We start from the raw sequence: 71,509 nt of genomic DNA, 5'->3' as shown, positions 1-71,509 counted from the left end.
ACACTCACTACTCACTACTTCACTACTCACTGCAATACTGTTGTTGCTGACGCTGGGGCGGTCATTTATACCGTGGACTGATGTGACTGACGTGGCTGTCGATGACGTGGCGGAGTGGGAATTAGCGCGAGGACTATTTGGAGTGGCGCGAAGATTTTTGACGGCGGGAATTGTATTTGTAGATGGAGCGGACGATGTTTTCTTTAGGAGGGGTCTCCAAGTCGAAGGTAAACGGATGCCGTCATCTCTTTTATTGAGACAGTTTGGCCGTTTTTCGATTTCTATGGCTTCTCGGATAATCCTTTGTTTATAGAAGCGGATGGGGGCTATGGTTCTGGAGTGTTCAAAGTCAATTTTGTGACCTGTATGAAGATGGTGTTGGCCTAGGGCTGAAACTGAATCGGAATTGCGAACAGATATGGAATGTTCATAAATCCTATTTTGGATTCTACGATTGGTTTGTCCTATGTAAGATCGGGGGCAGTCTGCACAAGGAATTTCATAAACTCCGTGTTGTTCATTTGGAATGTTGTCTTTGACGGATCGGACAAGAGATGAAAGTTTTTGTTGGGGGGTAAATACTGTTTTTATTCCTCGTGGTTTAAGACCACGAGGAATAAAAACCACGAGGAATAAAAACCACGAGGAATAAAACGTCTTAAACCACGAGGAATAAAAACAGTATTTACCCCCCAACAAAAACTTTCATCTCTTGTCCGATCCGTCAAAGACAACATTCCAAATGAACAACACGGAGTTTATGAAATTCCTTGTGCAGACTGCCCCCGATCTTACATAGGACAAACCAATCGTAGAATCCAAAATAGGATTTATGAACATTCCATATCTGTTCGCAATTCCGATTCAGTTTCAGCCCTAGGCCAACACCATCTTCATACAGGTCACAAAATTGACTTTGAACACTCCAGAACCATAGCCCCCATCCGCTTCTATAAACAAAGGATTATCCGAGAAGCCATAGAAATCGAAAAACGGCCAAACTGTCTCAATAAAAGAGATGACGGCATCCGTTTACCTTCGACTTGGAGACCCCTCCTAAAGAAAACATCGTCCGCTCCATCTACAAATACAATTCCCGCCGTCAAAAATCTTCGCGCCACTCCAAATAGTCCTCGCGCTAATTCCCACTCCGCCACGTCATCGACAGCCACGTCAGTCACATCAGTCCACGGTATAAATGACCGCCCCAGCGTCAGCAACAACAGTATTGCAGTGAGTAGTGAAGTAGTGAGTAGTGAGTGTAGTGTCTGGAGCCTCAGGAGACTGAGACCCCGGAAGCCCTGAAGATGACGTCAGAGAGGACGTCGAAAGCTCGGCCTAGAAACCAACGACGCGGTTCAACCCGGAAGCCTGGTGAGTTTAATTTTAATATTAATTCTTTTGTTGATATTGATTTTAGCTTTAAGTTTCATATATATATATATATATATATATATATATATATATATATATATATATATATATATATATATATATATATATATATGAATTAAAACGCCATAATACATGGCATTGGAGCACAAATTCGTCAAAACTTCCGTGATTTAACTGGTACCAATAGACTGATATATCGATATTTCAAGGTCTCCCTCTCATCAGTCAGTCGAGCTGGTACTACAAATTAAATCACGGAAGTTTCTCTGAACGTCTCCAAAAATTTTCGCCACTCTAGTGGCAGCTTACAGAGGCGCCATTTCTTTTGATGGCATTGAACGAAGACGATTTAATAATACCGTCTCCTATCCTCTGAGCTATCGGAATGTGCAAAAAGAATAAAGCTTCTAGCAAAGCTTGCTATTGCTTTTATGAATTAAAACGTCTGATGAGAGGGAGACCTTGAAATATCGATATATCAGTCTATTGGTACCAGTTAAATCACGGAAGTTTTGACGAATTTGTGCTCCAATGCCATGTATTATGGCGTTTTAATTCATAAAAGCAATAGCAAGCTTTGCTAGAAGCTTTATTCTTTTTGCACATTCCGATAGCTCAGAGGATAGGAGACGGTATTATTAAATCGTCTTCGTTCCCTGCCATCAAAAGAGATGGCGCCTCTGTAAGCTGCCACTAGAGTGGCGAAAATTTTTGGAGACGTTCAGAGAAACTTCCGTGATTTAATTTGTAGTACCAGCTCGACTGACTGATGAGAGGGAGACCTTGAAATATCGATATATCAGTCTATTGGTACCAGTTAAATCACGGAAGTTTTGACGAATTTGTGCTCCAATGCCATGTATTATGGCGTTTTAATTCATAAAAGCAATAGCAAGCTTTGCTGGAAGCTTTATTCTTTTTGCACATTCCGATAGCTCAGAGGATAGGAGACGGTATTATTAAATCGTCTTCGTTCCCTGCCATCAAAAGAGATGGCGCCTCTGTAAGAGGCCACCAGAGTGGCGAAAATTTTTGGAGACGTTCAGAGAAACTTCCGTGATTTAATTTGTAGTACCAGCTCGACTGACTGATGAGAGGGAGACCTTGAAATATCGATATATCAGTCTATTGGTACCAGTTAAATCATGGAAGTTTTGACGAATTTGTGCTCCAATGCAGTGGCGTAGTAAGCATGGGTGACACCCGGGGCGGTAATCGATGGTGTCACCCCAAATCTTAAAAATAAATATTTGCTAAAATCAAGGGTAAATTCGATAAACGTTTGAATAATGAAAAAAATTAGAATTATTATTAATGATCTCGTAGTAAATAGTACTGATATAACAGTTTATTGTATTTATCTTTTTATTTGTTTTTTGATTTATTTTTTGTTTTCAACGATGTGAATGAATTAAAATATTTTTTTAATTCATTGTGAAATTATTCATTAAAGAAATGTGAAATTAGACATAGCGGGCATAAGGTTAGGCAGCACTTCTGATGTCCAAATTTTCTTGTTGATGACATAATTCGTCAATTGCAGCAACAGCACTATCAAAATGTTGTGCCAATACTGCCAATACTTTAACTGCAGCATGGTGAGCACTTCCCAGCAGCTATTGGAGGAAAAAAATTTTAAATTGCCTATAGAGTTCCGAAAAATGTTATACATGATGTATTTTGTGCAAAAGTGTGCTGGCCACATAAATTTATTAAATGATTAATACATCCAACGAAAATGGCCCGTTTAGTTTTTGCTTTAATGATATGTAGCTTGTATGTTATTCCTCCATGTACGCCGCTCGTGACAGCTGCATTATTGTATCCCTGTGAACGACACTTCATAATATCTAAACCATCAATTTCAAGCTTATTGAGAATTTCGGTACTTAGATCAACAATTTTTTTCCTTTTTTAACGGAAGCAATTCAAGAAATATCTCTTCGACCTCGATTTTTCTCGGTTTCGTGTGTGTTCACAAAAATAATATAGAGTTGTATTTTGATTGTACAGTGAGTCAAGTTACAAATTAACGATACATTCTTTTGTGATCGGGAATCTTGGGTGTCACCCCCGAACGGGTGACACCCGGGGCGGACCACCCCCTCCGCCCCACCCTAGCTACGCCACTGCTCCAATGCCATGTATTATGGCGTTTTAATTCATAAAAGCAATAGCAAGCTTTGCTAGAAGCTTTATTTTTTTTTGTAGTATAAATATAGAAGTATAAATATATATATATATATATATATATATATAAATATATAAATATATATATATATATATATATATATATATATATATATATATATATATATATATTGTTAAGATATGTAAAATTTGAATTAATATGGTTTCGATCTTAATATTTTAGAAAAGTTAAAACATATAATAAAAATATACCAAAATTCATTTCGAAGAAATGAAAGTCAATTATCTTTGGATGGCCGTAGGTAAACAAAATTTAAATAGGGATTAAGTATTTTCTTTGTACAGTTAGTATGATAAGAAAGTGGTTATGTGTTTGGACAATGAGACCGGGTTTCCCAAATGGACTTTTGCGGCGAGGGAATAATTGTATTTAGAAATTTAAATGAATGTAATCTTTGTTTAGATATTAAGAAAGGAAAAAAAAAACCGATTGGCATGTAATTAGTTTTAGGAAATTTCTAATGGTAGGGAAAATTGGTGTTTGTTATCTGAAAGGTAGATGGGGATAAAATTGAGGAACTCGGATTGGTGAAGAAGGAAAAAGGAGGGGCTAGGTATGAAGAATGGGAGTTTAGCGAAATGTTAGAGGGTGGAAGAAGAGTCAGTTGTTAAATGATCGTTAAGTCGACTAGTGGTGATCTCTAAGAGTCTCCTGAAGTAGTAAGGCAGATAAGTGAATAGTTGTGAGTTTGTTGAAATAAGTGTCCTGACGGAAGCTCATCACGTAAAGCATTGTAAGTTATATTGTTCTACTTATATTCCAAGAGTCACCGTTGCATGCCGGAACGAGAAATAGATTCAGTTTATCGAGAGGAGAAAAGGCTAGCATTGTTTTTTGAAAGATACGTGCATCTGTAGGGGGTCATTAATGACAATAGGCTTGCAATAATTTGTTGCGAGATTGCTGACTACATAGGGGGCTGCTAAGAGTAAATTGTAGGCGACCAGAGACAAGAATTTGGACAACTCATCATCCGAGAGACAGTTTTATTTTTTTTGTAGAATTATTCATAACGCAAATTTCAATAAGTACTTTAGATAGTGGTAGGGTTATTTCAATAATCAGAATAGGAGATATTATTTTTAGAGGATATTTTGAGGGTGAATTTATTTCAATAGATGCTTTTGTACCATATATGTGTTTTATTCCGTTAATCTTTGACCTTATTTATCATATGTAAAGCAAAGGAGATATTGAAGCACGAGAATATAAAACCCTGAGATTAGAGCATTAAATAGTGTGATTAAATCATAAGTGCATCATTAAAATTAAATTTAATTAATTAGTTAATTATCTAATCAAGTGCTTTGAGCACACCGATCTTTGAATATCACATTAACTGGCGCCCAACGTGGGGCTTAAAAATATCGCAGCTTTGCATTTGATGGTAGGGAAAGAAATAAGGAATAACTACAGGTGATCCAGAGATAATTTGACAATTTTTCCAGGTGTAAAAATAATTTTGATTTATGGATTGATCGTAGGTATTGGATATTTACTGCCATTGAATTATTTGATTTTTTTTTACCAATCGTACATTTGATATTTATTTTGAAATTTACTGATTGCATATTTGATATTTGTGGCGAAAATTTATTAAATTTGGGGAGAAATATTTGTCGTGTTCTGCAACTTATAGAGTGTTGTAAAATTTCACATTTGGCGGGGACAAAGAAAACAGTAACGAAAAGAAACAACATGTCGACCACAAGGAGGCAAAGCAAAATGCAAGAAAACAGAGAAGAGGAAAAAATTGTTGAAGAAGGATTGGATAATGAAGGAGATACAACGATTATGGAGAGAAAAGAACAGGAATTAACAGGAATAGAGAAACTATTGCAACTGATGCAACTCCAGTCACAACAAATGGATAGAAATCAACAGGAAACAAAAAGGACAATGCAAGAAAATCAACAGGAATCAAAACGAGCCATGGAAGAAACACAAAGAGAAATATCACAGAGAATAGAACAGAAATTGGAAGAGAATGATGGCAAATTGAAAAAGCGTTTGGAAAAATATGAAAATGAAATGAAAGCCTGTTTAGAAAAAGTTAGAGAAGAAACAGAAAGGAAACTGGAGATGCAACGAGAAGAAATAGAAACTAAAATGAAGGATATTAAGAATGTGCAGAAGATGGAATTAGAACAGTTAGAAAGCAAATTTGAAAATGCAATACAAGAAGACAGGCGAGAAATAGAAGAAAAATTTAAGCAAAACGAAAAACAAATTGCGGAACTCAAGAATCAACAGAATTGTGGAGAAAGAAGGGAAATGATTATCCATGGTACAAGCGACGCGAAAATACAATTTGGCGGGGATATTAGAAAAACACACCCAGTACCATTTGTTAAAAATTTGAGAACCAAATTGCAACATATTAGATATTTTGACGACTGCAAAGAAACAATTAGAAACCATCTGAAAGAAGGAGCAGCGTTATGGTATGAAAGTAAAGAAGATGAGTTTGAAAATTGGACAGATTTCGAAAATAAATTTCTCAACTATTTCTGGGGGAAAGTTAAACAGAGGGAAATCAACCAAGAGCTACAGAATGGAAGATATCACGAGAAAATGGGAATATCGGAGGAAAGATATGCTTTGCAGATATATAACAATTCCAAATATCTAGACTACAAATACTCTACCGAACAACTGGTAGAAATGATAAGCAGACATTTCGAAGAAACGCTGGAGGACCACGTGATTTTGAGAAACTATCAAGATATTGATAGTTTGTGCCAATTCCTTCAAGTAAGGGAAGCAAAACGAAGAGAAATGCGAAACAGAAGACAACATGAACAATATAATGGACCGGCAAGAAGGTATCAATCAAATTATGACCAGAGAAACCGACATGCCCAATCAACAAACGAAGATAGGCCGAGAGAATACCAAAATTACAATAGACAACAAAATTATGATAACAGGAATCACGCAAAAAATAGAACATATGAAAATCACAACAGAAACAGAGATGCACAAAATCCTCCGACTAGGAATACGAACGAACAAAGGGACGGTAGAAACAATCAGAATTTCCAACGACAAAATAGAAGGGAGATGAATCATGTAACAATAGAAAACGAGGAAGAAGATATATGCAATGAATCCAGACAGGATTTTCAATAAAGCATCCACTGAACAAACATAAACAACTCTCCGGTATATTTTGTCATTCGAGAGAGTTTATACAGTTGGCGGGAAATGAAAGACAAAGTTCTAATTCCAATTTAATATTCTTAGATGCATTTATAAAACATAAAGCGATTAAAATTTTGATTGATTCTGGATCGGAGATATCGTTAATCAATAAGAAACTAGTAAAAGAATTAAATTTGGACAGATTTGTGTACAAAATTCCTAGGGCTGTTTTAGTGGGTGCAAACAACAAAAAATTGACGACAGTAAATGAAGGTTTGGGAGTGCGGATCAGAGTGGGAGACAAATACTATATTATGCAATGTGTGGTGATCGAAGATTTAAACCATGATATGATAGCAGGAATTGATGAATTGAGTGAAAAACACATCACCATAAATTTTTCGGAGAATAAACTGGAAATCAGAGCAGAACCAGACAACATAGAAGAAGAAACGGAAATAGAGAGGAAAATAATTGTTGAAAAGATAAATGAACAGGAAAAACATAAAGAAATCAATATGACTGTAGAGGAAAAACCGAAAGTACAAGAAAAAAATCAACCAGAAAAAAAAAAGAAGGAAGAAAAAGAAGAAGAGTTCAAAAAGAAAGAAGGAAAACACGGTGGATACAAGAGAAAGACAGGAAATCGAAGATACGGAAGAATTGTCGGCAATCGACGATAAAACAGAAAGGAAGCAGGAAGAAAAGGAAGTTCTCATAAGAGAAATGAAAGCAGTAGAAACATGGTGCTCGGGATACCAAATGGAAATTGAAGATAAAAAAAAAAACAGAAGAAGAAATAAAGGATGAGGACAGAGAAGAAATGGCAATAATGGACGAGAATCCAGAATTTTATGAAGAAATATTATGGACAGTGAACACATGCGAACAAAATGAGGATGAAAGAAAATTAAAATGTGGAGAAAACATGGAAAAGGAAGTAGAGAAGATTCTAGAAAATTATGGAGATTTGATTAATGAAGAAAGCCGAGTGGCTAAAAATTATGAACATTCTTTTAAAGTTAAAAACTTAGAAAATTTTAAATCCAAGACATATCCAATCCCGTATAAATACAGGCAAAGCGTCGGACAGGAAATTGAAAAAATGATCGAAGACAAGGTGATAGAAAGATGTGACTCTCCATATATCAACCCGATAGTATGCGTTAAAAAATCGAGTGGTGATTTGCGATTATGTTTAGATGCAAGAAACATTAATTCACACACAATCGCGCAATACGAAGCGCCTTTGAACATCGAAGCCATATTTGGACGAATCACAGGGTCACACATTTTTTCCAAAATCGATTTGAAACATAGTTTTTGGTTAATACCTTTGGCAGAGAAATGTCGAAATTATACCGCTTTTTCGATCGACGGAGTGGTATACCGATTTAGGGTGGTACCATTTGGCCTACAGAGTGCATGCGCTGCTTTGGTTCGCGCATTGAACACAATCTTAAATAGGCATGAAGAATTTGTTGTACATTACATAGATGATTTATTAATTTTCTCACCGGATATAACAAGCCATCTACGACATATTCACACTGTGCTAGAAGAACTGGATCAAGCGGGATTGAAATTAAATATTCAAAAGTGTCAGTTTTTCCAAAAGGAAATACTGTATTTAGGATTCAAATTAGACACAAAAGGGATTAGTCTTGCAGAAGATAGAATCGAAATTATAAATAACTACGCTAGGCCAACCAATTTAAAAACATTGCGGGGATTTTTGGGAATGGTAAACTATTTCAAAAAACTAATACCAGACATCAGCACAAAAGAAATACCGTTGATAGCATTACTTAAGAAAAATGTTAGGTGGAAATGGGGAACGGAACAAGAAATGGCTTTCAAAAATTTAAAAGGAGCTTTCTCCACAGCTGTAAGAGTACACCACCCAAGATATGATCAACCTTTCATTCTCCGGACCGATGCTTCCATAACAAAATTCGCAGGGGTGTTATCACAGATCCAAGACGATGTAGAGGTGCCAATCTGTTTTGTCTCCCGTGTAACCAAAACATATGAGAGAAAGTACAGCGTTACTGAATTAGAGTTCGCCAGTGTGTTATTTTGTGTAAATAAATTACGGTTTTACCTACTAGGGGCAAAATTCACCGTTGAAACAGACCATGCAGCTTTGGTACATATAATGAAAAATAGGCTGGTAAATAATAGAATTCATAGGGGCATTCTTTTACTTCAAGAGTATGATTTTGAATTTAAATATATCAAAGGAACTGACAATATCTTGGCTGATGCGTTGACGAGAGATGAACAATTCCGCAAAGAGGACCACAAAACTCTCCACGTTGGCATGAACATAATGAGAGAAGAAGCAGGCTTATTTTCTTTGGCTCAGATCAGGGAAAATCAGGAACAACTGGATGAAAGAGAAAAGCAAAGGGCCGAACAAGAAGATAACTTATATTTTAAGAGGGTCGATGGTAAAGAACTATATGTAATCACGGAACAGATGGCAAAAGAAGTTTTAGCAAAATTACACTGTGACAACGGACACATTGGAAGCAGGAAGGTGTGGCTTATGTTCAGGGAGAACTACATTTGTCGACAGGACTATACAATAGCCAAAGAGATGACTCGAAATTGCGAGACATGCCAAAAGTGTAAAAGTAAGAATTTCAAAAACGAAAACATCACAAAAAACGTCATAGCTCGGAAGAAACTGGATATTGTCGCCATTGATATGTTGAGCGATTTAATAACAACAACACAGAGGAATAAACACATATTAGTTATGGTGGATGTTTTCTCAAAGTATTTAAAACTGTACCCATGTAGAACCACGAAAGGAGCTGAAATACTTCGGAAGATAGACGATTTTATCGAAACAGTGGGAAGACCAGACAATATTTTGTTGGACAATGCGACATACTTTAGGAATGACCGTTTTAAAGGGGAATTAAGAGAGAGAGGCATAAATACAAAATTTGTAAGCATCCGACATCCACAGAGCAACCCATCAGAGCGTTTTATACAAGAAGTCACAAAATTTCTAAGAATTGCTGCGGAAGAACATCATCGACATTGGGACAGAAAAGTGTTTGAAATAGAGACGTATTTGAACTGTGCACCAAATACGGTTACCAAGGAGACGCCTTTATATGTAATGAAAGGAACAATGCCTACGAGACCGTGGGAAGACACCGCCCCCAGACAATACGAAGAAGTGATCGAGGTGGTTCAACGAAGATTGAGACGAAGTGGAGAGAAATATCTCCAAAGGCAAGAGAGGACCCGAAGAAGAAGGCCGGTTACATTCCAGAAAGGGGATAAAGTTTTAGTGAGGGCACTGAGGGTGTCCAATTTACAAAATGGTATTTGTGCTAAATTGATGCCGGTATTTGAAGGTCCATATAGGGTCAATACGGAAAATGGGGTAAATAGTTATGAATTAGCGCATATAGAGACAGGCAAGATACGGGGTATTTTTAACATTCACGACATTTATAAGTATCATGAGTAGAGTTTGGTAACATAATGGAATAATTTGATCCTAAAAAAAAACTTGTGTCATTTAAATAAATAACAGAATTTTTTCGGCAAATCAAATGGCGGGGAGTTGTTAAGATATGTAAAATTTGAATTAATATGGTTTCGATCTTAATATTTTAGAAAAGTTAAAACATATAATAAAAATATACCAAAATTCATTTCGAAGAAATGAAAGTCAATTATCTTTGGATGGCCGTAGGTAAACAAAATTTAAATAGGGATTAAGTATTTTCTTTGTACAGTTAGTATGATAAGAAAGTGGTTATGTGTTTGGACAATGAGACCGGGTTTCCCAAATGGACTTTTGCGGCGAGGGAATAATTGTATTTAGAAATTTAAATGAATGTAATCTTTGTTTAGATATTAAGAAAGGAAAAAAAAAACCGATTGGCATGTAATTAGTTTTAGGAAATTTCTAATGGTAGGGAAAATTGGTGTTTGTTATCTGAAAGGTAGATGGGGATAAAATTGAGGAACTCGGATTGGTGAAGAAGGAAAAAGGAGGGGCTAGGTATGAAGAATGGGAGTTTAGCGAAATGTTAGAGGGTGGAAGAAGAGTCAGTTGTTAAATGATCGTTAAGTCGACTAGTGGTGATCTCTAAGAGTCTCCTGAAGTAGTAAGGCAGATAAGTGAATAGTTGTGAGTTTGTTGAAATAAGTGTCCTGACGGAAGCTCATCACGTAAAGCATTGTAAGTTATATTGTTCTACTTATATTCCAAGAGTCACCGTTGCATGCCGGAACGAGAAATAGATTCAGTTTATCGAGAGGAGAAAAGGCTAGCATTGTTTTTTGAAAGATACGTGCATCTGTAGGGGGTCATTAATGACAATAGGCTTGCAATAATTTGTTGCGAGATTGCTGACTACATAGGGGGCTGCTAAGAGTAAATTGTAGGCGACCAGAGACAAGAATTTGGACAACTCATCATCCGAGAGACAGTTTTATTTTTTTTGTAGAATTATTCATAACGCAAATTTCAATAAGTACTTTAGATAGTGGTAGGGTTATTTCAATAATCAGAATAGGAGATATTATTTTTAGAGGATATTTTGAGGGTGAATTTATTTCAATAGATGCTTTTGTACCATATATGTGTTTTATTCCGTTAATCTTTGACCTTATTTATCATATGTAAAGCAAAGGAGATATTGAAGCACGAGAATATAAAACCCTGAGATTAGAGCATTAAATAGTGTGATTAAATCATAAGTGCATCATTAAAATTAAATTTAATTAATTAGTTAATTATCTAATCAAGTGCTTTGAGCACACCGATCTTTGAATATCACATTAATATATATATATATATATATATATATATATATATATATATATATATATATATATATATATATAAAAACATGAGATGTAGATCCTTGAAACACATTCAGTGATCAAAAGATCCAAGGTTAATGGTTTGACGACCACTCGTACGAAATCAAACAGATGAAATAGAGAATGTGGAAAAATCCCCTTACGAACAATTCACACATCCACCATTTCGGGTTGGGAAAAATTTTTCGAATAGAATCAAAGATCCAAACACCAGTTCTTAGAAATGTGTTTCGCCCTCTTCAACCTCTCTGGGCTTATCAATAAAGATGAGAGGTTGAATATCTTTAGACACATTCCAATATATATATATATATATATATATATATATATATATATATATATATATATATATATATATATATATATGCTTTCTGTTGTTTTCCTGGTTTGACTCCGCGTTGAATAAGTTTGGTTTTGAGAAAAACCATTATTTTGACGACGTTTCGGCAAGATCTCACTTGCCATTGTCAAGTCAGGTAGTTCCGCTTCTCGCTGTTGCTTGAAGTAGACTGAATTTTTTATTCACGATACCGTAACTTATATAGTTGATCCTGATGTATTTGCTTGACCTGCGCGTCTCTTGGATCTTGTGATTGGTCCAGTATATGTTGGGGGGTCTGGAAGGGTGACACGCGTAGATGTCGCTGCTTGATTTATTTTGGTCTTTTTCTTCAGTACCGTTTTCCATGTTGTAGGAAGCCATTGCGCATCATCTCTTTGGTTTAGACCGTTGGGATTTCTTTCGATTTCTATCGATTCTCTGATTTCACGTTTTCTTTTTATTTCTATGTTAGCTAACATCGTTGTTTGATTCAGGTTTATTGTATGTCCTGTATTTGCGACATGTTGTGCAAGGGATGACGTGGTTTCTCCCCTTTCGATGGCATTTCGGTGTTCTTCTCGTCTTACATGGATTCTTCGGTTGGTCTGTCCAATGTACGACTTTCCACAATCCCCACACGGAATCTCGTATACTCCTTGACTTTCTAACGATATTTTGGTTTTTGGTCATCATAACGAGATCATACGCCGAGACGTATCAAAAATATTAAGAACAGCTAAACCACCAAAAAGAAATTTAACACGGGAAGAGAAAGAAGCCTTACATAATTTGAAGAACAACAATGAAATCATCGTGCTTCCAGCTGACAAAGGCAACGCTACGGTAGTAATGAATATTCAAGACTACGAAACAAAAATAAACGACATCTTAAATGATACAACATATCAAAGCATCTCGTCTGACCCGACAACATATCTAGAGAAAATAACAAAAGCCAAGATCAAAGCCTCAAATATCAAGAAAGAACAACAGGTCCATCTCATACCTAGAGAGAAGTCATCAAGATGCCCAAAATTTTACGGCCTACCCAAGGTACACAAGGCAGGATTACCACTGCGACCAATTGTGAGCTCCATCGGATCTCCCTTACAACCTCTGGCAAAATTTCTGGCTCAACAGCTCCAACCATACGCGGAGGAAGCGGATTCTTACGTCAAGAACGCGAGCCACTTCATCGAGCGTATAAAAGGTGTGACTCTTGAGCCGGGACATTTACTAGTCAGCTTCGATGTAGTCTCACTTTTCACGAATGTTCCTATAGATGAATCACTGGACATCATAAGCAAAAAGTATCCAATATCACCGGATACTCTAAACCTAACCAAACACTGTTTAAATAACACATATTTCATCTATAAGGAGCAAAGATATAAACAAGTTGAGGAAGCACCGATGGGTGTCACCAGTAAATTAGTAAATTTACAGTCAGTAAATTATTACTGTCACCAGTAATAGCGAACTTGTTTATGAAGGAAATAGAACAGCGGGCAATAGAAACAGCTGAATACAAACCTAAACGTGGATGACACTTTTATCATTTGGACCCACGGAGAAGAAAAACTAAAGGCATTTTTAGAACACATCAACAATATCCACTATAAAATTCAGTTTACTATGGAACTGGAAGAAAACGATCAAATACCATTCCTAGATGTGTTAATAATAAAGAAACAAGACGGACACATAGGCCATACAGTGTATCGGAAACCGACACATACCGATAGATATCTAAATGCTGCTTCACACCACCATCCTGCACAATTACATTCAGTCATCAAAACCTTGATTACAAGATCTGAAAGACTGACAGACCAAGAACATCAAAATGAAGAAATGCATAATGTGAAAACAGCGTTAAGAGAAAACGGGTTCTCAACATACACCATCGAAAAAGCTCAAAATGCTCGAAGAAGAATGAAGGACCCAACAGAAGACGAAAAACCGATCGGCAAAACCATTCTGCCATATGTTAAGGGTACAACAGAGAAAATAGGTAGAGTGCTGAGAAAACATAACATAGAAACGATATTTAACACCGACAGAAAGATCTCAACTATTCTACCAACACCAAAAACCAAAATATCGTTAGAAAGTCAAGGAGTATACGAGATTCCGTGTGGGGATTGTGGAAAGTCGTACATTGGACAGACCAACCGAAGAATCCATGTAAGACGAGAAGAACACCGAAATGCCATCGAAAGGGGAGAAACCACGTCATCCCTTGCACAACATGTCGCAAATACAGGACATACAATAAACCTGAATCAAACAACGATATTAGCTAACATAGAAATAAAAAGAAAACGTGAAATCAGAGAATCGATAGAAATCGAAAGAAATCCCAACGGTCTAAACCAAAGAGATGATGCGCAACGGCTTCCTACAACATGGAAAACGGTACTGAAGAAAAAGACCAAAATAAATCAAGCAGCGACATCTACGCGTGTCACCCTTCCAGACCCCCAACATATACTGGACCAATCACAAGATCCAAGAGACGCGCAGGTCAAGCAAATACATCAGGATCAATCAGGGCCGCGTTTAGGTCAATTGCCGCCCTAGGCAATTCTCTAGTAGCCGCCCTTCAAACATGTACCATTTTTGCGAAAAAAAAAATGCAAGCAGAATTTTTTATTTAGGGAGCGTTCAAGTATTATGTAACACGATTTTTGAAGATTTTTGACCCCCCTCCCCCCCTACGTAACGCAATTTTTGAAGATTTTTGACCCCCCTCCCAACCTGCGTTACGTAATACTTGAACGGTCCCTTAAAAGAAATGTATTGTTTGGAAATGTATTAAAATGAGGAACATAGAATTTATAAAAAATAATATTTTACACAAGTGAGAAGAACAAAAATCACACTGATCACAGTATGGTATGAATATGAATTCACTTTTGACCGGTGAAAATAAACACAGAATGTTTTACATAAAAATGAAAAATTATGATTATGTATAATTTGCAATTTGCACTAGTATAAGATAGGAATGTGTTGCGATAGCAGTAGCCGTAATTTTTTAACTGTTATTTCACTGAAGCTATTTCACACTGTTACATCATTTTCATAACAACTGAAATCTTCAGGTAGCTGACTACGTTTTTAATTATTGTAGACCTATAGGAAGAAAACCTACCCGTGTCCTGTCTAGAGTTCACGTCCGTTTTTTAATTATTAACAATTTAATTTGTATGTAATTTCTACATACATTACATATATGCAATTTTATTATAAATATATTAATTAATAAAGGGTCTACTTTGTTTAAACATTTCTTGAAAAAATTATTTTTTCCAAATACCTATTTTCTTAATCATATCATTATAGTATGGTATAACTAGATCCAAATCCAGACATCCAAAGTGAAAGTTATCTTCCAGCACCAAATTGTTCTATATGGTCTACATAATGTTCAGAAAAAAGTCACACCATTTTGAGCGTCGGGTTTGGGGGGAGAGGGGGGAGAAATCTGTAAATTCGTAGTTTTTTAAGTTTTTCGTCAATATTTCTAAAACTATGCGGTTTAGCATGAACAAACTTCTATACAAAAATGTTCTACATTAAATTTGAAACAAAAAAGGTCCTCTGCATAATCCGACTAATAATAATAATAAATCTAATTTACCGACTTCTCCCCCATCTCCCCCCCAAACCGGACGCTCAAAATGGTGTAACTTTTTACGGAACAATATGTGGATCATATAGGACAATTTGGTGTTGGAGGAAAACTTTTACTTTGGATGTCTAGGTTAGGCCTTTTTTTGGACCAATTATACTATACTACCTCCGTAACTTTGGAATCGTTCATTTTAGAAGGATTATTTATAGGACATTTTTTATTTCAAATTTATTGTAGAACATTTTTGTATAAAATGTTGTTCATGCTAAACCTCATAGTTTTAGAAATATTGACGAAAAACTTAAAAAATTACGAATTTACCGACTTCTCCCTTTTCCCCCCTCTCCCCCCCAAACCCGACGCTCAAAAAGTGTACCTTTTTTCTGAACATTATATGGACGATATAGAACAATTTGGTGTTCGAGGATAACTTTCACTTTGGATGTCTGGGTTATGTCATTTTTTGAATCAATTCTATCATACTATTAATGATCATAGAAAAAGTTAAAGTATATTTTAATAAATAAATTATTTTTATTAAATAATAATTTATTGAACATAATTTATTCATTAAAATATACCTTAACTTTTTCTATGATTAATAATGAGTATCATTACAAAAAATGGATTTTTGAGAAAATATTATTTTTTCAAAAATTATTTAAAAAATTAGACTGTTTATTAATTATTAAATGTCTAGACAAATTGCATATTTGTAATTTACACAAAAGTACATACAAACTAAAAGAAGAAATATCAAAATTCATTGAGTAGATCCCAAGATATAGAAAATGGTAGTAGTTTTAAGTTGCTTTTTTAGTTTTTGAACTCGTGCATTTTTCGGCTCCCGCCAGGTAGCTCACAACTGTTTTAATTGTTGACCTATAGGATGAAAACGTACATGTTTCCTGCCTAGAGTTCGCGTTCGTTTTTTAATTATTAACAATTTAGTGCAATCAACGCAGAAGCTCCCCCTTCACTTACTATGACTAATCATTATTTGAACTACATTTTTAAAAATTCGAGTAAAATATCATCTTTCCGAATACCTATGTAAGAAGATGTTTTCTAAGGACAAAATTTTTAAAGTTATTGTAAATGTTTATAAACTAGTATTTTTTACTATATTAGATAATTTTTTATCTTTTCTTAATACATTTTGATAGGATCACTTTTCTACTTTCATTTGGCATACGCAGAATTGTCCTATCTTCATTATTTTCTGTCATTTGTTATTGCAAAACAAAGATCTCTGGGATAAACAAATAGAATACCTAACTTTTAAACTAATTAATGGATCGGTCTCAAACTTTGGGAGTTTGTTATGTACCCCAATACCCAACTTTGAGTAAAGCGAAACACTACAGTTCTAAGTTAGTTTTAGGAAAACTTATTAATAAATAACGATTTTCAGTTATTTTGCAGTTTACGAAGCTACAAATTAACTTTTTGACTTTAAAAAATCGTCATTTTGAAGGTTTTCAATGTTCTAAAAAAATAAATTTTGTAATTTTATGTCAACTATTTAGCTTTTTAATTGAGTGCAAAAAATGAAAAAAATCGCGTTGATTGCACCAAATTGTTAATATTTAAAAAACACGAACTCTAGGCAGGAAACATGATGGTTTTCATCCTATAGGTCAAGTCCACAATAACTAAAAAGTAGTCAGCTACCTTGATATTAATTTCATTGTCCCGAACATGGTCTATTTCTTGCTTATTTCCCTGGCTGGAGTATTATATCAGTGCAACGACACGAATATTATCTCCTTGTAATAATTCAGTTTGAAAATCCCAACTCTAACTCGATTTCCTACTGGTAATCTTTAGTTTCTGCAATATGTGCAACATTGATGTGATCAGTCAATTCACCGTCTTTGCGGAGCTTCTGGCGGCCCAATAATCACTAAATTTATGACTTCCGTTTTTTTGGATGAATAGTGTTAGGTTTAAGATAACAGAATGCTGTTTGTTTTATTTTTGATATGAATGCAATTTCTTTTATTTAGAAACGAACGCCCACTTCTATTTCATTGATGGATGAATGATGAATATACATATTTGTTATTCGATTTTAATTTTTAAATACAAATATTTTTTGTACAGTATTTTTGCCGCCCCAGGGGCGTCATTTGATAGGGTTAGGGGAGGCAGTTGCCCCCTCCCCTGAAACTAAAAATGACTGAAATTTACAAAAAATACTTTCAGTTTTCATCATTACATCATTTAATATAATGTATTGTATATTATATAATGCCCCCCCCCCAATCAAAATTTCAAGCCCCTGTGCCGCCCTCTCACAATTTGCCGCCCTAGGCAGCTGCCTATATTGCCTAATGGATAAAGCAGCCCTGGGATCAACTATATAAGTTACGGTATCGTGAATAAAAATTCAGTCTACTTCAAGCAACAGCGAGAAGCGGAACTACCTGACTTGACAATGGCAAGTGAGATTTTGCCGAAACGTCGTCAAAATAATGGTTTTTCTCAAAACCAAACTTATTCAACGCGGAGTCAAACCCGGAAAACAACAGAAAGCACATATAGCTCCCGCGGAAACTTCAAGTGTAATATATATATATATAATAATATATATATATATATATATATATATATATATATATATATATAAACAGATGAAATAGAGAATGTGGAAAAATCCCCTTACGAGCAATTCACACATCCACCATTTCACATATATATATATATATATATATATATATATATATATATATATATATACACTTGCGATCATAAAAAGCGGGTCACTCGATGAATTTTTCAAGTTATATGTCTCGAATTTTCTAAACCTGTAGTCCGATTTGAGTGATTTTTTTAGTATGTTATAGCCTTATTCTTTAACAATATCGCTATAATAATATTGTTGCTAGGCAGGTAAATTGTCATTGTATACCGGGTGTAAGAATCATACTGTGTTTATTCCTCGAAGTTCGGAACACCCTGTGGAATGTTTTGGCATATATAAAATATTGAAATTAAAACTCGATTGTAGCCTTAGGCTTTCTTAACATTTTCTTTTTTGTTTTATTTGTTTTTGTTGGATAATAAAAAATTTAGGCACGTTAACAACTAACCATGCTCTTCATCAATACAGGGTGTTTCTAAATAAGTGCGACAAACATTAAGGGGTAATTCTGCATGAAAAAATAATGACAGTTTGCGTTATAAACATATGTCCGTAAATGCTTCGTTTCCGAGATACGGGATGTTTAAGTTTTTCTTACAAACTGACGATCTATTTATTGCTCTAATGCCCGTAGAGATATGCAAATGAAATTTGGTAGGTTTTAAGAGACAGTTATTGTGCATTTTTTGACATACAATTAATAATTCTACATTCACCATTGGCGTGCATACGGGCATAAACATTTTAGATATATCCCGTATGCACGCCAATGGTGGATATACAATTTTTAGTTGTATGTCAAAAAATACGCCATAACTACCTCTTAACACCTATCAAATTTCATTTGCATATCTTAACCGGTTTTAGAGCAATAAATAAATCGTCAGTTTGTAAGAAAAAATTCAACATCCCATATCTCGAAACCGAAGAATTTGCAGCCATACGTTTATAAAGCAAACGGTAATTATTTTCTCATGCAGAATTACCTCTTAAAGTTTGTCGCACTTATTTGGAAACTCCCTATATTGATGAAGAGCATGGTTAATTGTGAACGTGCCTAACTTTTTTGTTATCCAACATAAACAAATATAACAAAAAAAAAATGTTAAGAAAGCCTTAGGCTACAATCGAGTTTTAATTTCAATATTTTATCTATGCTAAAATATTCCACAGGGTGTTCCGAACTTTGAGAAATAAACACAGTATGATTGTTACACCCGGTATACAATGACAATTTACCTGTCTAGCAACAATATTATTATAGCGATATTTTTAGAGAATAAGGCTATAACATACTAAAAATCACTCAAATCGGACAACAGGTTTAGAAAATTCGAGACATCTAACTTGAATAATTCGTCGAGTGACCCGTTTTTTATGATCGCAAGTGTATATAAATATATAAATATATATATATATATATATATATATATATATATATATATATATATATATATATATATATATATATATATATATACCACCACTTCAGGTTGGGAAAAATTTCTTGAATAGAATCAAAGATCCAAACACCTGTTCTTAGAAATGTGTTTCGCCCTCTTCAACCTCTCTGGGCTTATCAATAAAGATGAGAGGTTGAATATCCTTAGACACATTCCATCAAAAAACAACATTCGAGACCCAGACATAGCAGGAGCGTATATCTACGCCGCATAATCTGACCATGACAGCCTCACGTTTTAATTCCCTAATTACTATAGGTAAAATATATGTTTGAAAAACAAAAAAAAAAACAAAAGATGTAAATCTTTGAAACACACTCAGTGATCAAAAGATCTAAGTTATTGGTTTACCGACCAAACGTAACTAAATCAAACAAATGAAATAGAGAATGTGGAAAAATCCCCTTACGAACAATTCACACATCCACCACTTCAGGTTGGGAAAAATTTCTTGAATAGAATCAAAGATCCAAACACCTGTTCTTAGAAATGTGTTTCGCCCTCTTCAACCTCTCTGGGCTTATCAATAAAGATGAGAGGTTGAATATCCTTAGACACATTCCATCAAAAAACAACATTCGAGACCCAGACATAGCAGGAGCGTATATCTACGCCGCATAATCTGACCATGACAGCCTCACGTTTTAATTCCCTAATTACTATAAGTAAAATATATGTTTGAAAAACAAAAAAAACAAAAGATGTAAATCTTTGAAACACACTCAGTGATCAAAAGATCTAAGTTATTGGTTTACCGACCAAACGTAACTAAATCAAACAAATGAGGGCGAAACACATTTCTAAGAACAGGTGTTTGGATCTTTGATTCTATTTAAGAAATTTTTCCCAACCTGAAGTGGTGGATGTGTGAATTGTTCGTAAGGGGATTTTTCCACATTCTCTATTTCATTTGTTTGATTTAGTTACGTTTGGTCGGTAAACCAATAACTTAGATCTTTTGATCACTGAGTGTGTTTCAAAGATTTACATGTTTTGTTTTTTTTGGTTTTCAAACATATATTTTACTTATAGTAATTAGGGAATTAAAACGTGAGGCTGTCATGGTCAGATTATGCGGCGTAGATATACGCTCCTGCTATGTCTGGGTCTCGAATGTTGTTTTTTGATGGAATGTGTCTAAGGATATTCAACCTCTCATCTTTATTGATAAGCCCAGAGAGGTTGAAGAGGGCGAAACACATTTCTAAGAACAGGTGTTTGGATCTTTGATTCTATTCAAGAAATTTTTCCCAACCTGAAGTGGTGGATGTGTGAATTGTTCGTAAGGGGATTTTTCCACATTCTCTATTTCATTTGTTTGATTTGAAGAGAGGTTGAAGAGGGCGAAACACATTTCTAAGAACAGGTGTTTGGATCTTTGATTCTATTCAAGAAATTTTTCCCAACCTGAAGTGGTGGATGTGTGAATTGTTCGTAAGGGGATTTTTCCACATTCTCTATTTCATTTGTTTGATTTAGTTACGTTTGGTCGGTAAACCAATAACTTAGATCTTTTGATCACTGAGTGTGTTTCAAAGATTTACATCTTTTGTTTTTTTTTGTTTTTCAAACATATATTTTACTTATAGTAATTAGGGAATTAAAACGTGAGGCTGTCATGGTCAGATTATGCGGCGTAGATATTCGCTCCTGCTATGTCTGGGTCTCGAATGTTGTTTTTTGATGGAATGTGTCTAAGGATATTCAACCTCTCATCTTTATTGATAAGCCCAGAGAGGTTGAAGAGGGCGAAACACATTTCTAAGAACAGGTGTTTGGATCTTTGATTCTATTCAAGAAATTTTTCCCAACCTGAAGTGGTGGATGTGTGAATTGTTCGTAAGGGGATTTTTCCACATTCTCTATTTCATTTGTTTGATTTAGTTACGTTTGGTCGGTAAACCAATAACTTAGATCTTTTGATCACTGAGTGTGTTTCAAAGATTTACATCTTTTGTTTTTTTTGTTTTTCAAACATATATTTTACTTATAGTAATTAGGGAATTAAAACGTGAGGCTGTCATGGTCAGATTATGCGGCGTAGATATACGCTCCTGCTATGTCTGGGTCTCGAATGTTGTTTTTTGATGGAATGTGTCTAAGGATATTCAAGCTCTCATCTTTATTGATAAGCCCAGAGAGGTTGAAGAGGGCGAAACACATTTCTAAGAACAGGTGTTTGGATCTTTGATTCTATTTAAGAAATTTTTCCCAACCTGAAGTGGTGGATGTGTGAATTGTTCGTAAGGGGATTTTTCCACATTCTCTATTTCATTTGTTTGATTTAGTTACGTTTCGTCGGTAAACCAATAACTTAGATCTTTTGATCACTGAGTGTGTTTCAAAGATTTACATCTTTTGTTTTTTTTTGTTTTTCAAACATATATTTTACTTATAGTAATTAGGGAATTAAAACGTGAGGCTGTCATGGTCAGATTATGCGGCGTAGATATACGCTCCTGCTATGTCTGGGTCTCGAATGTTGTTTTTGATGGAATGTGTCTAAGGATATTCAACCTCTCATCTTTATTGATAAGCCCAGAGAGGTTGAAGAGGGCAAAACACATTTCTAAGAACAGGTTTTTGGATCTTTGATTCTATTCAAGAAATTTTTCTCAACCTGAAGTGGTGGATGTGTGAATTGTTCGTAAGGGGATTTTATCCACATTCTCTATTTCATTTGTTTGATTTAGTTACGTTTGGTCGGTAAACCAATAACTTAGATATTTTGATCACTGAGTGTGTTTCAAAGATTTACATCTTTTGTTTTTTTTGTTTTTCAAACATATATTTTACTTATAGTAATTAGGGAATTAAAACGTGAGGCTGTCATGGTCAGATTATGCGGCGTAGATATACGCTCCTGCTATGTCTGGGTCTCGAATGTTGTTTTTTGATGGAATGTGTCTAAGGATATTCAACCTCTCATCTTTATTGATAAGCCCAGAGAGGTTGAAGACGGCGAAACACATTTCTAAGAACAGGTGTTTGGATCTTTGATTCTATTCAAGAAATTTTTCCCAACCTGAAGTGGTGGATGTGTGAATTGTTCGTAAGGGGATTTTTCCACATTCTCTATTTCATTTGTTTGATTTAGTTACGTTTGGTCGGTAAACCAATAACTTAGATCTTTTGATCACTGAGTGTGTTTCAAAGATTTACATCTTTTGTTTTTTTTTGTTTTTCAAACATATATTTTACTTATAGTAATTAGGGAATTAAAACGTGAGGCTGTCATGGTCAGATTATGCGGCGTAGATATACGCTCCTGCTATGTCTGGGTCTCGAATGTTGTTTTTTGATTGAATGTGTCTAAGGATATTCAACCTCTCATCTTTATTGATAAGCCCAGAGAGGTTGAAGAGGGCGAAACACATTTCTAAGAACAGGTGTTTGGATCTTTGATTCTATTCAAGAAATTTTTCCCAACCTGAAGTGGTGGATGTGTGAATTGTTCGTAAGGGGATTTTTCCACATTCTCTATTTCATTTGTTTGATTTAGTTACGTTTCGTCGGTAAACCAATAACTTAGATCTTTTGATCACTGAGTGTGTTTCAAAGATTTACATCTTTTGTTTTTTTTGTTTTTCAAACATATATTTTACTTATAGTAATTAGGGAATTAAAACGTGAGGCTGTCATGGTCAGATTATGCGGCGTAGATATACGCTCCTACTATGTCTGGGTCTCGAATGTTGTTTTTTGATGGAATGTGTCTAAGGATATTCAAGCTCTCATCTTTATTGATAAGCCCAGAGAGGTTGAAGAGGGCGAAACACATTTCTAAGAACAGGTGTTTGGATCTTTGATTCTATTTAAGAAATTTTTCCCAACCTGAAGTGGTGGATGTGTGAATTGTTCGTAAGGGGATTTTTCCACATTCTCTATTTCATTTGTTTGATTTAGTTACGTTTCGTCGGTAAACCAATAACTTAGATCTTTTGATCACTGAGTGTGTTTCAAAGATTTACATCTTTTGTTTTTTTTTGTTTTTCAAACATATATTTTACTTATAGTAATTAGGGAATTAAAACGTGAGGCTGTCATGGTCAGATTATGCGGCGTAGATATACGCTCCTGCTATGTCTGGGTCTCGAATGTTGTTTTTTGATGGAATGTGTCTAAGGATATTCAACCTCTCATCTTTATTGATAAGCCCAGAGAGGTTGAAGAGGGCGAAACACATTTCTAAGAACAGGTGTTTGGATCTTTGATTCTATTCAAGAAATTTTTCCCAACCTGAAGTGGTGGATGTGTGAATTGTTCGTAAGGGGATTTTTCCACATTCTCTATTTCATTTGTTTGATTTAGTTACGTTTGGTCGGTAAACCAATAACTTAGATCTTTTGATCACTGAGTGTGTTTCAAAGATTTACATCTTTTGTTTTTTTTGTTTTTCAAACATATATTTTACTTATAGTAATTAGGGAATTAAAACGTGAGGCTGTCATGGTCAGATTATGCGGCGTAGATATACGCTCCTGCTATGTCTGGGTCTCGAATGTTGTTTTTTGATGGAATGTGTCTAAGGATATTCAAGCTCTCATCTTTATTGATAAGCCCAGAGAGGTTGAAGAGGGCGAAACACATTTCTAAGAACAGGTGTTTGGATCTTTGATTCTATTTAAGAAATTTTTCCCAACCTGAAGTGGTGGATGTGTGAATTGTTCGTAAGGGGATTTTTCCACATTCTCTATTTCATTTGTTTGATTTAGTTACGTTTCGTCGGTAAACCAATAACTTAGATCTTTTGATCACTGAGTGTGTTTCAAAGATTTACATGTTTTGTTTTTTTTGTTTTTCAAACATATATTTTACTTATAGTAATTAGGGAATTAAAACGTGAGGCTGTCATGGTCAGATTATGCGGCGTAGATATACGCTCCTGCTATGTCTGGGTCTCGAATGTTGTTTTTTGATGGAACGTGTCTAAGGATATTCAACCTCTCATCTTTATTGATAAGCCCAGAGAGGTTGAAGAGGGCAAAACACATTTCTAAGAACAGGTTTTTGGATCTTTGATTCTATTCAAGAAATTTTTCTCAACCTGAAGTGGTGGATGTGTGAATTGTTCGTAAGGGGATTTTTCCACATTCTGTATTTCATTTGTTTGATTTAGTTACGTTTGGTCGGTAAACCAATAACTTAGATATTTTGATCACTGAGTGTGTTTCAAAGATTTACATCTTTTGTTTTTTTTGTTTTTCAAACATATATTTTACTTATAGTAATTAGGGAATTAAAACGTGAGGCTGTCAAGGTCAGATTATGCGGCGTAGATATACGCTCCTGCTATGTCTGGGTCTCGAATGTTGTTTTTTGATGGAATGTGTCTAAGGATATTCAACCTCTCATCTTTATTGATAAGCCCAGAGAGGTTGAAGAGGGCGAAACACATTTCTAAGAACAGGTGTTTGGATCTTTGATTCTATTCAAGAAATTTTTCCCAACCTGAAGTGGTGGATGTGTGAATTGTTCGTAAGGGGATTTTTCCACATTCTCTATTTCATTTGTTTGATTTAGTTACGTTTGGTCGGTAAACCAATAACTTAGATCTTTTGATCACTGAGTGTGTTTCAAAGATTTACATCTTTTGTTTTTTTTGTTTTTCAAACATATATTTTACTTATAGTAATTAGGGAATTAAAACGTGAGGCTGTCATGGTCAGATTATGCGGCGTAGATATACGCTCCTGCTATGTCTGGGTCTCGAATGTTGTTTTTTGATGGAATGTGTCTAAGGATATTCAACCTCTCATCTTTATTGATAAGCCCAGAGAGGTTGAAGAGGGCAAAACACATTTCTAAGAACAGGTGTTTGGATCTTTGATTCTATTCAAGAAATTTTTCCCAACCTGAAGTGGTGGATGTGTGAATTGTTCGTAAGGGGATTTTTCCACATTCTCTATTTCATTTGTTTGATTTAGTTGCGTTTGGTCGGTAAACCAATAACTTAGATCTTTTGATCACTGAGTGTGTTTCAAAGATTTACATCTTTTGTTTTTTTTGTTTTTCAAACATATATTTTACTTATAGTAATTAGGGAATTAAAACGTGAGGCTGTCATGGTCAGATTATGCGGCGTAGATATACGCTCCTGCTATGTCTGGGTCTCGAATGTTGTTTTTTGATGGAATGTGTCTAAGGATATTCAACCTCTCATCTTTATTGATAAGCCCAGAGAGGTTGAAGAGGGCAAAACACATTTCTAAGAACAGGTTTTTGGATCTTTGATTCTATTCAAGAAATTTTTCTCAACCTGAAGTGGTGGATGTGTGAATTGTTCGTAAGGGGATTTTTCCACATTCTCTATTTCATTTGTTTGATTTAGTTACGTTTGGTCGGTAAACCAATAACTTAGATATTTTGATCACTGAGTGTGTTTCAAAGATTTACATCTTTTGTTTTTTTTGTTTTTCAAACATATATTTTACTTATAGTAATTAGGGAATTAAAACGTGAGGCTGTCATGGTCAGATTATGCGGCGTAGATATACGCTCCTGCTATGTCTGGGTCTCGAATGTTGTTTTTTGATGGAATGTGTCTAAGGATATTCAACCTCTCATCTTTATTGATAAGCCCAGAGAGGTTGAAGAGGGCGAAACACATTTCTAAGAACAGGTGTTTGGATCTTTGATTCTATTCAAGAAATTTTTCCCAACCTGAAGTGGTGGATGTGTGAATTGTTCGTAAGGGGATTTTTCCACATTCTCTATTTCATTTGTTTGATTTAGTTACGTTTGGTCGGTAAACCAATAACTTAGATCTTTTGATCACTGAGTGTGTTTCAAAGATTTACATCTTTTGTTTTTTTTTGTTTTTCAAACATATATTTTACTTATAGTAATTAGGGAATTAAAACGTGAGGCTGTCATGGTCAGATTATGCGGCGTAGATATACGCTCCTGCTATGTCTGGGTCTCGAATGTTGTTTTTTGATGGAATGTGTCTAAGGATATTCAACCTCTCATCTTTATTGATAAGCCCAGAGAGGTTGAAGACGGCGAAACACATTTCTAAGAACAGGTGTTTGGATCTTTGATTCTATTCAAGAAATTTTTCCCAACCTGAAGTGGTGGATGTGTGAATTGTTCGTAAGGGGATTTTTCCACATTCTCTATTTCATTTGTTTGATTTAGTTACGTTTGGTCGGTAAACCAATAACTTAGATCTTTTGATCACTGAGTGTGTTTCAAAGATTTACATCTTTTGTTTTTTTTTGTTTTTCAAACATATATTTTACTTATAGTAATTAGGGAATTAAAACGTGAGGCTGTCATGGTCAGATTATGCGGCGTAGATATACGCTCCTGCTATGTCTGGGTTTCGAATGTTGTTTTTTGATGGAATGTGTCTAAGGATATTCAAGCTCTCATCTTTATTGATAAGCCCAGAGAGGTTGAAGAGGGCGAAACACATTTCTAAGAACAGGTGTTTGGATCTTTGATTCTATTCAAGAAATTTTTCCCAACCTGAAGTGGTGGATGTGTGAATTGTTCGTAAGGGGATTTTTCCACATTCTCTATTTCATTTGTTTGATTTAGTTACGTTTCGTCGGTAAACCAATAACTTAGATCTTTTGATCACTGAGTGTGTTTCAAAGATTTACATCTTTTGTTTTTTTTTGTTTTTCAAACATATATTTTACTTATAGTAATTAGGGAATTAAAACGTGAGGCTGTCATGGTCAGATTATGCGGCGTAGATATACGCTCCTGCTATGTCTGGGTCTCGAATGTTGTTTTTTGATGGAATGTGTCTAAGGATATTCAACCTCTCATCTTTATTGATAAGCCCAGAGAGGTTGAAGAGGGCGAAACACATTTCTAAGAACAGGTGTTTGGATCTTTGATTCTATTCAAGAAATTTTTCCCAACCTGAAGTGGTGGATGTGTGAATTGTTCGTAAGGGGATTTTTCCACATTCTCTATTTCATTTGTTTGATTTAGTTACGTTTGGTCGGTAAACCAATAACTTAGATCTTTTGATCACTGAGTGTGTTTCAAAGATTTACATCTTTTGTTTTTTTTGTTTTTCAAACATATATTTTACTTATAGTAATTAGGGAATTAAAACGTGAGGCTGTCATGGTCAGATTATGCGGCGTAGATATACGCTCCTGCTATGTCTGGGTCTCGAATGTTGTTTTTTGATGGAATGTGTCTAAGGATATTCAAGCTCTCATCTTTATTGATAAGCCCAGAGAGGTTGAAGAGGGCGAAACACATTTCTAAGAACAGGTGTTTGGATCTTTGATTCTATTTAAGAAATTTTTCCCAACCTGAAGTGGTGGATGTGTGAATTGTTCGTAAGGGGATTTTTCCACATTCTCTATTTCATTTGTTTGATTTAGTTACGTTTCGTCGGTAAACCAATAACTTAGATCTTTTGATCACTGAGTGTGTTTCAAAGATTTACATGTTTTGTTTTTTTTGTTTTTCAAACATATATTTTACTTATAGTAATTAGGGAATTAAAACGTGAGGCTGTCATGGTCAGATTATGCGGCGTAGATATACGCTCCTGCTATGTCTGGGTCTCGAATGTTGTTTTTTGATGGAATGTGTCTAAGGATATTCAACCTCTCATCTTTATTGATAAGCCCAGAGAGGTTGAAGAGGGCAAAACACATTTCTAAGAACAGGTTTTTGGATCTTTGATTCTATTCAAGAAATTTTTCTCAACCTGAAGTGGTGGATGTGTGAATTGTTCGTAAGGGGATTTTTCCACATTCTGTATTTCATTTGTTTGATTTAGTTACGTTTGGTCGGTAAACCAATAACTTAGATATTTTGATCACTGAGTGTGTTTCAAAGATTTACATCTTTTGTTTTTTTTGTTTTTCAAACATATATTTTACTTATAGTAATTAGGGAATTAAAACGTGAGGCTGTCATGGTCAGATTATGCGGCGTAGATATACGCTCCTGCTATGTCTGGGTCTCGAATGTTGTTTTTTGATGGAATGTGTCTAAGGATATTCAACCTCTCATCTTTATTGATAAGCCCAGAGAGGTTGAAGAGGGCGAAACACATTTCTAAGAACAGGTGTTTGGATCTTTGATTCTATTCAAGAAATTTTTCCCAACCTGAAGTGGTGGATGTGTAAATTGTTCGTAAGGGGATTTTTCCACATTCTCTATTTCATTTGTTTGATTTAGTTACGTTTGGTCGGTAAACCAATAACTTAGATCTTTTGATCACTGAGTGTGTTTCAAAGATTTACATCTTTTGTTTTTTTTGTTTTTCAAACATATATTTTACTTATAGTAATTAGGGAATTAAAACGTGAGGCTGTCATGGTCAGATTATGCGGCGTAGATATACGCTCCTGCTATGTCTGGGTCTCGAATGTTGTTTTTTGATGGAATGTGTCTAAGGATATTCAACCTCTCATCTTTATTGATAAGCCCAGAGAGGTTGAAGAGGGCGAAACACATTTCTAAGAACAGGTGTTTGGATCTTTGATTATATTCAAGAAATTTTTCCGAACCTGAAGTGGTGGATGTGTGAATTGTTCGTAAGGGGATTTTTCCACATTCTCTATTTCATTTGTTTGATTTAGTTACGTTTGGTCGGTAAACCAATAACTTAGATCTTTTGATCACTGAGTGTGTTTCAAAGATTTACATCTTTTGTTTTTTTTGTTTTTCAAACATATATTTTACTTATAGTAATTAGGGAATTAAAACGTGAGGCTGTCATGGTCAGATTATGCGGCGTAGATATACGCTCCTGCTATGTCTGGGTCTCGAATGTTGTTTTTTGATGGAATGTGTCTAAGGATATTCAAGCTCTCATCTTTATTGATAAGCCCAGAGAGGTTGAAGAGGGCGAAACACATTTCTAAGAACAGGTGTTTGGATCTTTGATTCTATTTAAGAAATTTTTCCCAACCTGAAGTGGTGGATGTGTGAATTGTTCGTAAGGGGATTTTTCCACATTCTCTATTTCATTTGTTTGATTTAGTTACGTTTCGTCGGTAAACCAATAACTTAGATCTTTTGATCACTGAGTGTGTTTCAAAGATTTACATGTTTTGTTTTTTTTGTTTTTCAAACATATATTTTACTTATAGTAATTAGGGAATTAAAACGTGAGGCTGTCATAGTCAGATTATGCGGCGTAGATATACGCTCCTGCTATGTCTGGGTCTCGAATGTTGTTTTTTGATGGAATGTGTCTAAGGATATTCAACCTCTCATCTTTATTGATAAGCCCAGAGAGGTTGAAGAGGGCAAAACACATTTCTAAGAACAGGTTTTTGGATCTTTGATTCTATTCAAGAAATTTTTCTCAACCTGAAGTGGTGGATGTGTGAATTGTTCGTAAGGGGATTTTTCCACATTCTGTATTTCATTTGTTTGATTTAGTTACGTTTGGTCGGTAAACCAATAACTTAGATATTTTGATCACTGAGTGTGTTTCAAAGATTTACATCTTTTGTTTTTTTTGTTTTTCAAACATATATTTTACTTATAGTAATTAGGGAATTAAAACGTGAGGCTGTCATGGTCAGATTATGCGGCGTAGATATACGCTCCTGCTATGTCTGGGTCTCGAATGTTGTTTTTTGATGGAATGTGTCTAAGGATATTCAACCTCTCATCTTTATTGATAAGCCCAGAGAGGTTGAAGAGGGCGAAACACATTTCTAAGAACAGGTGTTTGGATCTTTGATTCTATTCAAGAAATTTTTCCCAACCTGAAGTGGTGGATGTGTGAATTGTTCGTAAGGGGATTTTTCCACATTCTCTATTTCATTTGTTTGATTTAGTTACGTTTGGTCGGTAAACCAATAACTTAGATCTTTTGATCACTGAGTGTGTTTCAAAGATTTACATCTTTTGTTTTTTTTGTTTTTCAAACATATATTTTACTTATAGTAATTAGGGAATTAAAACGTGAGGCTGTCATGGTCAGATTATGCGGCGTAGATATACGCTCCTGCTATGTCTGGGTCTCGAATGTTGTTTTTTGATGGAATGTGTCTAAGGATATTCAACCTCTCATCTTTATTGATAAGCCCAGAGAGGTTGAAGAGGGCGAAACACATTTCTAAGAACAGGTGTTTGGATCTTTGATTATATTCAAGAAATTTTTCCCAACCTGAAGTGGTGGATGTGTGAATTGTTCGTAAGGGGATTTTTCCACATTCTCTATTTCATTTGTTTGATTTAGTTACGTTTGGTCGGTAAACCAATAACTTAGATCTTTTGATCACTGAGTGTGTTTCAAAGATTTACATCTTTTGTTTTTTTTGTTTTTCAAACATATATTTTACTTATAGTAATTAGGGAATTAAAACGTGAGGCTGTCATGGTCAGATTATGCGGCGTAGATATACGCTTCTGCTATGTCTGGGTCTCGAATGTTGTTTTTTGATGGAATGTGTCTAAGGATATTCAACCTCTCATCTTTATTGATAAGCCCAGAGAGGTTGAAGAGGGCAAAACACATTTCTAAGAACAGGTGTTTGGATCTTTGATTCTATTCAAGAAATTTTTCCCAACCTGAAGTGGTGGATGTGTGAATTGTTCGTAAGGGGATTTTTCCACATTCTCTATTTCATTTGTTTGATTTAGTTGCGTTTGGTCGGTAAACCAATAACTTAGATCTTTTGATCACTGAGTGTGTTTCAAAGATTTACATCTTTTGTTTTTTTTGTTTTTCAAACATATATTTTACTTATAGTAATTAGGGAATTAAAACGTGAGGCTGTCATGGTCAGATTATGCGGCGTAGATATACGCTCCTGCTATGTCTGGGTCTCGAATGTTGTTTTTTGATGGAATGTGTCTAAGGATATTCAACCTCTCATCTTTATTGATAAGCCCAGAGACGTTGAAGAAGGCGAAACACATTTCTAAGAACAGGTGTTTGGATCTTTGATTCTATTCAAGAAATTTTTCCCAACCTGAAGTGGTGGATGTGTGAATTGTTCGTAAGGGGATTTTTCCACATTCTCTATTTCATTTGTTTGATTTAGTTACGTTTGGTCGGTAAACCAATAACTTAGATCTTTTGATCACTGAGTGTGTTTCAAAGATTTACATCTTTTGTTTTTTTTTTGTTTTTCAAACATATATTTTACTTATAGTAATTAGGGAATTAAAACGTGAGGCTGTCATGGTCAGATTATGCGGCGTAGATATACGCTCCTGCTATGTCTGGGTCTCGAATGTTGTTTTTTGATGGAATGTGTCTAAGGATATTCAACCTCTCATCTTTATTGATAAGCCCAGAGAGGTTGAAGAGGGCAAAACACATTTCTAAGAACAGGTGTTTGGATCTTTGATTCTATTCAAGAAATTTTTCCCAACCTGAAGTGGTGGATGTGTGAATTGTTCGTAAGGGGATTTTTCCACATTCTCTATTTCATTTGTTTGATTTAGTTGCGTTTGGTCGGTAAACCAATAACTTAGATCTTTTGATCACTGAGTGTGTTTCAAAGATTTACATCTTTTGTTTTTTTTGTTTTTCAAACATATATTTTACTTATAGTAATTAGGGAATTAAAACGTGAGGCTGTCATGGTCAGATTATGCGGCGTAGATATACGCTCCTGCTATGTCTGGGTCTCGAATGTTGTTTTTTGATGGAATGTGTCTAAGGATATTCAACCTCTCATCTTTATTGATAAGCCCAGAGACGTTGAAGAGGGCGAAACACATTTCTAAGAACAGGTGTTTGGATCTTTGATTCTATTCAAGAAATTTTTCCCAACCTGAAGTGGTGGATGTGTGAATTGTTCGTAAGGGGATTTTTCCACATTCTCTATTTCATTTGTTTGATATATATATATATATATATATATATATATATATATATATATATATATATATATATATATTATATATATATTATATCACTTAAAACTTTTTAGACTTTTTAAAAAATATTTTATTTTGAAAATACAAAGAATCAAAGTTACATGTACTAAATCTAAATTATTACGAACAACAAATTAAAGCCGACAGATGGTTTTATACAATTAGCAAAATGCTGAGGTTGTGAGAAAGCTTGGACGTCGTTGATTCTGCTGACATTGACATTGATACTGGATGCGTCGGTTCAGATGGCTGACACCTGATATCTGCTGATGGGAAATAGGTAGGTACTTCATTATTAAGGCTAATTGGTACAAACGGATATAACAGCTCCTATTGTTAGATGGAAGTTGACGCGTGGCAGCAACTTTCAGACTGTTTGTTTGTTGGTATTCAGTTGGATCCTCTCCTCTTCGTCTATGGAGTCACTTAGGTGGATACTGGGTCTTCGTCTTGGAAGGATTTTCTTACAATTCCTGGCGAAAGCTGTCTCTGGGTGTCTTGGTGGAGAAGGTGGATGGTCATTGTCATTGGTGTTGGCAATTCCTATCTTGAATCTTCTCTTGGATCTGCATTTACATAAGATGTAAAGAACGACGAGAGTCACAATGACTATTATCGTTAGGATTGTGAACCAGCTTATATGTTTATTGACGAATGGTTCATTGATTAATTTGTCGAGTTCTTCAGAATACTGATTGAGTTTGTGATGGGCTATTTCGAGGTTTTCAGTGTTGATCTTGCTAAGCTTTAGTGGTTTTAAGTCGGGAAGATGAATCTTATCTGGGAAGTGATTGCAGCAATTGAATGGTATTTGAACTGGATGACTTTTGTACGTAACATTGTCGTAAGCGTCGATCAATTTTTGGGAGTGTACTCTTGTACTTCCAATAAAGGCATCGTACGTGGGTTGTAGTTTGGCACGTGGTTGGTATTGATGATTTCTGACTTGACTTCTCTGGATTCGCATTTGATAGTAATGGGCAGTGGGTCAGAAACTGTTATGAGCCAAAGGTTCATGCTGATCTTCTGAACGTTGTAGTCTTTAGCAAATACTACGGAAGTCTGGCATGTTCTGGGAAGGCGTTCTTGTCGCTTCAGGAGTTGGGCTTCGCATACGGCGTCGCTGTCAATTGGGTATGGAAGTATATTGTAACAGATTTTGGTTCTGGCTCGAAGAGTTTTGCATGACTCAAGACTATTTATTGTAAGGTATAACAATGAATCATCGTTTCGCGCAATATATTTATGTGTTGTTGTTAAAATTGAATGTAAACCTGTTCGATTATCCATTATTGGTATTGGATATAGACGATATAAAGTATATTGTTCTGCATCAGTTAAAGGAATATTTAAGACAAACACAATTCTTGTGTCTAATTGATAGGCCTGTAATTCGATAATATCGAGATATTGAGGGAGATTTGAAGTATAGATTGATAGGGGAAGATTATTTTTCTGTAATGATTGTGATATATGCCTAAGCGATTCAATTAAATCAAACGGGGTAATGATTGAACTATGTAATATTTTTAATCGAGCAAAAGTTATAGCATTTACTATATCATTTAACGAATCTTTGATAAATGAATAGCTTTCCATTAGCAATTCACAAAAGTTCAGCATATCGATTTGAGATTGATAGAATTTTAATTGGTCAGATATATCCATTATTGATTCTCGAATTTCTTTAATATCATTGTTGAATGTTTCCTCATCTATTTGTAATTTTTGGATGGTCGCGTTGAAGCTCTTAATCACGGAGGTGGTAACCGATATTTGATTTTTTAATAGGTTTTCGATTTGATACTCATCGCGGGTTATCTTATTTGTACATTCATTGAAATATTCACCGTCAGATGAATCTAAGTTTCCGGTTATTGATTTCCATATCGAACCTATACCGTTAATAAGCCCACGTTTTTCTCGGAAAGCGTATTGTTTCGTATCAGCCATTATTTCTGTATATTTAAGATTGACGGAACTAGAACTAGATATTTGTTTGAGGAGACATGTGAGTTTGGACTTCAGATTTGAATGCCAGCATTCGAGGTACATTTTCTTCAATAGTATCTAATAAATTGTCTAAGATTCTGTCATTTTTGTCGATAACATCTCTGATTGGTTGCATGTCTTTGTATACCAGGAGGGTCCATTTGTCGTTTGAAATTTTGAGATTGGTTTCTTCATGAAAGAAGACTCCAACGGTGTTGTTAATTGGGGTTAACGTATACTGGGGGTAGATGACTGGAATCAGTCCAAGAAATCTGAAAGAAAATTACTCATGATAGGGTTTCAATCTATCAAAATTCACTTTCATTGTTCTATTTGTTCGTGTATTCAATAAAGTAGCAGAATTTACGTGGATTTCTTGTATTTCGAAAGGGCCATTAAATTTATTTTGGGATTTGTCTTTAATCTGCGATTCTTTGACGTAAACTTTATCACCTATTTTATATTCCGAAGGGTTTGATGACACGTGCTGATCGAATCTCTCTTTAGCTTTTTCTTTTTGTCATTCGGTCTTGGCTCGTGCCACTTTATAAAAATATTGCATACGATTACTTAAGTCCCTAACGTATTTTGATATAAGGGCTTTTTCATTGTAAAGTATTTCGGGTGGTCTAATGTCCAAAAATCAGTTCGTAAGGTGTAAATCCATGGGTTTTATTTTTAGTGTTATTATAACAAATAACTGCATAAGGCAGAACATTGAACGAATGTTCATCGGGATTTTCAGCTTGATTGGCTCTTATCATTTCACTTAGGGTTGCGTGAAATCTTTCGATAGAACCGTTAGATTGTGGGTGGCCTACACTTGAGAAGGTTAATTTTATGTCGTATAGTTCACAAAGATCTTTCATTAAAGTATTGTCGAATTCACGTCTATAGTCACAGTGTATGCGTAATGGAGTGCCATAGTGTTGGAAAAAAAAATGAGATTATTGACAATTGATTTAGCTGTTTTGTCTTCAAGAGGATACGCTTGGGTAAATTTAGTGAGCTCGTCTCTGATAGTTAGAGCGTAATTTCTAGTAAGGTATTCGAAAAGATCTATGTTAACTCTTTCGAATGGTGTTTTAGGTGTTTCGGTAATGACTAACGGGTTGCTTAAGTTCTTCCTACATATCTTCACCTTTTGACAGATTTCACAATTTTTTATAAAATTTTCTACATCCTTTGTGATGCCTTGCCAATTATACTTTTCTTTTATTCTTCGTATGGTCTCATTTATTCCCCGATGGAGATTGCTTTTACCACGGTGATAGTGATCCAATATTGGGGGTATTTCGTCTTGTTCTGGGGTTTTAATGACATCTTGACATATTCTGATTTTTATTTTTTTATCGGCAAAGATAAACGAAAATATTTCTAAAATTGGTAATTCGAGTTGATTTTCGACGTAATAGATTTGCGATAGGTCAAATTTATCTTGGTCTGCATAAACGATATAGAATAAGTGTTGTACTACCGTTTCGGGATCAAAAGGAAGGGGAATGATAAAATATTTCCGATTTTTGACAGTTTTACTAGTAAGTTTGTTAAGCTTTGATAAGTTAAAATCTATTTCGTTTTCATCAAAAATGTCGTCTAAAAGTTTGTGATGCATTTCTTCCATTTTATTTTTAGGCAGTGCCTAAGGAAGGTAATGATGTTTTTATGTGATTTATCTAGTAGTTGATCGTTAGATATTTCGATTTTAGAATAATCAATGAGTGATTTAGTTTTATACAGATCGACAAATCTATTGAAATGTTCGGTGATCTCTTCCTCATTGATTTCGTTTGGCTCTTCGTCAGACTCCGTATCATTTGAGGCTAATATTGATATTTTCTTATGGAAATTCGCGCATTCTTTGAAGTGATTGATTTTTATTCGAGAAAGGGCGTCCGCATTTTTGTTGGTTTTTCCCGGTTTATGAATTATTTTATAATTGTACTCCTCAAGCTTGAGGCGCCATCTAGCTAGTCTGCTGCCAGGGTCTTTTATAGAAAATAACCAGGTGAGTGGACGGTGATCAGTTACTAGGGTGAATTTTCTTCCGAACAGATAGGGTCGGACATGTTTTACAGCCCATACGATAGCAAGGAGTTCTCGTTCAATTGTCGAATATCGTGTTTCAGCACCACACAGAGTACGTGAAGCGTATGCTATAGGTAGATCTTTGCCAATGGGGCCTTGGGATAAAATAGCGCCGATGGCGAATGCACTGGCGTCTGTTGTGAGAACAAATGATTTCTCAAAATTTGGATAAATTAGAATCGGGTCAGAAATTAAAGCGTTTTTCAAATCTTCAAAACTTGCCTACAATCTGGGTCAAAATTGAAAGCAACGTCTTTTTGAAGTAGTCTAGTGAGAGGTTTGGAGAGTTTGGCAAAGTTAGGGATAAAACGACGATAATAACCGGCTAGGCCTAAGAAAGATTTTATGTCTTTGGGTGTTTTCGGTTCAGGAAATCGTTGGATACAATCAACTTTTGAAGGGTTAGGCTTGACGCCATCTTGGGTAATGAGATGTCCGAGGTACGCTACCTCTTTTCTGAGAAATTCACATTTATCAGGCTGGATTTTAAGATTAGCGTTACGAAGACGTTTGAAGACTTCAGTAAGACGGGAAATGTGGTCGTGAATGGTAGGAGAGTATACTATGATGTCGTCCATGTAGACAAGACATCGCTCGTTTAAAATACCTAGGAGAATGTTGTCCATGACACGCTGGAATGTGGACGGTGCATTTTTGAGTCCAAAAGGCATACGAGTAAATTCGTAATGTCCGTTTTCTGCGGAGAAAGCTGTTTTAGGAATGTCTTTGGGATCGATTTCGATCTGATGGAAACCGGAGGCAAGATCTAGAGTTGTGAAATATTGACATTTTCCAAGTTGGTCTAAGAGATCGGAGATATTAGGGAGAGGGTATTTATCGTCAATGGTACATTCATTGAGTTTGCGATAGTCTATTACTACTCGCCATTTTTGTTCTCCAGAGGCGTCCATCTTTTTTGGGACGACCCAAACAGGACTTGACCAGGGCGACGTGCTTTGTCGGATGATTGAGATTTTACTTCCTCTTTATGGACCTGAGGATATCTGTATGATTTCTTAAAAATGGGTTTGGCATTATTGGTTTCAATTAGATGTTTGATTTCACTGGTAAAGGTGAGGTTGTCTCCCTCTAAGTAAAATATATCTTCGTATGTTAAGCAGAGATTTGTAGTTCTTGTTCTTCCTCGTTAAGATGTTCTATTCGAAGTTGAGATTTGATGTTGTTAGTTCGGTTGATTTTATCAGGGCAATAATTTATAGAGTCATCGTTTGACTGATAATTTAGGACAGGGTGGTTCGAGTACGGTTCAATTTGGATATCGAAAATAATCGATGATTTTGGGCATTGCGTTTGCGTTTACTACGGATGTCAGAAATTCACCTTTTTCATTTACGTGTACTAACGCGTTGGGTATGTGGACTTATCTTTTTCTTTTCTATACAAAATTGCATCTGTATTCGACAGATGACACGTTAATTTAAATATTTGCTCGGTTCTGGGATCTATTTTAATTTGATTTTGTATTTGTTTAGGGGAATAATTGTTATGGGAATCAGTTTCTACTTTGTAGAGAGGTAATGTTTTAAAATTCGTGATTAATGTTTTGTTCTTGATGTCTATTCATAACATTCGTAATGTTAAAAAAAATCGAGGCCTAAGATTCCATCAAAGTCAATATCTAAATCATAAATGAATACCTTATGGGGGTTTCCTTTTTGAAACGGGACTGAAGTTGATTCAGTGACAAGAAGTTTTTGGTCTGTAATACCTTGTATGGTAATACTTTCGGGAAAACGCGGTTTGAAATTTTTCGCGGTATTTTCTTTAAAGATGGAGATACCAGCACCGGTATCGATAAGTAGTTTAAATTTGTTTGCTGCGTCTGTTATGTAATAGAGATTTTTGGAGTTTACAGCAAGAATTCCTGATCTGGAAAATTCAGAGACAGGTTCATGTCGTCCAAATTTAGAGTTTGGATCTGATTTTCTATTTGAGACAAAGGTTCGCTCATTGAAATGACATTGTCTGGTGGGTGGTTTTGATTTGGAACTGTGAGAAAATCCTGATAGTCTTGGCTATCAATTAAATCGGTCGATTCATCGAATGAATGGTAGAAATCAGGAGGTGGATAATTATTATCGGAAAAATCATCATACTGATAGCTTTCAATTGGATCTGAGGTATAATCATTAACATAGTCAGGTTCATAGTTAACGAAATGAGCTCTCTGTCTATCGCTCGAAAAATTTGGGTTTTTATGAATTACAGAAGGGCGTATTTGTGGGTTATTTTGATTGAACTGAGGTCTTTGTTGGTCGTTAGGTCTAGTATTTTGATAAGTATTATTCGGGCTGAAGTTTTGCCTCTGAAAGAAATTATTTTGGGCATTATTGAAGTTTTGATAGCTACTGAAATTTCGAGTATCGTTAAAATTCTGGGAATTATATTGGGAATTTTGTCTAGAACGACATTCGTTGTTTGAGTGGCCAATGCGTCCACAAAAGGTGCATCTAGGTGGTTGAAAGTTTGGTCTTCTAATGGGTTGATTATTTTGATTGGGTCTTGGAGGATTGGGGCGATTGGTTTTCTGTATTTCGAAATAAGATAATTGTAGCTCTCGTCTGATGCGGACCTGAGCTTGAAGAAGGTCTTTTGGATTACTAGCACGAACAATATGTGCAATTTTTGGATCGAGGCCGGTCAATAATGTATTGAGCTCCATTGATTCGATTAGTACATTTGGGCTTGTTTCTCTACAGGAGTGAGGCCAGATTTCTGGATATTGGCATGCATTTTTGCATTAAGGACATGGACACGATTGAGGATGTAAGCGCCGATTCATTTGGAAGCTGTTTGACTCTCTGTAAATCTTGTATGATAGAAGATAGGTCTCTAGTGTCTCCAAAGTGGGAATTAAGAAGTTGTTTAATTTCAAGATACGATAATGGATTTCTAGAGCTTATGAGCTGCGCTGCTCTTCCGCGAAGTTGATTTTTTATGTGAATTATTAATAGTTGTTTTTGATCACGCGTAGATATATTATAGGCATAATCACAAGCATTTAGAAAAGTCTGTAAAAATATTTGATCGCTTTCAAATTCGGGTACGATCGAAAATATTTCGGATAATTTATAGGGTTCTATTTCGGGTTCATTCTCGATATGAGATACGGGGACTGCTGGACGAGAAGTATTACTGTTATCAGTCATGATGATCAAATAAATTTAAATAAAACAGGTAATCAATACTTATATCAAAAATAAAAAATGGTCAAATAAAACAATTTAAATATGAAATAATCAAAATATCAAATAATAAAAATAAAAATGGTCAAATAAAACAATTTAAATATGGAATAGTCAATATATCAAATAGTAAAAATAAAAATGGTCAAATAAATCAATTTAAATATCAAATAATAATCAGAAATAATAAAAAATATCAAAAAAATGTTTTTATAACAACTGTCCGATTAGCGAAATGTGCGTGTTTCAGACGTGTATATAAGAACAATAGTGAAAATAAAGGAATGACGATTAACAGAATAAACGTCAAATAGTTAAAAGATAATCAGAAAAATATTTAGTGGTTGTATTTAGTATTAAAAAAAATGTTCTTATAATAACTGCCCGATGAGCGAAAAGTGCGTGTTTCAGGCGTTTATAACAACAATAAATAATAAAAAAAATTGACGATTTACAATATAAACGTCAAATAATGAAAATAAATATGTAGTTGTCTTTATTGATTTTCAGTATAATCAATATTGGAATATGGAACAGTATTCAATAATAATAATAATAATGTAAAATAATGTAATAATAATATACGAGATGATTCAATATTAGACTTACACTAAATCCAAAAACATCTAGTCGTCTTGTTCTCGACAGCGTCTCTACCAGGGGCTTCACCAGGTGTTCCTAATCCGTAGATATCTGCAAAGTGATGACGGCTCTGCCTTTTGGATGGTTCGTTTCTGAATCAAAGGATTGGAATCCACCGTTGTCAGTTAGGCTTTTCTGACTGCGCCAATTTTTATATCACTTAAAACTTTTTAGACTTGTTAAAAAATATTTTATTTTGAAAATACAAAGAATCAAAGTTACATGTACTAAATCTAAATTATTACGAACAACAAATTAAAGCCGACAGATAGTTTTATACAATTAGCAAAATGCTGAGGTTGTGAGAAAGCTTGGACGTCGTTGATTCCGCTGACATTGACATTGATACTGGATGCGTCGGTTCAGATGGCTGACAACTGATATCTGCTGATGGGAAATAGGTAGGTACTTCATTATTAAGGCTAGTTGGTACAAACGGATATAACATATATACCTAACTGCTTTATATAGATATATATATATATATATATATATATATATATATATATATATATATATATATATATATATATATATATATATATATGTATATATATATATAAATATATATATGAATTAAACGAAAATTGCCGTTTCCTTTCAAATATATATATATATATATACTGAAGGATGATCACAGCTGTCTAATTAATATCAATGTCAAAGGTAAAGTTGTCCAGCTGCACACCCAATGAACTTTACCTTATATATATATATATATATATATATATATATATATATATATATATATACAAATAGTATCTTAATTGACTTATTAGGAAATACGAATTTCACTATTTTTGGGTATAGAAGTCAAACTGGGGCCTTAAAGTACACTATTATCCAATATTCAAGCTTTCGGAAATGTTTATTTCCTTTCTCAAGAATTTCTACAATGCAATAAGATAAAATTTAGAACATATGTATGAAAGAATAAAAAATATTAATGAGTAACTTACCAGAATTTAGATTATAAAAGAATGTTGATTACAATACATAATTAAAAATAATATTACTAAAACGGCTGTTTAACATTTCAAAAAACATAGAAACAATAAAAATTCTTCAGAAAACATTTTAGAAAAGATTAAAAAATTGATTAATTTTGAAGTTTTGATCTAATTTTGATTGACTTTTTAAAATTTATTTATAAATTCTAAATACATGGCTGACAAAGATTAAATGTAACTATGGTCATAGCATATCGGTGTCTACATCTACAAGGAATTGAAAACATTTTTTGATAATAAAAATAAGGAAATGTTTAAAAGCAAAAAAAAAATTAATTTTAAATATTGGTGATATTAATTAATGTTGTTAACATTTAATGCCAAATTATAAAGTGTAGATTAGAAAAAAAAATGATTTGATATAACTATGATTATTTTTCAAAAGAAAGGATGTAATTATAAATTTTGCTAAGATTGTCAATTTCAGATTTTTGTTCATTGTGTTCGAACCTTTGCTGATATGAACCATCTCAAGAAAAGTACGTTTATGTTTATTGTTTTCAATATCTAATATTTTTGGATCATGAAAATTCATAATGTGGTTATTTTGAATAACGTGCTCTGCTAAGATAATAATAACAATAATAACTTTTGCTCAAGCTAACAATAATAACACTGCAAATAATCCCATAACAACTCTTTATTACTCTTTTCCATTTATACCTAATCTTACTTCAAAACTAAAAGGGATTTTTAACGAATTTAAAAGAGTAAAGATAGCAACTAAAAATATAAAAACTTTGTATTCACTATATACTAAAACTAAACAACAATTTAACACTCTAGAAAAATGCAATGTTATCTACTCCATATCTTGTACAAACTGTGATATAGTTTATATTGGTCAAACCGGTAGAAATTTATCTAGCCGCATAACATCTCATAAAAGTGATTGTAAAATTCTTAAACCCTCATGTGCTTTAGCAGAGCACGTTATTCAAAATAACCACATTATGAATTTTCATGATCCAAAAATATTAGATATTGAAAACAATAAACATAAATACTTTTCTTGAGATGGTTCATATCAGCAAAGGTTCGAACACAATGAACAAAAAATCTGAAATTGACAATCTTAGCAAAATTTATAATTACATCCTTTCTTTTGAAAAATAATCATAGTTATATCAAATCATAATTTTTTTTTAATCTACACTTTATAATTTGGCATTAAATGTTAACAAAATTAATTAATATCACCAATATTTAAAATTAATTGTTTTTTGCTTTTAAACATTTCCTTATTTTTATTATCAAAAAATGTTTTCAATTCCTTGTAGATGTAGACACCGATATGCTATGACCATAGTTACATTTAATCTTTGTCAGCCATGTATTTAGAATTTATAAATAAATTTTAAAAAGTCAATCAAAATTAGATCAAAACTTCAAAATTAATCAATTTTTTAATCTTTTCTAAAATGTTTTTTGAAGAATTTTTATTGTTTCTATGTTTTTTGAAATGTTAAACAGCCGTTTTAGTAATAGTATTTTTAATTATGTATTGTAATCAACATTCTTTTATAATCTAAATTCTGGTAAGTTACTCATTAATATTTTTTATTCTTTCATACATATGTTCTAAATTTTATCTTATTGCATTGTAGAAATTCTTGAGAAAGGAAATAAACATTTCCGAAAACTGGATAATAGTGTACTTTAAGGCCCCAGTTTGACTTCTATACCCAAAAATAGTAAAATTTATATATATATATATATATATATATATATATATGCTTTCTGTTGTTTTCCGGGTTTGACTCCGCTTTGAATAATTTTGGTTTTGAGAAAAACCATTATTTTGACGCAGTGGTGTGCGGTGACATTTTCGGAAGAGGAAGCGATTCAATAAGGGTTTAACAAATATTTTCTTACGAGGGTCGAGATCAAAACATATACCTACTTAATAGGTGAATACCTAATGTATTACCTGTTAACTTATATCGACTAAAAACAAGAACTACAAAAAATTAGGTATAGTGTTAACCCAGTCTGAGAGACATGCACACGCCTTGAGAATGAGATTCGGGTGATACAAATTCATTGAGGCAAGGAGGATTTACTCTTATAAGCGGGCGTCACTCCATCCCGCCCCAATGCTTCATACTATCCACTTCCCCTCCGATAGCACTCTGATGCGCTATATGGGCTCTCTATCAGCAAAGTGCTTATTATGTGGGAGTCCTGGATACAAGGACTCACAAACGAAATCCTACCCCGATCAATGCAGGTTAGTGACTCTAGTGACTTAGTATATCGTATATCTAGTGACTTATCATCGATCTGTACTGCTTGCTCAGGGTCGAGTCCCTGCTCCAGGCTTGGTTTCTTTAAACTTAAAAAGAAGAGTTCTATTCAAAATTGTTTTTATATTCCGATTTCGAATCACCTTCCATAACACACAACTTTCAACAATATGACACTTATTTACTTATACTTGAGTCCTATTCTCTTATCAACCAATGCAAATTTTTTGTCGATAACATCGTCGTAAAATTTTGGATTTTCTGATAATTGTTTAATAAATCCACTCTTTTTCAATGGATAATAGGGCTAACTTGGAAAGTCTGTCTTCACTTGTAAAATTTATTGTAAAACTTTTGATGCGTTTTAATACTGAAAAACTTCGTTCAACTGATGCACTTGTAGCTGAGATAGTTAGTACCTACTACTTAATTCACACAACTTGCCCACTTCACACAGAGACTGATTTAAACCGGTAGTATTCAAACCGATTCCTAAGTATTTCTTTATCACTAATTTCAGATGTTTTATAAATGACATTTAACTGAGAATGCAAAGCTAGATTATCAAAAAAAAATCATAATTTAATCGTACTGAATTAAATAGATACATACCTCTGTGGGAGATTTTAATGAATTATAATTAGACATATTAAAATTACATAATTCTACATATTTTTATTTCTTAAAAATTTTCAAAGTGATAATTCATTTGTTGTAGAATATTATCAAAAATTTCGATGTATAATCGTCGATAGGTCTCTCTTTGGCCGACAATATCAATCATCATTATTTTTCTTTTAGGTTCGAAGCCCATATTTTCAGCTTTATCCCAAATATTTTTAAACAGCTCATTTTTTTAATCATCATAAGTCATCAAATTGTCTTATACAAAATGCAATGTCACTTGACTTCGTCTGTAAAATGTCGTAGGTACTATAAAATATCAGTAAAAGGAAAAATCTCAAAATGTCAAATAAAATATTAGTAAAAATATTAAGCAAAAAATTGAAATCGAGCCATTTGTACCTAAATACCTACCCCTTATAGCAGCAGTAACAGACTCTGCATCTCGGTTTCGAATCGGAAGCGGTTGGACGAGCGCTTCCAGGCGTATCAAAATTCGCGTGAAAGGAACATGACTAGCGAGTGAGGTTATTAAACCCTGACTAATTTTTGAACGGGACAAATGCATGACAAGCAGCGATTTTGAGATGCGCTTCCGTCAGGACCGGACTGAATCGTTGAATTGTGTGCTTATTTGAGACCGTTCGTATGCGATCAAATTTTAATAATGTTTCAATGCCTATTAGTTACATAATAGATTACTTTTTTTTTGGGAGGTGAGAATCTTCTAAAGACCGTCTGAGAAGGTGTCCCAGGTGTGTTGGATTCAATCCGCCACGCTTCACCGTGCCGGACCGCCTACCAACTAAACTCACCTCCTCTTTCTCCAGCCGACGAGTCCGGGGCCACTCTTAGCGAGTATATACACTGACCCGTCGACCTTACTCTTAACTCCCCCTGGCACTTTTCGCGTGCGTTCCGCAGACTAAGTGACCCCCTAGTTGCCCCACCCCACACACACCTCGCAAAAGACCGGTCGGTCAGTGAAGACGACCGTCCCGTGCAACCCATGTGTGGGTGAGGCAACCGGGGTGCCCCCATCCAGCATGAAACTAGCAAGAAGATACCAGTCGGCAATTACGAGTAACTCCAAGCATTCATGTTTTCATTCACTCACACTCACTCTCACACTCATACCTTATAAATTATTACGTAAATAGACTTCCCTATGAGAAATAATAAAAAACGATTATAAAAATTTTTTTATGGATAAAATTATGGTACAATATTAAATAAAATAAATAAAATTAAAAGGTAAAATCGATAAAATATTTGTATAAATAAAATTAAATAAACAAAGAAATAAAATAAAGTAAAATAACATGATAAAGCAGTCAGCGTAGGTTGGATGTAAAAGGTCCTCCCACCCTGGCTGCCCTCTACAACACAAACACGTTAAAAATAAATAAAATAAATAATAAGGGTCATCCTGCTTGCAGTCGCCTCTCTTTTTCCTCTTTGTGCTTCATTGTTTTTGTAACAAAGGCAATGACCAGGTCGAAGTCACTCTTGCTACTGATAGCTTTATCCATAAGCTCGTGAGGCTCGCCTAGAGGAGACCCCAGACCCAGCTGCAGCTCGGTACGCCCCGCACGGTATGACGGGCATACGAATACGACATGTTGCGCGTCATCCACCACTCCACACTCGGGGCATAGATCGTCCGCGGTCTTCTTTATACGATAGGTATATGATCTGAACGATCCATGTCCCGTCAAGAACTGTGTAAAGTAGTAATTGACGCGCCTGTGCCTGCACTCGTACCACCTTACTACATCCGGAATCAGAGATCTCGTCCAAGCTGCCTTTTCGACCTCGGCTGCCCATTCCCTCTGCCACATCTCTAAACTTCTGTTTCGTTCTTGAGGTCCTGAACCAATTGCCCCGTTACCCCTCTGATACATTCGGACTCTTTCTCTGGCCAGAATGTGCACCGGCACAGAACCAGCCACAACCTGTAAGGCAATAGTTGATACGGTTCTGTACGCGCTGCACACCCTGATCAGAGGTTTTCTCTGTACTCTAAGAAGCATGTCTTTATATTTCTTCTTCTCCAGGGCCTCGTGCCATACTGGGGCCCCGTACAGTGCGATGGATAAAATTGATTGCAACATCACCGCTCTTTTATGAGATCCAGGACCCCCTATATTTGGCATTAACTTGTTTAACGTGGAGGACCTTTCTTCCGCTTTCCGACATGCCTCTTGCACGTGTGGTCCGAATGTCCGTTTGTCATCAAAAGTAATTCCTAGATATTTAACTGTCTTCTGGGGTCTTATTTCGGAGCCTTTGTCTCTACTGCTAGCTTTAGGTCATTTCTTTCTATCCATTCCGCAGTTGTCTTGTTTTATTTGTTTACTCTCTCTTTTATACCACAATTCATGTCGTCTTCTACTAGTAGAGCCAGGTCTCCGCGTATGCAATTGCTCTTACTCCTCTCATCTTATTTACTTCTAGTACCCCGTTGTATAGTATGTTCCATAGTGTGGGTCCCAGGACCGACCCTTGGGGTACTCCCGCGGTCATTTCCATCTTCTTTTTTTTGATATGCATACGGTTCTCTCGGACAGATAGTCCTTTATTATGTTGGACACATAATCTGGAGCCCCAAATTCGATGATTCTGTCTACTATGAGGCCCCAGTTTGCTGAATTAAAAGCGTTTTTTATGTCCAACAGAACAAGGACCACCCATCTTTTTTTGCTTGCTCTAGCCGCATCTCTTATCCAGGTCGCGGCATCGACGGTCGATCGACCTTTTCGAAATCCGTATTGTTGTTGTGATAATACTCTCTCATTTTCCAACATGCCTTCCAGCCTCTTCTTGATAAGTCCCTCGTAGAACTTACCAAGGCAGTCCAGGAGGCATATTGGCCGATAAGAGGATGCTGAATCGGGGGGTTTCCCAGGCTTTAGGAGCAGAACAAGGTTCGCTTCTTTTAAGTCCCTGGGAAACTCTTGCTTCTGCAGTAGGTCGTTGCATATTCTTCTGATCAAACCTGGTTTCTCCGTTGCTATTATCTTAATTGCCTCTGGTGGCAGCCCGTCGGGGCCGGGAGCTTTCCCCGTCTTCATCTCCTGACCATTTTATTTCCTCTTCCGTGAACTCCTCCACCATCGTTGGAAAGATTTTTGTAAAAGTTTGAATGTCCTTAGTGGGGAAGAGGAGTTCAGCCGATTTCATCCGCTGGTCCTCGTCCAGTTTATATGGGGCCATTATCCTTAATGACTTCATGGTAATTTTGTAGGCATCACCCCATATATCCTCATCCAATGCTTTTATCAGGGTCTGCCACTTTTCCTTTTTTTCTTGTTTTATTTTTTTATTCAGTGTTTTCTTTAGTTCTTTGTAGATTTCTTTGAGCTCGAGGTTGCCCTGGCTTCTCGTGTAATTCCTTCGAGCTCTGAGGCATCTTTCCCGTAGACCTTCTATCTCATCCGTCCACCAGTAGGGGGATTTTTTGTTATTCTTTTTACATAATAGATTACTTAGATTAGGGAAACATTGTTGATAATTAAATACTAATTAATAATATATGTATTTTCTTATATGGAAGTATAGGGAAGCACCGCTTCCCCCGCTTCCATGGACCGCACGCCTCTGTTTTGACGACGTTTCGGCAAGATCTCACTTGCCATTGTCAAGTCAGGTAGTTCCGCATCTCGCTGCTGCTTGAAGTAAACTGAATTCTCACCCACGATACCGTCACTTATGTAGTTGATCCTGAAGGGGCTGCTTGCCCTGCGCGAACTCTGGCTCTTGTTATTAGTCCGGTGTAGGTTGCAGTCGTCGGAGGAATGTTACGCGTGGATGTTGCGGCGTGATTTATTTTGGTCTTTTTCTTCAGTACCGTTTTCCATGTTGTAGGAAGCCGTTGCGCATCGTCTCTTTGGTTTAAGCCGTTGGGATTTCTTTCAATTTCTATCGATTCTCTGATTTCCCGTTTTCTTTTAGCTAACATCGTTGTTTGGTTCAGGTTTATTGTGTGTCCTGTATTTGCGACATGTTGAGCCAGGGATGACGTGGTTTCTCCTCTTTCGATAGCATTTCGGTGTTCTTCTCGTCTTACTTGGATTCTTCGGTTGGTCTGTCCAATGTATGACTTTCCACAATCTCCACACGGAATCTCGTATACACCTTGACTTTCTAACGATATTTTGGTTTTTGGTGTTGGTAAAATAGTTGAGATCTTTCTGTCCGTATTAAATATCGTTTCTATGTTGTGTTTTCTCAGCACTCTCCCTATTTTCTCTGTCGTACCCTTCACATATGGCAGAATGGTTTTGCCGATCGGTTTATCGTCTTCTGTAGGGTCCTTATCTCTTCGTCGAGTATTTTGAGCTTTTTCGATGTTGTATGTTGAGAAGCCGTTTTTTCTTAACGCTGTTTTCACGTGATGCATTTCTTCATTTTGATGTTCTTGGTCTATCAGTCTTTCGGATCTTGTAATCAAGGTTTTGATGACTGAATGCAATTGTGCAGGATGGTGGTGTGAAGCAGCATTTAGATATCTGTCGGTATGTGTCGGTTTCCGATACACTGTATGGCCGATGTGTCCGTCTTGTTTCTTTATTATTAACACATCTAAGAATGGAATTTGATCGTTTTCTTCCAGTTCCATGGTAAACTGAATTTTATGGTGGATATTGTTGATGTGTTCTAAAAAAGCCTTTAGTTTTTCTTCTCCGTAGGTCCAGATGATAAAAGTGTCATCCACGTATCTAAGCCACAGTTTGGGTCTGTATTCAGATGTCTCTATTGTCCGTTGTTCTATTTCCTTCATAAACAAGTGTGCTATTACTGGTGACAGAGGGGAACCCATCGGTGCTTCCTCAACTTGTTTATATCTTTGTTCTTTATAGATGAAATAAGTGTTATTTAAACAGTGTTTGGTTAGGTTTAGTGTATCCGGTGATATTGGATACTTTTTGCTTATGATGTCCAGTGATTCATCTATACGAACATTTGTGAAAAGTGAGACTACATCGAAGCTGACTAGCAAATGTCCCGGCTCAAGAGTCACACCTTTTATACGCTCGATGAAGTGGCTCCCGTTCTTGACGTAAGAATCCGCTTCTTCTGCGTATGGTTGCAGCTGTTGGGCCAGAAATTTTGCCAGCGGTTGTAAGGGAGATCCGATGGAGCTCACAATTGGTCGCAGTGGTAATCCTGCCTTGTGTACCTTGGGCAGGCCGTAAAATTTTGGGCATCTTGATGACTTCTCTCTAGGTATGAGATGGACCTGTTGTTCTTTATTGATATTTGAGGCTTTGATCTTGGCTTTTGTTATTTTCTCTAGATAGGTTGTCGGGTCTGAAGAGATGCTTTAATATGTTGTATCATTTAAGATGTCGTTTATTTTTGTTTCGTAGTCTTGAATATTCATCACTACCGTAGCATTGCCTTTGTCAGCTAGAAGCACGATGATTTCTTTGTTGTTCTTCAAATTATGTAAAGCTTCTTTCTCTTCCCGTGTTAAATTTCTTTTTGGTGGTTTAGCTTCACGCGAGCCACTTCATCGAGCGTATAAAAGGTGTGACTCTTGAGCCGGAACATTTGCTAGTCAGCTTCGATGTAGTCTCACTTTTCTCGAATGTTCCTATAGATGAATCACTGGACATCATAAGCAAAAAGTATCCAATATCACCGGATACACTAAACCTAACCAAACACTGTTTAAATAACACTTATTTCATCTAGAATTATTTCATCTATAGAATTCTATATTTAAAATATAGTAATAGTTCTTGTATGTACACAGATACTGGGGCCACACAAAACAAAATCACACTCAATTGTAACCTTTTTATTATTTATTATTTTTTATAGTTTTGACATTGTTTCTTTATGTTAATTTAATAAGCTTTGTGTGTAAACATTGACAGGTTAAAGTTTCACTCCTTTAAGGTATTAACAAATAAAAGAATTTTCATTGCTAAGTTCCATCGAAAATTCAGCATATAATTTGCTGTATTACTGATTGCTTGATATTTGGGGTTTGTGAGATTTTCGTTTGTCAATTGCTAATATTTTTAAACTGAAACTACACTGAGGGCCGGTACTTTATGTCTCCGTTAACAGCCGGTTAGTTAACCGGGGTTTAATCGGGACAGAAATATATGCAAAACATAGACATAAACGCAATTATACTTATTATTATATTCATAAATAATTATAGTAATAATTATAATTGCTTTTATTACAACGCAAGAGGCCCTATGGGGTACTTTTCTGTCCCGATTAAACCTCGGTTAGCTAACCGAGGTTTAACCGGGACATAAAGTACCGGCCCTAAGAGTTCCGAAATACACACACCAATAACAAGAACCACTCGATTGTCGTGACAAAAACAAATGGCGATACAATAAAATTAACAATATCAATGTCATGAATATATTATAATAATTAAGTGTCGTGACGTTAAGTAATTTTAGATTTTAAATATAGGAACTATTTTTTGATTTTAACTAAAATGACAGGATGTGATAAATTTTATCAACTATATACACCATCGATGATACAACCTCACTAAGTTTGTAAGTAGCGAATTTTTATTTTACAATATCAACATTACCAAACTGTTCATCATATTTGTAGCTCCCTGATGAAGGACATAACCATGTCCGAAAGCTTGGAATAAATTTATAAGAGTACACATTTCGTTTTTTTGCTGCAAACCCAATATATAACGTTTATTTCCTTACGTTGTCAGCAAATACTTCTGGTTCATTATATATATATATATATATATATATATATATATATATATATATCAAACAAATGAAATAGAGAATGTGGAAAAATCCCCTTACGAATAACTCGCACATCCACTATTTCTGGCTGGGAAAAATTTTTCGAATAGAATCAAAGATCCAAATATATATATATATATATATATATATATATATATATATATATATATATATATATATATATATATATATATATATGCTTTCTGTTGTTTTCCGGGTTTGACTCCGCGTTGAATAATTTTGAAATAAACCACCAAAAAGAAATTTAACACGGGAAGAGAAAGAAGCCTTACATAATTTGAAGAACAACAAAGAAATCATCGTGCTTCCAGCTGACAAAGGCAACGCTACGGTAGTGATGAATATTCAAGACTACGAAACAAAAATAAACGACATCTTAAATGATACAACATATCAAAGCATCTCGTCAGACCCGACAACCTATCTAGAGAAAATAACAAAAGCCAAGATCAAAGCCTCAAATATCAATAAAGAACAACAGGTCCATCTCATACCTAGAGAGAAGTCATCTAGATGCCCAAAATTTTACGGCCTACCCAAGGTACACAAGGCAGGATTACCACTGCGACCAATTGTGAGCTCCATCGGATCTCCCTTACAACCGCTGGCGAAATTTCTGGCCCAACAGCTGCAACCATACGCGGATTCTTACGTCAAGAACGCGAGCCACTTCATCGAGCGTATAAAAGGTGTGACTCTTGAGCCGGGACATTTGCTAGTCAGCTTCGATGTTGTCTCACTTTTCACGAATGTTCCTATAGATGAATCACTGGACATCATAAGCAAAAAGTATCCAATATCACCGGATACACTAAACCTAACCAAACACTGTTTAAATAACACTTATTTCATCTATAAGGAACAAAGATATAAACAAGTTGAGGGAGCACCGATGGGTTCCCCACTGTCACCAGTAATAGCGAACTTGTTTATGAAGGAAATAGAACAGCGGGCAATAGAAACAGCTGAATACAAACCCAAACTGTGGCTTAGGTACGTGGATGACACTTTTATCATCTGGACCCACGGAGAAGAAAAACTAAAGGCTTTTTTAGAACACATCAACAATATCCACCATAAAATTCAGTTTACCATGGAACTGGAAGAAAACGATCAAATTCCATTCTTAGATGTGTTAATAATAAAGAAACAAGACGGACACATAGGCCATACAGTGTATCGGAAACCGACACATACCGATAGATATCTAAATGCTGCTTCACACCACCATCCTGCACAATTGCATTCAGTCATCAAAACCTTGATTACAAGATCCGAAAGACTGACAGACCAAGAACATCGAAATGAAGAAATGCATAACGTGAAAACAGCATTAAGAAAAAACGGCTTCTCAACATACAACATCGAAAAAGCTCAAAATGCTCGAAGAAGAGATAAGGACCCTACAGAAGACAATAAACCGATCGGCAAAACCGTTCTGCCATATGTGAAGGGTACGACAGAGAAAATAGGGAGAGTGCTGAGAAAACACAACATAGAAACGATATTTAATACGGACAGAAAGATCTCAACTATTTTACCAACACCAAAGACCAAAATATCGTTAGAAAGCCAAGGTGTATACGAGATTCCGTGTGGGGATTGTGGAAAGTCGTACATTGGACAGACCAACCGAAGAATCCAGGTAAGACGAGAAGAACACCGAAATGCTATCGAAAGGGGAGAAACCACGTCATCCCTGGCGCAACATGTCGCAAATACAGGACACACAATAAACCTGAACCAAACAACGATGTTAACTAACATCGAAGTAAAAAGAAAACGGAAAATCAGAGAATCGATAGAAATTGAAAGAAATCCCAACGGCTTAAACCAAAGAGATGATGCGCAACGGCTTCCTACAACATGGAAAACAGTACTGAAGAAAAAGACCAAAATAAATCAGGCCGCAACATCCACGCGTAACATCCCGCCGACGACTGCAACCTACACCGGACCAATAACAAGAGCCAGAGTTCGCGCAGGGCAAGCAGCAGCAGGATCAACTACATAAGCGACGGTATCGTGAGTAAAAATTCAGTTTACTTCAAGCAGCAGCGAGAAGCGGAACTACCTGACTTGACAATGGCAAGTGAGATCTTGCCGAAACGTCGTCAAAATAATGGTTTTTATCAAAACCAAAATTATTCAACGCGAAGTCAAACCCGGAAAACAACAGAAAGCACATATAGCTCCCGCGGAAACTTCAAGTGTAACATATATATATATATATATGTATATATATATATATATATATATATATATATATATATATATATATATACAGTATGTCCCTGTAAGTTGTATCCATATGGAAAACTTTTTTATTATTAATTTTACGAAAAAAAGTTATTCTTTATAAAAAGCTCTGCATGGTCCAAAACCTAAGATTTAACCATGAAATATCAAATTTTTTGAATATTATACGAGGTATGTCAAAAAGTTTGAATTTCACTCAAGAGTAAAGTAGCTTTATTTTGCGTAATATTGGAAATTGCTATTATGAAAAGTTGTTTGGAATTAAAAACTATAATCTAATATGCAATTACATCCTTCTAATTGAAAAAATTTTTTTTGAAAAATTATGGATAACTATCATTATTTTTTCAGTTATTTCAATTCTGATAACTCTTTTATTATTAATTTTACGAAAAAAAGTGATTCTTAATAAAAAGTTCTGGATGGTCTAAAACTTAAAATACAACCATCTTATATAAAATTTTATCAATTTTATACGAGGTATGTCAAAAAAGATAAATTTAGATCAAAAGTAAAGTACCTTTATAGTTCAGAATATTTCAATTAGAAGGATGTAATTACATACTAAAACATAGTTTTTAATTCTAAATAACTTTTCATAATAACAATTTTCGATATTGGGAAAAATAAACGTATTTTACTCTTGAGCGAAATTCATATTTTTTGACATACCTCGTATAAAATTGATAAAATTTGACATAAGATGGTTGTATTTTAGATTTTAGACCATGCAGAACTTTTTATTAAGAATTACTTTTTTTCGTAAAATTAATAATAAAAGAGTTATCTGAATTAAAATAACTGAAAATAATGTTAGTTATCCATAATTTTTCAAAAAAAAATTTTTTAAATTAGAAGGATGTAATTGCATACTAGAATACAGTTTTTAATTCCAAACAACTTTTCATAATAGCAATTTTCAATATTGTGAAAAATAAAGCTACTTTACTCTTGAGTGAAATTCAAACTTTTTGACATACCTCGTATGATATTAAAAAAATTTGATATTTGATGGTTAAATCTTCGGTTTTGGACCATGCAGAGCTTTTTATAAAGAATAACTTTTTTTCGTAAAATTAATAATAAAAAAGTTTTCCATATGGATACAACTTACAGGGACATACTGTATATGTATATAATAATGAAGTGGTCAGTGAAAACGACAAGAAACCCTTTACACTGTGAAACTTGAAGTTGTCAGCCAGAGAAGAGGAGAAAGAAAAGCTCGTTGTTCTACTTATCCATATATTTAGGAAACGTTTCGTTTTGTTTTTTCCAAAACATCTTCAGTCCATTATCTGGAAGAACAGCTGCCTTTAGAAGGAAATCAATTTCACTAATAATGGATTGCTGATAAAAATCAGCAACCCATGAGAAGTGGTTGAAGTAGATAGTGAAAAGAAATTTTTTGCAACTTACATGTGAAGTAATATTAAAGTTGGTAAAGACAACAGATCCAGAAAAAATGGTCCTCCAATTGTAAATTACATTATGATGACAGTGGTAATTGGTAGACAGAACAAAAAGATAAATTTATAATAATCTTTAATCATATACCGATAAGTGCAATCGACTGTTAGTGACTGTGATATATATTTTTTGCTACTGGTGACACCAAAAAAAGGAGTTTAAAATTGTTTTTCATCAGATTTTCTCATGCTACTTTCACCTACATGTTATAATAATCTCTATTTACACACCTGTTACGAATTAATTGCATTTTGCACACTTTCTTGTGAACCGCTGATGTTCTTATTTTTTATATTATGTCAGATCTTACGACTAAAAACTTTTCGTGCTGTCTACCAATTACCACTGTCATCATAATGTAATTTACAATTGGAGGACCATTTTTTCTGGATCTGTTGTCTTTACCAACTTTAATATTACTTCACATGTAAGTTGCAAAAAAATTCTTTTCACTATCTACTTCAACCACTTCTCATGGGTTGCTGATTTTTATCAGCAATCCATTATTAGTGAAATTGATTTCCTTCTAAAGGCAGCTGTTCTTCCAGATAATGGACTGAAGATGTTTTGGAAAAAACAAAACGAAACGTTTCCTAAATATATGGATAAGTAGAACAACGAGCTTTTCTTTCTCCTCTTCTCTGGCTGACAACTTCAAGTTTCACAGTGTAAAGGGTTTCTTGTCCTTTTCACTGTCCACTTCATTATTATTTAGATTGACAGCCATTTGCTCCTCATATATATATATATATATATATATATATATATATATATATATATATATATATATATATATATATATATATCAATTTACAAATTATTGGGGTAACAGCTGAAATGGAAGACTCAGTGTACTCTTTTCTACGATTTCAATATTTCGTTAACAGTCGTTAACATCATCAGGGACGCTGAAATAATATTAAAGGTATAATAGTGAAACTGGGTATTAAAAACCAACTCACCAGTTTGAGATTTTAGTCAACGATGTTATAAATGTATAAAAAAGCGGCATTAACAAAAAGAATTGCAGCGAATGTTATCAAAAATGAAAAATATAACAAATATAAAAAATGGAACTATAATATAAATAACTATGCTAAAAAACCACTAATTATTAAAATCTATTAAAAATTCGTCGCACAGAAAGGTTTTAGAGACAATTATGTCAATATATTGTCAATTATGACAGAAAAGAGGTAGTATATTATGAGCTAGAATCTAAACTAAAATCTTTATTGACATTTAAGTTTTATCAAGTTCAAGAAGGAACGAATAGATCTCAGTTAATTGTTTAATATCTGTTCTTTTATTAATTGTCTGTTCATTCTGATAAATAAATGCCATTTCAAGAAACGTTCTTTTGTGATAGTTCTTTTCATTTGGTAAAATTTTTACAGACTCAAAGTCCATATTATGGCTTTCATTTGCAACATGTGTAGCTAAAGAGCACCTGTCTGGATATAATCTACAATCACTTTTATGACTTGTTATACGATCTCTGGCTCGTCTAGTTGTCTGGCCAATGTATTGTTTGTCACAATCAATACATGGTATACTGTAAACTACATTAGCCAATAGCTCCTTTGGAGATCTATCCTTCATCTTTGAAAATAAGCTATTAATAGTTAAAACTGGTTTACTAGCTATTTTGATGTTTAGCTCGTTTTTTACAATTCGTGTGAGTTTTGGTGTAATCTCTCTAATGAATGGCAAAGAGATGAATGAAAATACTTCCGGAATGACAACATTATTATTGTTAGCTGCATTATCATTATTTACAATAGTTGGTGTGATAGATGGAGTGTTAAATAATAAGTGTTTTAACATTACAGGAGGATAAGAATTGTCTAAAAACATGTTATATAATTTTTTTTAGATTAGTTTGATGGAATGATTCATCAGAAAATTGTTCAATCCTAGTTCGCATTTGTTTTACTAAGTTAAATTTTATTGAGTGTTTATGGTAAGACCAATAATTCAGGTATCTACCTGTACTTATTGGTTTCATGTACCAATCAACTAAGATGGTATTATTTGTTGTGCGATATAATTTGGTGTCTAAAAAAGGAATGGAACAATGGTCATCATCTACTTCAACTGTAAATTGTATGTGAGGATCAAAGCTATTAAAAACAAATAACAATTCATCTGTACTATTAGTAGGTATAGCTAAAATTAGGTTATCTACATATTTTTTGACAAAGAAAGGTGTAAAAGGTAGTACAGGAATAACTATATCCAACAAATCATCACATCATATAAGCAACCAATATAGGACTCATTTTAGCTCCCATAGGGGAACCAAAAGTTTGTTTATATATTGTGTTGTCGAATGTAAAATAATTATTTTCAAATAAGAAAGTTATCAGTTCTAGAAAAGTATTTTGATTAATTTTACAAGTTTTTTAAAAATTAATTAAAATTTAAAAAAAAAATTAAAAATTTACAAATTTTTAATTTTTTTTACAATTAATTAATTAATTTAATTAATTTTTTATATACAGCATATCTACTTAAGTTGGAAACATATGGGAAACTTTTTTATTATTAATTTTACGAAAAAAAGTTATTCTTTATAAAAAGTTCTGCATGCCCCAAAACCTAAGATTCAATCATCAGATATCAAATTTTCTCAATATTATACGAGGTATGTCAAAAAATATGAATTTCGGTCAAGGGTAAAGTACCTTTATTTCTCTCAATATCGAAAATTCTTATGATAAAAAGTTGTTTGGAATTAAAAACTAAGATCAAATATGCAATTACATGCTTCTAATTGAAAATTTTTTTTTTTTCAAATTTATGGATACCCACATCGTTTTTAATTATTACAAATATGATAACTCGTTTATTATTCATTTTACGAAAAAAAGTTATTCTTCATAAAATGGTCTAAAACCTAAGACACAACCATGATATATCAACTTTTATTAATTTTATACGAGGTGTGTCAAAAAATATGAAATTTGCTCAAGATTATAGTACCTTTATATTTCACAATATTTCAATTACAAGGATGTAATTGCATATTGAAACATAGTTTTTAATTCTAAACAACTTTTTTAGTAACCGTTTTCAATATTGTGAAAAATAAAGGTACTTTACTCTTGAGTGAAATTCATATTTTTTGACATGCCTCGTATAAAATTAATAAAATGTGATATCTGATGGTCTTAGGACATACAGAGCTTTTTATAAAGAATACCTTTTTTCCGTAAAAGTAATAATAAAAGAGTTATCGTATGTGTAATAAATAAAAACGAACTTAGTATCAATAAATTTGAGAAAAATTTGGAAAATATTTTTTTCCAATTAGAAGCATGTAATTGCATATTTGATCTTAGTTTTTATTTCCAAAAAACTTTTCATAATAAGAATTTTCGATATTGAGAGAAATAAAGGTACTTTACTCTTGAACGAAGTTCATATTTTTTGACATACCTCGTATAATATTGACAAAATTTGATATCTGATGATTGAATCTTAGGTTCTAGAGCACGCAGAACTTTTTATAAAGAATAACTTTTTTTCGTAAAATGAATAACAAAAAAGTTTCCCATATGTTTCCAACTTAAGTAGACACGCTGTATATATATACAGGGTGGGGCATTAGTGTGACAAAGTCCAATTACTCGTTTGTCGTAAGATATACGAAAAAAAGTTATTTAGGTAAAAGTTGGGGAACACATAGTACCATAATATAAAAATATTTTCAAATATACAGGGGCGTCCGTGTTGACAGGGTGACACAAACTTATGTTTTTTTAAATGGAACACCCTGTATATTTTTACATTTTTGGATTCTCCTCAATGTTTCCTTTCTTAAAATATATGGTTTTGTAATATTATACGAGGCAGTTTAAAAGTTAATTACGTTTTTTTGTTAATTTCGTAGCAACATCTCACTCTACACCCTGTAGAATTGTAGTGATTTAACATCAAATTTTCTATTTATATTCAAACAATTTTTAATATAGTCTACTACTGTTAATCATTAACAGTATAGCGAAATGTTTGATTTTAGTATACAGGGTGGGTCGAAACTCGGAATGAGTATTTTCTGAGTTTTCTTAAATGGAACACCCTGTATTTTAGTGGTTTCACCCCTATTCAGCGGTCCCCATAAGCGCGGTCCCCGATTGAGCGGTCTCAATACAGCGGTCCCCGTTTCAGCGATACCCTGATTCAGCGGTGCCCAATTCAGCGGTCCCCATAAACGCGGTCCCAATAGAGCGGTCTCAATAAGAAAATAATAATATGACAATGATAAGTAATTAGTTTTATTGTAGGATATTATTTTAACTAATTCTTGTTTGAAAATATACAGGTAATATCTAAGTATCTCGTATATACCCCAGTTAATAGGGGAAAAAATCATCGATTTCACGTAACGATGTTCTACATTGTTTTCAAAGTTTTAAACGATAGATGAGGGATAACTGATGATAATTCCGTGAAGGCGTACAGCTGATTTTGCTTTTTTTTAACAATTGTAAAGAATGAAAAAAGCAGTTTTTTGACTATAAAACGTTTCTTGTACATTTTAGAGAAAAATGTTTCAAATAAATGTAGATCTTAAAAAGTTCTTTAATTTGGTGGTAAGCATATTGTAATATATAAACAATTGACCGAGATAATTGCAAAAAACCCTCATTTTTGCAGTAAATTATAAATATTAATAACTTTATTTTTTGCGCAATCACGTAAAATTTAATGACTTTAAATTATGTCAATTAATGAGTTAATTAAGTGTGCTAAATTTCAACCAGATCGACCAAATAGTTTATAAGTTATTCAATTTGTTTATCCCAGAGAGCAATTGTTTATACAACTGTTCTTGCCCTACAGTGACTCTGTGAGATATTTAGCAGATCGCAGTCGATTATTTGAGACTTTAATTTTCAGACGTATTAAAACATTTTTAACATTTTATTGAAATTGTTATTAAACAAACTGTTTGAAAAAGACCTGACTTTTTAGCTTATAAACAATTAGAATAACTTAGATATTTTTTATGTTCCGTGCTTGCATGTAGGCTCAATGAAAAGCTGATGAAAAAATTCATATAGAGAAAATAATTTTATATGACAAACAGAAATCAAGTTAGCATTTATTTTTTAATAAATTATATTTCCGTTGTTCATACAAACTAAGAGCTGAAAATTGAACAGATTGTATATGAGAATCTACATTTTATGATCCAGTTTATGAACTGCCCATGCAGTGAAATAATAAAAAGTTGTGACCCTTTAAAATGATGGAAAATCATGGAAAAATCAATTGATTACATTTTTTTGTTAATTATTGAATTTTACAATTATTTCGTAAGAATTCTGTAAATTTTATTAAATAAAGTATATTATTAAGATAAACATATAATAAAAAATATACATTAAATAAAAAATAGTTTTATATGACCAGTAGAAATCAAGTTAACATTTGTTTTTTAATAAATCATATTTCATTTGTTTACAAATATTAATAGGTGAAAATTGAACAGATTTTATATAAGAATCTACATTTTATAATCCAATTTATGGATTGTATATGCAGTTAAATAATAAAAAGTAAGGACCCTTTAAAATAATGGAAAATCCCTGAAAAGTAAATTGATTATATTTATTATAAAAGTTATTGAATTTTACAATTAATATTATTTTGTAAGGATTCTGTAAATTTTATTAAATAAAGTGTATTAGTTAGATAAATTCTACAATAATTATAAATTAATGCAATACATAATTTTTTTTAATTTGTTTAATTAATAAAGTAATTTTTGTTTTATTATAATTTTATTCGATGAATCTATTAATATTTGTCTAGGTAAGCATCTAATAAGTATAAATTATATTTTTACATTATTTAATGATGTATGTGTAAGTTCAATAATTAAAATTAAATTTCTGTATTCGTTTTAATAGTAATTTATTTGAATAAATTTATATAATTAAGTACAAAAATTAAAAATAAAAGAATGTTCATGAATTTTAATATGATTATTCTAGTCAACGTCTACAACTTACAAATTGCTTCTTTGCAAGTTATAGTTCATCTTCTACAAAGTGTATTTATTTCTTTAAATAAATCATCTAACTCAACTTCGTCAAGAATGACTGCAGCGCGATTGAAACATTTTTTTCTCTTCTTCTTCCAGGCTTGTCGGATTTGTCGTACTGGCATCATAAATGACCATCATTAAAAATTCTCGTTGCATAATGTAGTATTATTTTGAAAATACGTCAATAAAACATCAAATTTTTTGCAAATTATTTACCATATTACCCTACTTTTTATGCAATTGCAAAGCTATATATAGGGTGATTTTGGGACAATTTATTGTTTATTTTATAAAATTCATTTTTTATTGTTAAAACTACTGCCCCCAAGAGGGTCCTCTTTTTACTCATTTTCCTGAACGATGCCTCTCAAACGGCATGCTGCAGAACCAAACGCCGCTGAAACGGGTCGGTGGAATCGAGAACCGCCGAAACGGGGATTGCTGAAATGGGTACCGCTGAACCGGGGACTGCTGAAAAGGGTCGGTGGAATCGAGAACCGCTGAAACGGGGACTGTTAAAATGGGGTCTTACCATTTTAGTATTGTAATGAAATGATATTTTATGGTTCTTTTTTTTTACGCATTCTCTTTACCTAAGTGCTTTAATTTGTAAGTTATTCGTGATTCTTTAAGCCAAACATTAATTGCAACAAAAATTACGTGAAATTTTATTAGGTGGCCGTGAAAATATTCAATCAAAAATAATTTTTCAAAAAAAAATACATAATAATCTAGCCTGATCCGTAATTTATTAATATTGAATGATATATCCAAATACATTCGTAGTTAAGGTTGTTGGTGGTTAAAATATTAATCAAACATACAAAATTCTCCCTAGTTGGCTATGACACAAAATTTGCTTAAACATTTGGCATTATACTATTTATATACAAATAGTTCCAATTGATTTGTTACCATTACTAATATTAATTTTTCTAATGAGGATCTGATTAAAATTTTTGGTGCTAGGAGAGTATAACAAAAATGAGCTACTTGCAATAAAAATTTATCATCAGCAATTCCCTGATAGACGACAACCAAAAAGAGAAACTCTTGAAAGTATACTAAAACGGTTTCAACAGACTAGATACTTAGATTGTAAGAACGGTTGTACTAATATGCAGATCCTCAGTGACACTAAAGATTACATTTAATTTCTGTTTTTTTCACTTACAATAGTTTTTGTTCGATCAGATTTATCATAATCTAAGTGTCCAGTCCATTGAAACGGTTCTAGTATATTTTTAAACGTTTCTCGTTTTAGTTGTCTATCAGGGAATTTCTGATGAAAAATTCTTATTGCTAGTAGCACATTTTTGTTATACTCCACTAGCACAAACATCTTATTAATCAGTTCCTTATTAGAAAAATTCATATTAGTAATGGTAACAAAGCAACTGGAACTATAAAAATAGTATAATGTCAAATTTTTAAGGAAATTTAGTGTCAGCCGACTAGGTAGAATATTGTATGTTTTTATTAATAATAACTACGAATTTATTTGGATATCCCATCCAATATTAATAAATTAAAGATCAGGCTAGATTATGATGTATTTTTTTCAAAAAATTATTTTTGATTGAATATTTTCACGGCCACCTAATAAAATTTCACGTAATTTTTCTTGCAATTAATGTTTGGCTTAAAGAATCACGAATAACTTACAAATTAAAGCACTTAGGTATAGGGAATGTTTAAGAAATAAAAAAGTACCATAAAATATCATTTCATTACAATACTAAAATACAGGGTGTTCTATTTAAGAAATATAAGAAAATACTCATTCCGAGTTTCGACCAACGCTGTATACTAAACTTTAACATTTCGCTATATTGTTAATGTTTAACAATAGTAGACTATATTAAAAATCGTTTGAACATAAAATAAAAATTTTATGTCAAATCACTACAATTCTACAGGGTGTAAATGTTGCTACGAAATTAACAAAAAAACGGAATTATCTTTTAAACTACATCGTATAATATTACAAAACCATATATTTTAAGAATGGACACATTGAGGAGAATCCAAAAATGTAAAAATATACAGGGTGTTCCATTTAAAAAAACATAAGTTGGTGTCACCCTGTCAATACGCACGCCCCTTTGTATTTGAAAATATTTTTAAATTATGGTACTATTAGTGACCCAACTTTTACTTAAATAACTTTTTTTCGTATCTCTTACGACAAACGAGTAATTGGACTTTGTCATACTAATGCCCCACCCTGTATATAAGTTTATGACCTGTATTTTCGGTACACCCTGTATATATATATATACAACTTACAGGGACATACTGCATATATATATATATATATATATATATATATATATATATATATATATATATATATATATATATATATATATATATACAGTATGTCCCTGTAAGTTGTATCCATATGGAAAACTTTTTTATTATTAATTTTACGAAAAAAAGTTATTCTTTATAAAAAGCAATAAATAGCAAATATTAATTTTTTTGAATATTATATGAGGTATGTCAAAAAGTTTGAATTTCACTCAAGGGTAAAGTAGCTTTATTTTTCACAATATTGAAAATTGCTATTATGAAAAGTTGTTTGGAATTAAAAACTGTATTCTAGTATGGAATTACATCCTTCTAATTGAAAATTTTTTTTTTGAAAAATTATGAATAACTAATATTATTTTCAGTTGTTTCAACTCTTTTATTATTAATTTTTCGAAAAAAAGTAATTCTTAATAAAAAGTTCTGCATGGTCTAAAATCTAAAATACAACCATCTTATGTCAAATTTTATCAATTTTATACAAGTTATGTCAAAAAATATGAATTTCGCTCAAGAGTAAAATACGTTTAGTTTTCACAATATCGAAAATTGTTATTAAGAAAAGTTATTTAGAATTAAAAATTATGTTTCAGTATGTAATTACATCCTTCTAATTGAAATATTCTGAACTATAAAGGTACTTTACTTTTGATCTAAATTTATGTTTTTTGACATACCTCGTATAAAATTGATAAAATTTGATATAAGATTTTTTAGTATTTTAAGTTTTAGACCATTCAGAACTTTTTATTAAGAATCACTTTTTTCGTAAAATTAATAATAAAAGAGTTATCAGAATTGAAATAACTGAAAAAATAATGATAGATATCCATAATTTTTCAAAAAAAAATTTTCAATTAGAAGCATGTAATTGCATTAGAATATAGTTTTTAATTCCAAAAAACTTTTCATTATAGCAATGTCCAATATTACGAAAAATAAAGATACTTTACTCTTCAAAATTCAAACTTTTTGACATACCTCGTATAATATTCAAAAAATTTGATATTTGATGGTTAAATCTTAGGTTTTGGACCATGCAGAGCTTTTTATAAAGAATAACTTTTTTTCTTAAAAATTAATAAGTAATAAAAAAGTTTTCCATATGGATACAACTTACAGGGACATACTGTATATATAAAACAAATGAAATAGAGAATGTGGAAAAATCCCCTTACGAATAATTCACACATTCACCATTTCGGGCTGTATATATATATATATATATATATATATATATATATATATATATATATATATATAAAAATCTATTTTTATTTTGTAACTTCAAAGGGTTGTAACTTTTTTTATATGCACATTTGTACTAAGGTAAGTTAGGTTCAATCAAACTATTTTTGGTATCAAAACATGTGATTAAGTTTATGACCTGTATTTTCGTTACACCCTGTATATATATATATATATACATATATATATATATATATATATATATAACAAAGGAGCACTCGTAAGTGTAGAGTTTTATCGGTCAAGTGGGTGAAAAAAGAGACAAAGAATTCAGCTACTTCATCTATTTATTGAAGACGTTTCGTCTACTGCTCAGTAGACATCATCAGTTCATCTACAAAAAGAGTGGTATAAGAAACAACATCCAAAAGAGAGGTAAAAAAGCACTAGCGTTACCTTAAAAAGACATGTAGCAAAAGATAAGATGTACATAGTAAAAAAACCTTATCCATGAACCAACGTAATGTAAAAGTATATAACATTTAAGTGTATAGTTAATATTTAAAAAACTTTAGTACAGCCAAAGACAAGACCATGTGGTAACAGTCACATATAAAAAACAAGTGTAAAAAAGCCGGCTTGCTTTTTTAAAGTCAAGAATGAACCAAGAAAAAACCAGATTCACACTTCCAAAAACTTAGTAGTATTTAAACATACTTCATTTTAACTTTAGGTAACATCATTAAATAAGTAGAATGCTAATATGCAACTTTGACAATTTAAAGTTAAATAGTTACCAGCAGGTCATCCGAGCCCAACTGACACACAAAAGAAAATGGAGTTTGAATTATCAGGTGTAAACTGACATCTCGCCAAGAGGCAGGCAACCTTTAAAAAATTTATAACAAAGAGTGACTGACAACTGCAGTGCAGCGCGGTAAAATTTAAATTGATGTAATTAAAACAGTTATATAAGTGTTTAAAAAGTGAAAGTAATATCAAGAAGTAATCAAGGGATGTACCTTATACCTCGTAGACAAGAATCACAGTTTAATTTAAACAAGTGAGGGCACTTCACACAATTATATGGAAAAGTGCCTACGTTAGTACTGGTAATCCAGTTAACTAACTAATATATTAGATAGTGCAACAGTATAACTCCCATATATCGCAGCTCAAAAAGCAAGAAAAAATATGCAATAATTTAAGAAAATTTATAAATCAGTTTAGCAAAATGTAATTTAAAATTAATATCAATAATGCAAAATTTTATCATATGGAAAATTTTAAATTGTTCAATCTATTAAGTAAACTGTTATTATCAAAAAAAGTGGGAAAAGCTTGAAAAAACCACCAGAAACTTTTTTACAATAAAATAATTTAAGAGTAATAACGTCGACTGATTCCGCAAGATCAATATTAAAGAAGTGGGAAAAGCCTGAAAACCACAAAACTTTTTTACAATATAATAATTTGAGTGTAATAATACCAACTAATTCTGCAAAATCAATGCATGGTATATTTGACTCAAGTTACTGATGTCAGTTCTCTTGTTAAGTACATTAGAGGTTTTTAATATGAAACACATCTCTAAGAACTGTCTTTTCGACAGGTTGCGTTCATTGCAAAGGATCTTGGCTTCATCAAAGTCCACCTTATGTTTTGTATCTATTGCATGTTGGGCTAAGGCACAAGTTGGTTTTTTCAAATTGATATCACTACGGTGTGAAATTAAACGTGATTTTAAAGCTCGCTTTGTCTGCCCTACATAACATGCGTCACATTCAGCACAAGGTATGTGGTAGACCACATTCACTTGTTCCAAAGGGGACAAGGGTGTTTTAGTCTTAGAGAACAAATTTCTGACTGTTCTTGCGTTCTTAATTGCAATCTTAACAGGAATATTATTATTTTTATATAGTTTAATAAGTTTATCAGTAACCTGAGGAAAATAAGGAAGTGAAGAAAACTGGGAAACAGGAGTCCCAAGATTAGTAGTAGGCAGAATTGTGATGTTAACAGTATTATTCGATATTGATCTAAGTTGGTCACCATTGGGTATGTCGTTCAGAGAAGAACCGTAGCTTTGGGAAAAAAGAAATTTATTGATCAGGGAGGAAGGGTAGGAATTATCTACCAATATACTTCTGAGTAGCAGAAGGGATTCCCTTCGATTAACCGGATGTGTCAACCTATGTAGCCTACAGCTTAAAGCTTTAATAAGATTTATTTTATATTTAAAAGGATGACAAGAATGGTAGTTGAGAAACCTATTGGAGGCCATTGGTTTCCTATACCAACTTGTACAAAGTGTGTTATCTCCACTTCTAGTGACACGCATGTCCAAGAAGGGGATACTATGGTTGTTAGGGTCCTCGAGTTCACATGTGAACTGCAAATGAGGATCAAACCCATTAAAGATGGACAAGGTGGCCTGAGTCTTGTCTGGTGGTAAGGCTAGTAATAGGTCGTCCACATAACGTTTAACAAAAGGAACTTGAAAATCTAAATAACCCAGACGGTCAGAAACTAAATCATCCAAAACATAATTCACTAGGATGGGTGAAATCGAGGAACCCATTGGTGTCCCAAAAATTTGTAAATAAAATTTGTCGTTGAAGACCAAAAAATTAGTGTCAAACACTAATTGGAGCAATTCTGCAAACACTTCCCAGGAAACTGGAGAATTAGGTTGGATAATATTCCAATGATTTCTTAGTGAAGTAAGGACACTAGCCAAGGGAAGGTTAGTAAAAAGTGATACTACATCAAAACTCACCAAAATATAACCATGTGGTAGCTTAAAGTCATTAATAAATTCACTAAATTGAAAAGAGTCAACAATGTTGTAATCATTATTGTAATTATAAGATTTTGACAAGATATCAGTCAAAAATTTTGCAATATGTATGTTAGGTGAATTAATTGAGGAAACAATAGGCCTCATGCTCAATGTGGGCTTGTGAATTTTGGGCAGACAATAAAATCTTGGAGCATAACCATCATAATTATGTAATGACTTAGCTAAAGTTTGATCTATGATCTTAATATTTTTTAAGTGAGTAATGAATTTATTAATTTTGTTAGAAAATTTTGAACAGGGGTTTGAAGTAAGAGGTTGGTAGTACCTAACGTCATCTAACAATGATTGACTGAGGCTGATATATTGATCTTTATCCATAAGAACAGTGGCATTGCCTTTGTCACTGGTGAGAACGAGAAGATTAGGGTGGGTTTTTAAAAACGATACCGTTTCCCTATAAATCTTATCAATTTCAGATATGGATTGCCTAGGGCGGTTGGTATAATTCAACAGAATGTTATTAGAAGATGACCTTAGGGAAAGAAGATCAGCATTGTCTGCATGAGACAATATATTTTCTACATCTGCAAGGGTCCTACTGATTGAATAATCTTTGAAGGTAGGTTCCAGACCAAATTTAGGGCCCAATGATAATAGCTTTAGAATATTTTGAGGAACATCCACATTAGAAAGATTCTTTATCCAATTAGGATTAAACGGAATTTTGTGGAAGTCTGGTGCACCCAATTTATCAAGCTTACTCTGTAGATGTAAAATAGTTTTTTTATAAACGAAGTTAAATTTCTTGTGTAAAGAGGTCTCAAACCTATCTAACAAAGATGCAGGTAAAGTGTGATCTAAGAAATCAGTGACATTATTTATTTGACCAAAAATGAATTTAATATCTAAATTCATTTTTGGTCAAATAAATAATGTCACTGATTTCTTAGATCACACTTTACCTGCATCTTTGTTAGATAGGTTTGAGACCTCTTTACACAAGAAATTTAACTTCGTTTATAAAAAAACTATTTTACATCTACAGAGTAAGCTTGATAAATTGGGTGCACCAGACTTCCACAAAATTCCGTTTAATCCTAATTGGATAAAGAATCTTTCTAATGTGGATGTTCCTCAAAATATTCTAAAGCTATTATCATTGGGCCCTAAATTTGGTCTGGAACCTACCTTCAAAGATTATTCAATCAGTAGGACCCTTGCAGATGTAGAAAATATATTGTCTCATGCAGACAATGCTGATCTTCTTTCCCTAAGGTCATCTTCTAATAACATTCTGTTGAATTATACCAACCGCCCTAGGCAATCCATATCTGAAATTGATAAGATTTATAGGGAAACGGTATCGTTTTTAAAAACCCACCCTAATCTTCTCGTTCTCACCAGTGACAAAGGCAATGCCACTGTTCTTATGGATAAAGATCAATATATCAGCCTCAGTCAATCATTGTTAGATGACGTTAGGTACTACCAACCTCTTACTTCAAACCCCTGTTCAAAATTTTCTAACAAAATTAATAAATTCATTACTCACTTAAAAAATATTAAGATCATAGATCAAACTTTAGCTAAGTCATTACATAATTATGATGGTTATGCTCCAAGATTTTATTGTCTGCCCAAAATTCACAAGCCCACATTGAGCATGAGGCCTATTGTTTCCTCAATTAATTCACCTAACATACATATTGCAAAATTTTTGACTGATATCTTGTCAAAATCTTATAATTACAATAATGATTACAACATTGTTGACTCTTTTCAATTTAGTGAATTTATTAATGACTTTAAGCTACCACATGGTTATATTTTGGTGAGTTTTGATGTAGTATCACTTTTTACTAACCTTCCCTTGGCTAGTGTCCTTACTTCACTAAGAAATCATTGGAATATTATCCAACCTAATTCTCCAGTTTCCTGGGAAGTGTTTGCAGAATTGCTCCAATTAGTGTTTGACACTAATTTTTTGGTCTTCAACGACAAATTTTATTTACAAATTTTTGGGACACCAATGGGTTCCTCGATTTCACCCATCCTAGTGAATTATGTTTTGGATGATTTAGTTTCTGACCGTCTGGGTTATTTAGATTTTCAAGTTCCTTTTGTTAAACGTTATGTGGACGACCTATTACTAGCCTTACCACCAGACAAGACTCAGGCCACCTTGTCCATCTTTAATGGGTTTGATCCTCATTTGCAGTTCACATGTGAACTCGAGGACCCTAACAACCATAGTATCCCCTTCTTGGACATGCGTGTCACTAGAAGTGGAGATAACACACTTTGTACAAGTTGGTATAGGAAACCAATGGCCTCCAATAGGTTTCTCAACTACCATTCTTGTCATCCTTTTAAATATAAAATAAATCTTATTAAAGCTTTAAGCTGTAGGCTACATAGGTTGACACATCCGGTTAATCGAAGGGAATCCCTTCTGCTACTCAGAAGTATATTGGTAGATAATTCCTACCCTTCCTCCCTGATCAATAAATTTCTTTTTTCCCAAAGCTACGGTTCTTCTCTGAACGACATACCCAATGGTGACCAACTTAGATCAATATCGAATAATACTGTTAACATCACAATTCTGCCTACTACTAATCTTGGGACTCCTGTTTCCCAGTTTTCTTCACTTCCTTATTTTCCTCAGGTTACTGATAAACTTATTAAACTATATAAAAATAATAATATTCCTGTTAAGATTGCAATTAAGAACGCAAGAACAGTCAGAAATTTGTTCTCTAAGACTAAAACACCCTTGTCCCCTTTGGAACAAGTGAATGTGGTCTACCACATACCTTGTGCTGAATGTGACGCATGTTATGTAGGGCAGACAAAGCGAGCTTTAAAATCACGTTTAATTTCACACCGTAGTGATATCAATTTGAAAAAACCAACTTGTGCCTTAGCCCAACATGCAATAGATACAAAACATAAGGTGGACTTTGATGAAGCCAAGATCCTTTGCAATGAACGCAACCTGTCGAAAAGACAGTTCTTAGAGATGTGTTTCATATTAAAAACCTCTAATGTACTTAACAAGAGAACTGACATCAGTAACTTGAGTCAAATATACCATGCATTGATTTTGCAGAATTAGTTGGTATTATTACACTCAAATTATTATATTGTAAAAAAGTTTTGTGGTTTTCAGGCTTTTCCCACTTCTTTAATATTGATCTTGCGGAATCAGTCGACGTTATTACTCTTAAATTATTTTATTGTAAAAAAGTTTCTGGTGGTTTTTTCAAGCTTTTCCCACTTTTTTTGATAATAACAGTTTACTTAATAGATTGAACAATTTAAAATTTTCCATATGATAAAATTTTGCATTATTGATATTAATTTTAAATTACATTTTGCTAAACTGATTTATAAATTTTCTTAAATTATTGCATATTTTTTCTTGCTTTTTGAGCTGCGATATATGGGAGTTATACTGTTGCACTATCTAATATATTAGTTAGTTAACTGGATTACCAGTACTAACGTAGGCACTTTTCCATATAATTGTGTGAAGTGCCCTCACTTGTTTAAATTAAACTGTGATTCTTGTCTACGAGGTATAAGGTACATCCCTTGATTACTTCTTGATATTACTTTCACTTTTTAAACACTTATATAACTGTTTTAATTACATCAATTTAAATTTTACCGCGCTGCACTGCAGTTGTCAGTCACTCTTTGTTATAAATTTTTTAAAGGTTGCCTGCCTCTTGGCGAGATGTCAGTTTACACCTGATAATTCAAACTCCATTTTCTTTTGTGTGTCAGTTGGGCTCGGATGACCTGCTGGTAACTATTTAACTTTAAATTGTCAAAGTTGCATATTAGCATTCTACTTATTTAATGATGTTACCTAAAGTTAAAATGAAGTATGTTTAAATACTACTAAGTTTTTGGAAGTGTGAATCTGGTTTTTTCTTGGTTCATTCTTGACTTTAAAAAAGCAAGCCGGCTTTTTTACACTTGTTTTTTATATGTGACTGTTACCACATGGTCTTGTCTTTGGCTGTACTAAAGTTTTTTAAATATTAACTATACACTTAAATGTTATATACTTTTACATTACGTTGGTTCATGGATAAGGTTTTTTTACTATGTACATCTTATCTTTTGCTACATGTCTTTTTAAGGTAACGCTAGTGCTTTTTTACCTCTCTTTTGGATGTTGTTTCTTATACCACTCTTTTTGTAGATGAACTGATGATGTCTACTGAGCAGTAGACGAAACGTCTTCAATAAATAGATGAAGTAGCTGAATTCTTTGTCTCTTTTTTCACCCACTTGACCGATAAAACT

The 71,509-nt window shown here is 33.7% G+C and overlaps 2 protein-coding genes across 2 annotated transcripts; both read right to left on the bottom strand.

Annotated features, from left to right (window-relative positions):
- Positions 1–32,884: 32,884 nt before the first annotated feature.
- LOC126893054 (uncharacterized) lies at positions 32,885–34,470 on the bottom strand. The gene is made up of 2 exons (XM_050662994.1): positions 33,420–34,470; positions 32,885–33,297 (listed from the first exon to the last, which is right to left on the bottom strand). The coding sequence occupies exons 1-2, from the start codon at positions 34,468–34,470 to the stop codon at positions 32,885–32,887; spliced, it is 1,464 nt and encodes a 487-aa protein (XP_050518951.1).
- A 34-nt stretch (positions 34,471–34,504) lies between these two features.
- On the bottom strand, positions 34,505–37,533 carry LOC126893053 (uncharacterized). Its single transcript, XM_050662993.1, has 3 exons — positions 37,112–37,533; positions 35,499–35,952; positions 34,505–34,781 (listed from the first exon to the last, which is right to left on the bottom strand). The coding sequence occupies exons 1-3, from the start codon at positions 37,506–37,508 to the stop codon at positions 34,505–34,507; spliced, it is 1,128 nt and encodes a 375-aa protein (XP_050518950.1). The 5' UTR covers positions 37,509–37,533.
- Between the last annotated feature and the right edge of the window lie 33,976 nt (positions 37,534–71,509).

This window comes from Diabrotica virgifera, chromosome 10 (genome assembly GCF_917563875.1).
Source record: "Diabrotica virgifera virgifera chromosome 10, PGI_DIABVI_V3a".
Taxonomy (NCBI): Eukaryota; Metazoa; Arthropoda; class Insecta; order Coleoptera; family Chrysomelidae; genus Diabrotica; species Diabrotica virgifera.
Note: the sequence above shows the minus strand (reverse complement) of the source record. Positions and strands in the feature narration are given on the sequence as shown.

Excerpts from the sequence above, each read along its gene's own strand:
- LOC126893054 (XM_050662994.1), bottom strand. The coding sequence starts at position 34,470 with ATGGCTGATACGAAACAATACGCTTTCCGAGAAAAACGTGGGCTTATT. Across the intron at positions 33,298-33,419 it reads CGTGCCAAACTACAACCCAC|ATAAGATTCATCTTCCCGAC; the intron begins GTACGATGCCTT and ends ATCACTTCCCAG.
- LOC126893053 (XM_050662993.1), bottom strand. The coding sequence starts at position 37,508 with ATGGACGCCTCTGGAGAACAAAAATGGCGAGTAGTAATAGACTATCGC. Across the intron at positions 35,953-37,111 it reads TTCCCGTCTTACTGAAGTCT|ACCAAGATAAATTTGACCTA; the intron begins TCAAACGTCTTC and ends TCGTTTATGCAG. Across the intron at positions 34,782-35,498 it reads CTCACTAAATTTACCCAAGC|ATTTCTTGGACTGATTCCAG; the intron begins GTATCCTCTTGA and ends ATTTTCTTTCAG.